Here is a 71,182-nt window from a genome sequence, read left to right as displayed (position 1 = left end):
ACAACAAGGTGGCACGCGGCACACTCCTGTGAGAAAGCCTCGAGGGAAAGCCACAGATCCCTTGATCCACGTAACAGGAAGCGTGACCCTACTGCTGCAGCTCGAGAGGAAAGCGCATGGGCAAGCCCCACACGAGTCGAGGCCTGACACCCCTGCGGAGACTCAGAAGCACCCCAAGATCCATGGCAACACTGGAGAGGAATCCTCAGGTTCCGGCCCCAACTCCACACAAGGTCTTAGGCCCCGGCATCGACGGGAGTGGAATCCTGAGATGGCCCCTAGCAACTCGCATGGGGACTGGCCTTTCCTGAGGCCACCAGAGCGGGTCCCTGAGGACCCCGTCGTAACACGAGAAGACCTGCCACAGCTGGAGAAAATCCAGGGGGTGCTCCCCTCCAGGCGAGATGAGGCCCATTTCCGCTGAGACGTCTCGAGGCTGATCACACCTCACCTCTGGAACTTCGAAAGGGTCCTTCACACCCTTGGTGCAAGTCAAGAAGTTCCCCGACATACCCGTCTCCACTCGAGAGGAAACACGAGGGTCCTGCTCACAGCCAGAGGAGCCCCGTTTCCGCCTCGTAGCTCGAGATGAGGAATCCTTTCCCTGCTTCCTCGGGAAAGAGATAGCGGCGTTCCCGTCGCATCTCAAGAGGAGGCCCTCTCAACAGGAACGGCGAGAGGAACTCCAGGGATGTGCCACCACTCCAAGAGTCCCCCAGATGTCTCAGTCCATTCCAGAGGAAACTCTTTCCCTTCACCGGCTCGTCTTTCACGCCGAGGATCAACTCACACCAAGGTGGCACGTGGCACAGCCCTGTGGGAAAGCCTCGTGGGAAAGCCTCGAGCGAAAGCCTTGAGGGAAACCACAGATCCCTTGATCTACGTGACAGGAAGCGTGACACTACTGCTGCAGCTCGGGAGCAAAGCGCACGTGCATGCCCCCACTCGAGACGAGGCCTGACTGCCCTGGGGAGACTCAGAAGCACCCCAAGATCCATGGCAACACTGGAGAGGAATCCTCAGGTTCCGGCCCCGACTCCACACAAGGTCTTACGCCCCGGCATGGACGGGAGAGGAATCCCGAGATGGCCCCTAGCAACTCGCATGGGGACTGGCCTTTCCTGAGGCCACCATAGCGTGTCCCTGAGGTCCCCGTCGTAACTCGAGAAGACCTGCGGCAACTCGAGAAAATCCAGGAGGTTCTCCCCTCCAGGTGAGATGAGGCCCATTTCCGCTGAGGCGTCTCTAGGCTGATCACACCTCACCTCTGGAACTTCGAAAGGGTCCTTCACACCCTTGGTGCAAATGAAGAAGTTCCCCGACATACCCGTCTCCACTCGAGAGGAAACACGAGGGTCCCGCCCACATCCAGAGGAGCCCCGTTTCCGCCTCGTAGCTCGAGATGAGGAATCCTTTCCCTGCTTCCTCGGGAAAGAGTTAGCGGCGTTCCCGTCGCATCTCAAGAGGAGGCCCTCTCAACAGGAACGGCGAGAGGAACTCCAGGGTCGTGCCACCACTCCAAGAGTCCCCCAGATGTCTCAGTCCATTCCAGAGGAACCTCTTTCCCTTCACCGGCTCGTCTTTCACGCCGAGGATCGACTCACACCAAGGTGGCACGTGGCACAGCCCTGTGGGAAAGCCTCGTGGGAAAGCCTCGAGGGAAACCCTTGAGGCAAAGCCACAGATCCCTTAATCCACGTGCCAGGAAGCGTTACACTACTGCTGTAGCTCGGGAGGAAAGCGCACGTGCATGCCCCCACTCGAGACGTGGCCTGACTCCCCTGGGGAGACTCAGAGAGACCCCAAGATCCATGTCAACACTGGAGAGGAATCCTCAGGTTGCGGCCCCGAGTCCTCACAAGGTCTTAGGCCCCGGCATCGACGGGAGAGGAATCCCGAGATGGCCACTAGCAACTCGCATGGGGACTGGCCTTTCCTGAGGCCACCAGAGCGGGTCCCTGAGGTCCCCGTCGTAACACGAGAAGACCTGCCTCAACCCGAGAAAATCCAGGAGGTTCTCCCCTCCAGGCGAGATGAGGCCCATTTCCGCTGCGTCGTCTCGAGGCTAATCACACCTCACCTCTGGAACTTCCAAAGGGTCCTTCACACCCTTGGTGCAACTCAAGAAGTTACCGAAATACCCGTCTCCACTCGAGAGGAATCACGAGGGTCCCGCGCACATCCAGAGGAGCCCCGTTTCCGCCTCGTAGCTCGAGATGTGGGATCCTTTCCCTGCTTTTTCGGGAAAGAATTTCCGGCGTTCCCATCACATCTCAAGAGGAGGCGCTCTCAACAGGAAAGGCGAGAGGAACTTAGGATCTTGTCACCATTCCAAGAGTCCCCAAGGTGTCTCAGTCCATTCCAGAGAAATCTCTTTTCCCTGCTCTGGCTCATCATTCACACCGAGGATAGACTCACACCATGGTGGCACGTGGCACAGCACTGTGGGAAATCCTCGTGCGAAAGCCTCGAGGAAAAGCCACATTTCCCTTGATCCATGTGACAGGAAGCATGACACTGCTGCTACAGCTCGGGAGAAAAGCACAAATGCATGTGCCCAGTCGAGACGAGGGCTGACTCCCCTGGGGAGACTCCAGAAGTACCCCAAGGTCCATGTCAGCACTGGGAGGTTTTCTCAGGATCCGGTCCCGACTCCACACAAAGTCTTAGGCCCCGGTATCGACGGGAGAGGAATCCCGAGAGGCCCCCTAGCAACTCGCATGGGGACTGGCCTTTCCTGAAGAGCGGGTCCCTGAGGTTGCCGTCGTAACTCGTGAAGACCTACCACAACTCGAGAAAATCCAGGAGGTTCTTCCCTCCAGGCGAGATGAGCCCGATTGCCGCTAAGGCGTCTGGAGGCTGATCACACCTCACCTCTTGAACTTCGAAAGGGTCCTTCACACCCTTGGTGCAAATCACGAAGTTCCCCGACAAACCCGTCTCCATTCGAGAGGAAACACCTGGGTCCCGACCACATCCAGAGGAGAACCGTTTGCGCCTCGTAGCTCGAGGTAAGGGATCCTTTCCATGCTTCGTCGGGCAAGAGTTCCCGGAGTTCTCGTCGCATCTCAAGAGGAGGCCCTCTCAACAGGAACGGCGAGAGGAACTCCAGAGTCGTGCCACAATTCCAAGAGTCCCGCAGATGTCTCAGTCCATTCCAGAGGAAACTCTTTCCCTTCGCCGTCTCGTCTTTCACGCCGAGGATCGACTCACACCAAGGTGGCACGTGGCACAGCCCTGTGGGAAAGCCTCGTGGGAAAGCCTCGAGGGAAAGCCTCGAGGGAAAGCCACAGATCCCTTGATCCACGTGACAGGAAGCGTCACACTACTGCTGCAGCTCGGGAGGAAAGCGCACGTGCATGCCCCCACCCGAGACGAGGCCTGACTCCCCTGGGGAGACTCAGAAGCACCCCAAGATCCATGTCAACACTGGAGAGGAATCCTCAGGTTCCGGCCCCGACTCCACACAAGGACTTACGCTCCGGCATCGACGGGAGAGGAATCTCGAGATGGCCCCTAGCAACTCGCATGGGGACTGGCCTTTCCTGAGGCCACCAGAGCGGGTCCCTGAGGTCCCCGTCGTAACTCGAGAAGACCTGCCGCAACTCGAGAAAATCCTGGAGGTTCTCCCCTCCAGGCGAGATGAGGCCCATTTCTGCTGAGGCGTCTCGAGGCTGATCACACTTCACCTCTGGAACTTCCAAAGGGTCCTTCACACCCTTGGTGCAACTCAAGAAGTTACCGAAATACCCGTCTCCACTCGAGAGGAATCACGAGGGTCCCGCGCACATCCAGAGGAGCCCCGTTTCCGCCTCGTAGCTCGAGATGTGGGATCCTTTCCCTGCTTTTTCGGGAAAGAATTTCCGGCGTTCCCATCACATCTCAAGAGGAGGCGCTCTCAACAGGAAAGGCGAGAGGAACTTAGGATCTTGTCACCATTCCAAGAGTCCCCAAGGTGTCTCAGTCCATTCCAGAGAAATCTCTTTTCCCTGCTCTGGCTCGTCATTCACACCGAGGATAGACTCACACCATGGTGGCACGTGGCACAGCACTGTGGGAAATCCTCGTGCGAAAGCCTCGAGGAAAAGCCACATTTCCCTTGATCCATGTGACGGGAAGCGTGACACTGCTGCTACAGCTCGGGAGAAAAGCACAAATGCATGTGCCCAGTCGAGACGAGGGCTGACTCCCCTGGGGAGACTCCAGAAGTACCCCAAGGTCCATGTCAGCACTGGGAGGTTTTCTCAGGATCCGGTCCCGACTCCACACAAAGTCTTAGGCCCCGGCATCGTCGGGAGAGGAATCCCGAGAGGCCCCCAAGCAACTCGCATGGGGACTGGCCTTTCCTGAAGAGCGGGTCCCTGAGGTTGCCGTCGTAACTCGTGAAGACCTACCACAACTCGAGAAAATCCAGGAGGTTCTTCCCTCCAGGCGAGATGAGCCCGATTGCCGCTAAGGCGTCTGGAGGCTGATCACACCTCACCTCTTGAACTTCGAAAGGGTCCTTCACACCCTTGGTGCAAATCACGAAGTTCCCCGACAAACCCGTCTCCATTCGAGAGGAAACACATGGGTCCCGCCCACAACCAGAGGAGAACCGTTTGCGCCTCGTAGCTCGAGGTAAGGGATCCTTTCCATGCTTCGTCGGGCAAGAGTTCCCGGAGTTCTCGTCGCATCTCAAGAGGAGGCCCTCTCAACAGGAACGGAGAGAGGAACTCCAGAGTCGTGCCACAATTCCAAGAGTCCCGCAGATGTCTCAGTCCATTCCAGAGGAAACTCTTTCCCTTCGCCGTCTCGTCTTTCACGCCGAGGATCGACTCACACCAAGGTGGCACGTGGCACAGCCCTGTGGGAAAGCCTCGTGGGAAAGCCTCGAGGGAAAGCCTCGAGGGAAAGCCACAGATCCCTTGATCCACGTGACAGAAAGCGTGACACTACTGCTGAAGCTCGTGAGGAAAACGCACGTGCATGCCCCCACTGGAGACGAGGCCTGACTCCCCTGGGGAGACTCAGAAGCACCCCACGATCCATGTCAACACTGGAGAGGAATCCTCAGGTTCCGGCCCCGATCCCACACAAGGTCTTAGGCCCTGGCATCAACGGCAGAGGAATCTCGAGATGGCCCCTAGCAACTCGCATGGGGACTGGCCTTTCCTGAGGCCACCAGAGCGGGTCCCTGAGGTCCCCGTCATAGCTCGAGAAGACCTGACGCAACTCGAGAAAATCGAGGAGGTTCTCCCCTCCAGGCGAGATGAGGCCCATTTCTGATGAGGCGTCTCGAGGATGATCACACCTCACCTCTGGAACATCGAAAGGGTCCTTCACACCCTTGGTGCAAATCAAGACGTTCCCCGACATACCCGTCTCCACTCGAGAGGAAACACGAGGGTCCCGCCCTCATCCAGAGGAGCCCCGTTTCCGCCTCGTAGCTCGAGATGAGGGATCCTTTCCCTGCTTCGTCGGGAAAGAGTTCCAGGCGTTCCCGTCGCATCTCAAGAGGAGGCCCTCTCAACAGGAACGGCGAGAGGTACTCCAGGGTCGTATCACCATTCCAAGAGATCCCCAGGTGTCTCAGTCCATTCCAGAGGAACCTCTTTTCCATTCAAGGGCTCGACTTTCACGCCGAGGATCGACTCACACCAAGGTGGCACGTGGCACAGCCCTGTGGGAAAGCCTCCTGGGAAAGCCTCGAGGGAAAGCCTCGAGGGAAAGCCGCAGATCCCTTGATCCACGTGACAGGAAGCGTGACACTACTGCTGCAGCTCTGGAGGAAAGCGCACGTGCAAGCCCCACACGAGACGAGGCCTGACTCCCCTGCGGAGACTCAGAAGCACCCCAAGATCCATGTCAACACTGGAGAGGAATCCTCAGGTTCCGGCCCCAACTCCACACAAGGTCTTAGGCCATGGCATCGACGGGACAGGAATCCAAGGATGGCCCCTAGCAACTCGCATGGGGACTGGCCTTTCCTGAGGCCACAAGAGCGGGTCCCTGAGGTCCCCCTCGAAACTCGAGAAGACCTGCCACAGCTGGAGAAAATCCAGGAGGTACTCCCCTCCAGGCGAGATGAGGCCCATTTCCGCTGAGGCGTCTCGAGCCTGATCACACCTCACCTCTGGAACTTTGAAAGGGTCCTTCACACCCTTGGTGCAAATCAAGAAGTTCCCCAACATACCCGTCTCCACTCGAGAGGAAACACGTGGGTCCCGCCCACATCCAGAGGAGCCCCGTTTCCACCTCGAAGCTCGAGATGAGGGATCCTTTCCCTGCTTCGTCGGGAAAGAGTTCCAAGCGTTCCCGTCGCATCTCAAGAGGAGGCCCTCTCAACAGGAAGGGCGAGAGGAACTCCATGGTCGTGCCATTATTCCAAGAGTCCCCCAGATGTCTCAGTCCATTCCAGAGGAACCTGTTATCCCTTCACCGGCTCGTCTTTCACGCCGAGGATCGACTCACACCAACGTGGCACGTGGCACAGCCCTGTTGGAAAGCTTCGTGGGAAAGCCTCGAGGGAAAGCCGCAAATCCCTTGATCCACGTGACAGGAAGCGTCACACTACTGCTGCAGATCGGGAGGAAAGCGCACGTGCAAGCCCCACACGAGACGAGGCCTAACTCCCCTGCGGAGACTCAGAAGCACCCCAAGATCCATGGCAACACTGAAGAGGAATCCTCTGGTTCCGGCCCCGACTCCAGGCAATGTCTTAGGCCCCGGCATGGACGGGAGAGGAATCCCGAGATGGCCACTAGCAACTCACATGGGGACTGGCCTTTCCTGAGGCCACCAGAGCGGGTCCCTGAGGTCACCGTCGTAACTCGAGAAGACCTGCCGCTACTCGAGAAAATCCAGGAGGCTCTCCACTCCAGGCGAGATGAGGCCCATTTCCGCTGAGACGTCTCGAGGCTGATCACACCTCACCTCTGGAACTTCGAAAGGGTACTTCACACCCTTGGAGCAACTCAAAAGTTCCCCGGCATACCAGTCTCCACTCGAGAGGAAACACGAGGGTCCCGCCCACACCCACAGGAGCCCCGTTTCCGCCTCGTAGCTCGAGATGAGGGATCCTTTCCCTGCTTCGTCGGAAAAGAGTTCCCGGCGTTTCCGTCGCAACTCAAGAGGAGGCTCTCTCAACAGGAACGGCGAGAGGAACTCGAGGGTCGTGCCACAATTCCAGGAGTCCCCCAGATATCTGGGTCCATTCCAGAGGAACCACTTTCCCTTCACTGGCTCTTCTTTCATGCCGAGGATCGACTCACACCAATGTGGCACGTGTCACGGCCCTTTGGGTAAGCCTCGTGGGAAAGCCTCGAGGGAAAACGTCGAGGGAAAGCCACGGATCCCTTGATCCTCATGACCGGAACCGTGGCACTACTCCTGCAGCTCGGGAGGATAGTGCACGAGCATGCCCCCACTCGAGACGAGTCCTGACTCCCATGGGGAGACTCAGAAGGACTCCAAGATCCATGTCAACACTGGAGAGGAATCCTCAGGTTCCGGCCCCGACTCCACTCAAGGTCTTAGGCCCCGGAATGGACGGGAGAGGAATCCCGAGTTGGCCCCTAGCAACTCGCATGGGGACTGGCCTTTCCTGAGGCCACCAGAGCGGGTCCCTGAGGTCCCCGTCGTAACTCGAGAAGACCTGCCGCAACTCGAGAAAATCCAGGAGGTTCTCTCCTCCAGGCGAGATGAGGCCCATTACCGCTGAGGCATCTCGAGGCTGATCACACCTCACGTCTGGAACTTCGAAAGGGTCCTTCACACCCTTGGTGCAAATTAAGAAGTTCCCCGACATACCCGTCTCCACTCGAGAGGAAACACGAGGGTCCCGCCCACATCCAGAGGAGGCCCGTTACCGCCTCATAGCTCGAGATGAGGGATGCTTTCCTTGCCTCTTCGGGAAAGAGTTCCCAGCGTTCCTGTCGCATCGCAAGAGGAGGCCCTCTCAACAGGAACGGCGAGAGGAACTCCAGGGTCGTGCCACCATTCCAAGAGTCCCCCAGATGTCTCAGTCCATTCCAGAGGAACCTCTTTTCCCTTCATCGACTAGTCTTTCAGGCCGAGGATCGACTCACACCAAGGTGGCACGTGGCACAGGCCTGTGGGAAAGCCTCGTGGGAAAGCCTCGAGGGAAAGCCACAGATCCCTGGATCCACGTGACAGGAAGCGTGACACTACTGCTGCAGCTCGGGAGGAAAGCGCACATGCATGCCCCTACTCGAGACGACGCCTGACTCCCCTGGGGAGACTCAGAAGCACCCCAAGATCCATGGCAACACTGGAGAGGAACACTCAGATTCCGGCCCTGTTTCCACATAAGGTCTTAGGCCCCGGCATGGACGGGAGCGGAATTCCGCGAGGGCTCCTGGCAACTCACATGGGGACTGGCCTTTCCTGAAGACAACAGAGCGGGTCCCGGAGGTCCCCGTCGTAACTCAAGAACTCCTGCCCCAACTCGAGAAAATGTAGGAGGTTCTCCCCTCCAGGCGAGATGAGGCCCATTTCCGCTGAGGCATCTCGAGGCTAATCACACCTATCCTCTGGAACTTCGAAAGGGTCCTTCACACCCTTACTGCAACTCAAGAAGTTCCCCGACATACCCGTCTCCACTCAAGAGGAAGCACAATGGTCCCGCCCACATCCAGAGGAGCCCCATTTCCACCCCGTACCTCGAGATGAGGGATCCTTTCCCTGATTGTCGGGAATGAATTTCTGGCGATCTGGTCGCATGTCAAGAAGACGCGCTCTCAGCAGGAAAGGCGAGAGGAACTCCAGGGTCGTGCCACCATTGCAAGAGTCCCCCAGATGTCTCAGTCCATTCCAGAGGAACCTCTTTTCCCTTCGCGGGCGAATCTTTCACGCCGAGGATCGACTCACACCAAGGTGGCACGTGGCACAGCCCTGTGGGAAAGCCTCGTGGGAAAGCCTCGAGGAAAAGCCTCGAGGGAAAGCCACAGATCCCTTGATCCACGTGACAGTAAGCGTGACACTAATGCTGCAGCTCGAGAGGAAAGCGCATGGGCAAGCCCCACACGAGTCGAGGCCTGACACCCCTGCGGAGACTCAGAAGCACCCCAAGATCCATGGCAACACTGGAGAGGAATCCTCAGGTTCCGGCCCCAACTCCACACAAGGTCTTAGGCCCCGGCATCGACGGGAGTGGAATCCTGAGATGGCCCCTAGCAACTCGCATGGGGACTGGCCTTTCCTGAGGCCACCAGAGCGGGTCCCTGAGGACCCCGTCGTAACACGAGAAGACCTGCCACAGCTGGAGAAAATCCAGGGGGTGCTCCCCTCCAGGCGAGATGAGGCCCATTTCCGCTGAGACGTCTCGAGGCTGATCACACCTCACCTCTGGAACTTCGAAAGGGTCCTTCACACCCTTGGTGCAAGTCAAGAAGTTCCCCGACATACCCGTCTCCACTCGAGAGGAAACACGAGGGTCCTGCTCACAGCCAGAGGAGCCCCGTTTCCGCCTCGTAGCTCGAGATGAGGAATCCTTTCCCTGCTTCCTCGGGAAAGAGATAGCGGCGTTCCCGTCGCATCTCAAGAGGAGGCCCTCTCAACAGGAGCGGCCAAGGAACTCCAGGGTCGTGCCACCATTCCAAGAGTCCCCCAGATGTCTCAGTCCATTCCAGAGGAACCTCTTTTCCCTTCACCGGCTCGTCTTTCACGCTGAGGAACGACTCACAACAAGGTGGCACGCGGCACACTCCTGTGAGAAAGCCTCGAGGGAAAGCCACAGATCCCTTGATCCACGTAACAGGAAGCGTGACCCTACTGCTGCAGCTCGAGAGGAAAGCGCATGGGCAAGCCCCACACGAGTCGAGGCCTGACACCCCTGCGGAGACTCAGAAGCACCCCAAGATCCATGGCAACACTGGAGAGGAATCCTCAGGTTCCGGCCCCAACTCCACACAAGGTCTTAGGCCCCGGCATCGACGGGAGTGGAATCCTGAGATGGCCCCTAGCAACTCGCATGGGGACTGGCCTTTCCTGAGGCCACCAGAGCGGGTCCCTGAGGACCCCGTCGTAACACGAGAAGACCTGCCACAGCTGGAGAAAATCCAGGGGGTGCTCCCCTCCAGGCGAGATGAGGCCCATTTCCGCTGAGACGTCTCGAGGCTGATCACACCTCACCTCTGGAACTTCGAAAGGGTCCTTCACACCCTTGGTGCAAGTCAAGAAGTTCCCCGACATACCCGTCTCCACTCGAGAGGAAACACGAGGGTCCTGCTCACAGCCAGAGGAGCCCCGTTTCCGCCTCGTAGCTCGAGATGAGGAATCCTTTCCCTGCTTCCTCGGGAAAGAGATAGCGGCGTTCCCGTCGCATCTCAAGAGGAGGCCCTCTCAACAGGAACGGCGAGAGGAACTCCAGGGATGTGCCACCACTCCAAGAGTCCCCCAGATGTCTCAGTCCATTCCAGAGGAAACTCTTTCCCTTCACCGGCTCGTCTTTCACGCCGAGGATCAACTCACACCAAGGTGGCACGTGGCACAGCCCTGTGGGAAAGCCTCGTGGGAAAGCCTCGAGCGAAAGCCTTGAGGGAAACCACAGATCCCTTGATCTACGTGACAGGAAGCGTGACACTACTGCTGCAGCTCGGGAGCAAAGCGCACGTGCATGCCCCCACTCGAGACGAGGCCTGACTGCCCTGGGGAGACTCAGAAGCACCCCAAGATCCATGGCAACACTGGAGAGGAATCCTCAGGTTCCAGCCCCGACTCCACACAAGGTCTTACGCCCCGGCATGGACGGGAGAGGAATCCCGAGATGGCCCCTAGCAACTCGCATGGGGACTGGCCTTTCCTGAGGCCACCATAGCGTGTCCCTGAGGTCCCCGTCGTAACTCGAGAAGACCTGCGGCAACTCGAGAAAATCCAGGAGGTTCTCCCCTCCAGGTGAGATGAGGCCCATTTCCGCTGAGGCGTCTCTAGGCTGATCACACCTCACCTCTGGAACTTCGAAAGGGTCCTTCACACCCTTGGTGCAAATGAAGAAGTTCCCCGACATACCCGTCTCCACTCGAGAGGAAACACGAGGGTCCCGCCCACATCCAGAGAAGCCCCGTTTCCGCCTCGTAGCTCGAGATGAGGAATCCTTTCCCTGCTTCCTCGGGAAAGAGTTAGCGGCGTTCCCGTCGCATCTCAAGAGGAGGCCCTCTCAACAGAAACGGCGAGAGGAACTCCAGGGTCGTGCCACCACTCCAAGAGTCCCCCAGATGTCTCAGTCCATTCCAGAGGAACCTCTTTCCCTTCACCGGCTCGTCTTTCACGCCGAGGATCGACTCACACCAAGGTGGCACGTGGCACAGCCCTGTGGGAAAGCCTCGTGGGAAAGCCTCGAGGGAAACCCTCGAGGCAAAGCCACAGATCCCTTAATCCACGTGCCAGGAAGCGTTACACTACTGCTGTAGCTCGGGAGGAAAGCGCACGTGCATGCCCCCACTCGAGACGTGGCCTGACTCCCCTGGGGAGACTCAGAGAGACCCCAAGATCCATGTCAACACTGGAGAGGAATCCTCAGGTTGCGGCCCCGAGTCCTCAGAAGGTCTTAGGCCCCGGCATCGACGGGAGAGGAATCCCGAGATGGCCACTAGCAACTCGCATGGGGACTGGCCTTTCCTGAGGCCACCAGAGCGGGTCCCTGAGGTCCCCGTCGTAACACGAGAAGACCTGCCTCAACCCGAGAAAATCCAGGAGGTTCTCCCCTCCAGGCGAGATGAGGCCCATTTCCGCTGCGTCGTCTCGAGGCTAATCACACCTCACCTCTGGAACTTCCAAAGGGTCCTTCACACCCTTGGTGCAACTCAAGAAGTTACCGAAATACCCGTCTCCACTCGAGAGGAATCACGAGGGTCCCGCGCACATCCAGAGGAGCCCCGTTTCCGCCTCGTAGCTCGAGATGTGGGATCCTTTCCCTGCTTTTTCGGGAAAGAATTTCCGGCGTTCCCATCACATCTCAAGAGGAGGCGCTCTCAACAGGAAAGGCGAGAGGAACTTAGGATCTTGTCACCATTCCAAGAGTCCCCAAGGTGTCTCAGTCCATTCCAGAGAAATCTCTTTTCCCTGCTCTGGCTCATCATTCACACCGAGGATAGACTCACACCATGGTGGCACGTGGCACAGCACTGTGGGAAATCCTCGTGCGAAAGCCTCGAGGAAAAGCCACATTTCCCTTGATCCATGTGACAGGAAGCATGACACTGCTGCTACAGCTCAGGAGAAAAGCACAAATGCATGTGCCCAGTCGAGACGAGGGCTGACTCCCCTGGGGAGACTCCAGAAGTACCCCAAGGTCCATGTCAGCACTGGGATGTTTTCTCAGGATCCGGTCCCGACTCCACACAAAGTCTTAGGCCCCGGCATCAACGGGAGAGGAATCCCGAGAGGCCCCCTAGCAACTCGCATGGGGACTGGCCTTTCCTGAAGAGCGGGTCCCTGAGGTTGCCGTCGTAACTCGTGAAGACCTACCACAACTCGAGAAAATCCAGGAGGTTCTTCCCTCCAGGCGAGATGAGCCCGATTGCCGCTAAGGCGTCTGGAGGATGATCACACCTCACCTCTTGAACTTCGAAAGGGTCCTTCACACCCTTGGTGCAAATCACGAAGTTCCCCGACAAACCCGTCTCCATTCGAGAGGAAACAACTGGGTCCCGCTCACATCCAGAGGAGAACCGTTTGCGCCTCGTAGCTCGAGGTAAGGGATCCTTTCCATGCTTCGTCGGGCAAGAGTTCCCGGAGTTCTCGTCGCATCTCAAGAGGAGGCCCTCTCAACAGGAACGGCGAGAGGAACTCCAGAGTCGTGCCACAATTCCAAGAGTCCCGCAGATGTCTCAGTCCATTCCAGAGGAAACTCTTTCCCTTCGCCGTCTCGTCTTTCACGCCGAGGATCGACTCACACCAAGGTGGCACGTGGCACAGCCCTGTGGGAAAGCCTCGTGGGAAAGCCTCGAGGGAAAGCCTCGAGGGAAAGCCACAGATCCCTTGATCCACGTGACAGGAAGCGTCACACTACTGCTGCAGCTCGGGAGGAAAGCGCACGTGCATGCCCCCACCCGAGACGAGGCCGGACTCCACTGGGGAGACTCAGAAGCACCCCAAGATCCATGTCAACACTGGAGAGGAATCCTCAGGTTCCGGCCCCGACTCCACACAAGGACTTACGCTCCGGCATCGACGGGAGAGGAATCTCGAAATGGCCCCTAGCAACTCGCATGGGGACTGGCCTTTCCTGAGGCCACCAGAGCGCGTCCCTGAGGTCCCCGTCGTAACTCGAGAAGACCTGCCGCAACTCGAGAAAATCCTGGAGGTTCTCCCCTCCAGGCGAGATGAGGCCCATTACCGCTGAGGCATCTCGAGGCTGATCACACCTCACGTCTGGAACTTCGAAAGGGTCCTTCACACCCTTGGTGCAAATTAAGAAGTTCCCCGACATACCCGTCTCCACTCGAGAGGAAACACGAGGGTCCCGCCCACATCCAGAGGAGGCCCGTTACCGCCTCATAGCTCGAGATGAGGGATGCTTTCCTTGCCTCTTCGGGAAAGAGTTCCCAGCGTTCCTGTCGCATCGCAGGAGGAGGCCCTCTCAACAGGAACGGCGAGAGGAACTCCAGGGTCGTGCCACCATTCCAAGAGTCCCCCAGATGTCTCAGTCCATTCCAGAGGAACCTCTTTTCCCTTCATCGACTAGTCTTTCAGGCCGAGGATCGACTCACACCAAGGTGGCACGTGGCACAGGCCTGTGGGAAAGCCTCGTGGGAAAGCCTCGAGGGAAAGCCACAGATCCCTGGATCCACGTGACAGGAAGCGTGACACTACTGCTGCAGCTCGGGAGGAAAGCGCACGTGCATGCCCCTACTCGAGACGACGCCTGACTCCCCTGGGGAGACTCAGAAGCACCCCAAGATCCATGGCAACACTGGAGAGGAACACTCAGATTCCGGCCCTGTTTCCACATAAGGTCTTAGGCCCCGGCATGGACGGGAGCGGAATTCCGCGAGGGCTCCTGGCAACTCACATGGGGACTGGCCTTTCCTGAAGACAACAGAGCGGGTCCCGGAGGTCCCCGTCGTAACTCAAGAACTCCTGCCCCAACTCGAGAAAATGTAGGAGGTTCTCCCCTCCAGGCGAGATGAGGCCCATTTCCGCTGAGGCATCTCGAGGCTAATCACACCTATCCTCTGGAACTTCGAAAGGGTCCTTCACACCCTTACTGCAACTCAAGAAGTTCCCCGACATACCCGTCTCCACTCAAGAGGAAGCACAATGGTCCCGCCCACATCCAGAGGAGCCCCATTTCCACCCCGTACCTCGAGATGAGGGATCCTTTCCCTGATTGTCGGGAATGAATTTCTGGCGATCTGGTCGCATGTCAAGAAGACGCGCTCTCAGCAGGAAAGGCGAGAGGAACTCCAGGGTCGTGCCACCATTGCAAGAGTCCCCCAGATGTCTCAGTCCATTCCAGAGGAACCTCTTTTCCCTTCGCGGGCGCATCTTTCACGCCGAGGATCGACTCACACCAAGGTGGCACGTGGCACAGCCCTGTGGGAAAGCCTCGTGGGAAAGCCTCGAGGAAAAGCCTCGAGGGAAAGCCACAGATCCCTTGATCCACGTGACAGGAAGCGTGACACTAATGCTGCAGCTCGGGAGGAAAGCGCACGTGCATGCCCCCACTCGAGACGAGGCCTGACTCCCCTAGGGAAACTCAGAATCACCAGAAGATCCATGTCAACACTTTAGAGGAATCCTCAGATTCCGGCCCCGACTCCACACAAGGTCTCAGACCCCGGCATCGACGGGAGAGGAACCCCGAGCTGGCCCCTAGCAACTCGCAAAGGGACTGGCCTTTCCTGAGGCCACCAGAGCGGGTCTTGAGGTCCCCGTCAATACTGGAGAAGACCTGCCGCCATCCGAGACAATGCAGGAGGTTCTCCCCTCCAGGCAAGGTGAGCCCATTTCCCCCGAGGCATCTCGAGGCTGATCACACCTCACCTCTGGAACTTCGAAAGGGTCTTTCACACCCTTGGTGCAAATCAAGAAGTTCCCCGACATGCCCGTCTCCACTCGAGAGGAAACACAAGGGTCCTGCCCAAAGAGAGAGGGGCCCCGTTTCCGCCTCATAGCTCGAGATGAGGGATCCTTTCCCTGCTTCATCGGGAAAGAGTTCCCGGATTTCCCGTCGCATCTCAAGAGGAAGCCCTCTCAACAGGAACGGCGTGAGGAACTCCAGGGTGTTGCCACCATTCCAAGAATCGCCCAGATGTCTCAGTCCTTTCCAGAGGAACCTCTTTTCCCTTCACTGGCTCGTCTTTCACGCCGAGGATCGACTCACACCAAGGTGGCACGTGGCACAGCCCTGTGGGTAAGCCTCGAGGGAAAGCCTCGAGGGAAAGCCACAGATCCCTTGATCCACGTGACAGGAAGCGTCACACTACGGCTGCAGCTCGGGAGGAAAGCGCACGTGCAAGCCCCCAGTCGAGACGAGGCCTGAATCCCCTGGGGAGACTCAGAAGCACCCCAAGAGCCATGGCAACACTGGAGAGGAATCCTCAGGTTCCGGCCCCGACTCCACTCAAGGTCTTAGGCCCCGGCATGGACGGGAGAGGAATCCCGAGATGGCCCCTAGCAACTCGCATGGGGACTGGCCTTTCCTGAGGCCACCAGAGCGGGTCCCTGAGGTGCCCGTCGTACCTCGAGAAGACCTGTCGGAACTCGAGAAAATCCAGGAGGTTCTCCCCTCCAGGCGAGATGAGGCCCATTTCCGCTGAGGTGTCTCGAGGCTCATCACACCTCACCTCTGGAAGTTCGAAAGGGTCCTTCACACCCTTGGTGCAAATCAAGAAGTTGCCCGAAATACCCGTCTCCATGCGAGAGGAAACACGAGGGTCCCGCCCACATCCAGAGGAGCCCCGTTTCCGCCTTGTAGCTCGAGATGAGGGATCCTTTCCCTGCTTCGTCGCGCAGGATTTCCCGGCATTCCCGTCGCATCTCAAGAGGAGGCCCTCTCAACAGGAACGGCGAGAGGAACTCCACGGTCGTGCCACCATTCCATGAGTCCCCCAGATGTCTCAGTCCATTCCAGAGGAACCTCTTTTCCCTTCGCCGGCTCGTCTTTCACGCCTAGGATCGACTCACACCAATGTGGCACGTGGCACAGCCCTGTGGGTAAGCATCGTGGGAAAGCCTCGAGGGAAAACGTCGAGGGAAAGCCACGGATCCCTTGATCCTCATGACCGGAACCGTGGCACTACTCCTGCAGCTCGGGAGGATAGCGCACGAGCATGCCCCCACTCGAGACGAGGCCTGACTCCGATGGGGAGACTCAGAAGGACTCCAAGATCCATGTCAACACTGGAGAGGAATCCTCAGGTTCCGGCCCCGACTCCACTCAAGGTCTTAGGCCGCGGAATGGACGGGAGAGGAATCCCGAGTTGGCCCCTAGCAACTCGCATGGGGACTGGCCTTTCCTGAGGTCACCAGAGCGGGTCCCTGAGGTCCCCGTCGTAACTCGAGAAGACCTGCCGCAACTCGAGAAAATCCAGTAGGTTCTCCCCTCCAGGCGTGATGAGGTCCATTTCCACTGAGGCGTCTCGAGGCTGATCACACCTCACCTCTGGAACTTCGAAAGGGTCCTTCACACCCTTGGTGCAAATCAGAAAGTTCCCCGACATACCCGTCTCCACTCAAGAGGAAACACGAGGCTCCCGCCCACATCCTGAGGAGCCCCGTTTCCGCCTCATAGCTCGAATTGAGGAATCCTTTCCCTGCTTCTTCAGGAAAGTGTTCCCGGCGTTCCAGGCGCTTCTCAAGAGGAGGCCATCTCAACAGGAACGGCGAGAGGAACTCCAGGGTCAGGCCACCATTCCAAGAGTCCCCCAGATGTCTCAGTCAATTCCAGAGGAACCTCTTTTCCTTTCACCGGGTCGTCCTTCACACCGAGGACCGACTCACACCAAGGTGGCACGTGGCACAGCACTGTGGGAAAGGCTCGTGGGAAAGCCACAGATCCCTTGATCCACGTGACAGGAAGCGGACACTACTGCTGCAGCTAGGGAGGAAAGCGCACGTGCATGCCTCCACTCGCTACGATCCCTGACTCCCCTGGGGAGACTCGGAAGCACCCCAAGATCCATGTCAACACTGGAGAGGAATCCTCAGGTTCCGGCCCCGACTCCACACAAGGTCTTAGGCCCCGGCATGGGCGGGAGACGAATCCCGAGATGGCCCCTAGCAACTCGCATGGAGAATGGGCTTTCCTGAGGCCACCAGAGTGGGTCCCTGAGGTCCCCGTCGTAACTCGAGAAGACCTGCTGCAACTCGAGAAAATTCAGCAGGTTCTCCCCTCCAGGCGAGCAGAGGGCCATTTCCGCTGAGGCGTCTCGAGGCTGATCACACCTCACCTCTGGAACTTCGAAAGGGTCCTTCACACCCTTGGTGCAAATCAAGAAGTTCCCCGACATACCCGGCTCCACTCGAGAGGAAACACGACGGTCCCGCCCACATCCAGAGGAGCCCCGTTTCCGCCTCGGAACTCAAATGAGGGATTCTTTCCCCGCTTCATCGGGAAAGATTCCCGGCGTTCCCGTCGCATCTCAAGAGGAGGTCCTCTCAACAGGAACGGCGAGAGGAACTCCAGGGTAGTGCCACCATTTCAAGAGTCCCCCAGATATCTCTGTCCATTCCAGAGGAACCTCTTTTTCCTTCAACGGCTCCTCTTCCACGCCGAGGATCGACTCACACCAAGGTGGCACGTGGCACAGCCCTGTGGGAAACCTCGTGGGAAAGCCTGGAGGGAAAGCCTCGAGGGAAAGCCAAAGATCCCTTGATCCACGTGACAGGAAGCGTGACACTACTGCTGCAGCTCGGGAGGAAAGTGCACGTGGAGTCCCGAGTCGAGACGAGGGCTGACTCCCCTGGGGAGACGCAGAAGCAGCCCAAGATCCTTGTCAACACAGGAGAGGAATACTCAGGTTCCGGCCCCAACTCCACACAAGGTCTTAGGCCACGGCATTGACGGGCAGGAATCCCGAGATGGCCCCTAGCAACTCGCATGGGGACTGGACTTTCCTGAGGCCACCAGAGCGCGTCCCTGAGGTCCCCGTCGTAACTCGAGAAGACCTGCCGCAACTCGAGAAATTCCAGGAGGTTCTCCCCTCCAGGCGAGATGAGGCCCATTTCCGCTGAGGCGTCTCGAGGCTGATCACAACTCACCTCTGGAACTTTGAATGGATCCTACACACCCTTGGTGCAAATCAAGAAGTTCCCCGACATGCCAGTCTCCACTCGAGAGGAAACACGACGTTCCCGCCCACATCCAGAGGAGACCCGTTTCCGCCTCGTAGCTCGACATGAGGGATCCTTTCCCTGCTTCTTCGGGAATGAGTTCCCGGCGTTCCAGGCGCATCTCAAGAGGAGGTCCTCTCAACAGGAACGGCGAGAGGAACTCCAGGGTCGTGCCACCATTCCAAGAGTCCCCCAAATATCTCAGTCCATTACAGAGGAACCTCTTTTCCCTTCACCGGCTCGTCTTCCACGCCGAGGATCGACTCACACCAAGGTGGCACGTCGCACAGACCTGTGGGAAAATCTCGTGGGAAGGCCTCGAGGGACAGCATCGAGGGAAAGCCACAGATGCCTTGATCCACGTGACAGGAAGCGTGACACTACTGCTGCAGCTCGGGAGGAAAGCGCACGTGCCTGCCCCCACTCGAGACGAGGCCTGACTTCCCTGGGGAGACTCAGAAGCACCCCAAGTTCCATGGCAACCCTGGAGATGAATCCTCAGGTTCCGGCCCCGACTCCACACAAGGTCTTAGGCCCCGGCATGGACGGGAGAGGAATCCCGAGATGGCCCCTAGCAACTCGCATGGGGACTGGCCTTTCCTGAGGCCACAAGAGCGGGTCCCTGAGGTCCCCGTCGTAACACGAGAAGACCTGCCACAACTCGAGAAAATCCAGGAGGTTCTCCCCTCCAGGCGAGATGAGGCCCATTTCCGCTGATGCGTCTCGAGGCTGATCACACCTCACCTCTGGAACTTCGAAAGGGTCCTTCACACCCTTGGTGCAAATCAAGAAGTTCCCGGACAAACCCGTCTCCACTCGAGAGGAAACACGAGGGTCCCGCCCACATCCAGAGGAGCCCCGTTTCCGCCTCGTAGCTCGAGATGAGGGATCCTTTCCCTGCTTCGACGGGAAAGAATTCCCGGTGTTCCCGTCGTATCTCAAGAGGAGGCCATCTGAACAGGAACGGTGAGAGGAACTCCAGAGTCGTGCCACCATTCCAAGAGTCCCACAGATGCCTCAGTCCATTCCAGAGGAACCTCTTTTCCCTTCACCAGCTCGTCTTTCACGCCGAGGATCGACTCACACCAAGGTGGCACGTGGCACTGCCCTGTGGGAATGCCTCGTGGGAAAGCCTCGAGGGAAAGCCACAGATCCCTTGATCCACGTGCCAGGAAGCGTGACACTACTGCTGCAGCTCAGGAGGTAAGCGAACGTGCAGCCCCCAGTCGAGACGAGGCCTGACTCCGCTGGGGAGACGCAGAAGCACCCCAAGATCCTTGTCAACAGAGGAGAGGAATCCTCAGGTTCCGGCCCCGACTCCACACAAGGTTTTAGGCCCCGGCATGGACGGGAGAGGAATCCCGAGGTGGCGCCTAGCAACTCGCTAGGGGACTGGCCTTTCCTGAGGCCACCAGAGCGGGTCCCTGAGGTCCCCGTCATACCTCGAGAAGACCTGTCGCAACTCGAGAAAATCCAGGAGGTTCTCTCCACCAGGCGAGATGAGACCCATTACCGCTGAGGCATCTCGAGGCTGATCACACCTCACGTCTGGAACTTCGAAAGGGTCCTTCACACCCTTGGTGCAAATTAAGAAGTTCCCCGACATACCCGTCTCCACTCGAGAGGAAACACGAGGGTCCCGCCCACATCCAGAGGAGGCCCGTTACCGCCTCATAGCTCGAGATGATGGATGCTTTCCTTGCCTCTTCGGGAAAGAGTTCCCAGCGTTCCTGTTGCATCTCAAGAGGAGGCCCTCTCAGCAGGAACGGCGAGAGGAACTCCAGGGTCGTGCCACCATTCCAAGAGTCCCCCAGATGTCTCAGTCCATTCCAGAGGAACCTCTTTTCCCTTCATCGACTAGTCTTTCAGGCCGAGGATCGACTCACACCAAGGTGGCACGTGGCACAGCCCTGTGGGAAAGCCTCGTGGGAAAGCCTCGAGGGAAAGCCACAGATCCCTGGATCCACGTGACAGGAAGCGTGACACTACTGCTGCAGCTCGGGAGGAAAGCGCACGTGCATGCCCCTACTCGAGACGACGCCTGACTCCCCTGGGGAGACTCAGAAGCACCCCAAGATCCATGGCAACACTGGAGAGGAACACTCAGGTTCCGGCCCTGTCTCCACATAAGGTCTTAGGACCCGTCATGGACGGGAGCGGAATTCCGCGAGGGCTCCTCGCAACTCGCATGGGGACTGGCCTTTCCTGAAGACACCAGAGCGGGTCCCGGAGGTCCCCGTCGTAACTCAAGAACTCCTGCCCCAACTCGAGAAAATGTAGGAGGTTCTCCCCTCCAGGCGAGATGAGGCCCATTTCCCCTGAGGCATCTCGAGGCTAATCACACCTATCCTCTGGAACTTCGAAAGGGTCCTTCACACCCTTGCTGCAACTCAAGAAGTTCCCCGACATACCCGTCTCCACTCAAGAGGAAGCACAATGGTCCCGCCCACATCCAGAGGAGCCCCATTTCCACCTCGTAACTCGAGATGAGGGATCCTTTCCCTGATTGTCGGGAATGAATTTCTGGCGATCTGGTCGCATGTCAAGAAGACACGCTCTCGGCAGGAAAGGCGAGAGGAAATCCAGGGTCGTGCCACCATTCCAAGAGTCCCCCAGATGTCTCAGTCCATTCCAGAGGAACCTCTTATCCCTTCGCGGGCTCATCTTTCACGCCGAGGATCGACTCACACCAAGGTGGCACCTGGCACAGCCCTGTGGGAAAGCCTCGTGGGAAAGCCTCGAGGAAAAGCCTCGAGGGAAAGCCACAGATCCCTTGATCCACGTGACAGGAAGCGTGACACTAATGCTGCAGCTCGGGAGGAAAGCGCACGTGCATGCCCCCACTCGAGACGAGGCCTGACTCCCCTAGGGAAACTCAGAATCACCCGAAGATCCATGTCAACACTTTAGAGGAATCCTCAGGTTCCGGCCCCGACTCCACACAAGGTCTCAGACCCCGGCATCGACGGGAGAGGAATCCCGAGCTGGCCCCTAGCAACTCGCAAAGGGACTGGCCTTTCCTGAGGCCACCAGAGCGGGTCCCTGAGGTCGCAGTCGTAACGCGAGAAGACCTGCCGCAACTCGAGAAAATCCAGGAGGTTCTCCCCTCCAGGCGAGATGAGGCCCATTTCCGCTGAGGCGTCTCGAGGCTGATCACACCTCACCTCTGGTACTTTGAAAGAGTCCTTCACACCCTTGGTGCAAATCAAGAAGTTCCCTGACATACCCGTCTCCACTCGAGAGGAAATACGAGGGTCCCGCCCACATCCAGAGGATCCCCGTTTCCACCTCGTAGCTCGAGATGAGAGATCCTTGCCCTGCTTCGTCGGGAAAGAGTTCCCGGCGTTCCCGTCGCATCTCAAGACGAGGCCCTCTCAACAGGAACGGCGAGAGGAACTCCAGGGTCGTGCCACCATTCCAAGAGTCCCCCAGATGTCTCAGTCCATTCCAGAGGAACCTCTTATCCCTTCATCGGCAAGTCTTTCACGCCGAGGATCGACTCACACCAAGGTGGCACGTGGCACAGCCCTGTGGGAAAGCCTCGTGGGAAAGCCTCGAGGGAAAGCCTCAAGGGAAAGCCACAGAACCCTTGATCCACGTGAAAGGAAGTGTGACACTACTGCTGCAGCTCGGGAGGAAATCGCACGTGCATGCCCCCAATCTAGACGACGCCTGACTCCCCTGGGGAGACTCAGAAGCACCCCAAGATCCATGGCAACACTGGAGAGGGATCCTCAGGTTCCAGCCCCGACTCCACACAAGGACTTAGGCCCCGGCATGGACGGGAGAGGAATCCCGAGATGGCCCCTAGCAACTCGCATGGGGACTGGCCTTTCCTGAGGCCACCAGAGCGGGTCCCTGGGGTACCCGTGGTAAATCGAGAAGACGTGCCGCAACTCGAGAAAATCCAGGAGGTTCTCCCCTCCAGGCGAGATGAGGCCCATTTCCGCCGCGGCGTCTCGAGGCTGATCACACCTCACCTCTGGAACTTCAAAAGGGTCCTTCACACCCTTGGTGCAAATCAAGAAGTTCCCCGACATACCCGGCTCGACTCGAGAGGAAACACGAGGGTCCCGCCCACATCCAGAGGAGACCCGTTTCCGCCACGTAACTCGAGATGAGGGATCCTTTCCCTGCTTCTTCGGAAAAGAGTTCCCGGCCTTCCCGTCGCATCTCAAGAGGAGGCCCTCTCAACAGGAACGGCGAGAGGAACTCCAGGGTCGTGCCACCATTCCAAGAGTCCCCCAGATGTCTCAGTCCATTCCAGAGGAACCTCTTTTCCCTTCACCGGCTCGTCTTTCTCGCCGAGGATCGACTCACACCAAGGTGGCATGTGGCACAACCCTGTGGGAAAGTTTCGTGGAAAAGCCTCGAGGGAAAGCCTCGAGGGAAAGCCACAGATCCCTTGATCTACGTGACAGGAAGCGTGACACTACTGCTGCAGCTTGGTAGGAAAGCGCCCGTGCATGCCCCACTCGAGACGAGGCCTGACTCCCCTGGGGAGGCTCAGAAGCACTCCAAGATCCATGGCAACACTGGAGAGGAATCCTCAGGTTCCGGCCCCGACTCCACACAAGGTCTTAGGCCCCGGCATCGACGGGAGAGGAATACCTAGATGGCCACTAGCAACTCGCATGAGGACTGGCCTTTCCTGAGGCCACCAGAGCGGGTCTTGAGGTCCCCGTCAATACTGGAGAAGACCTGCCGCAATCCGAGACAATGCAGGAGGTTCTCCCCTCCAGGCAAGGTGAGCCCATTTCCCCCGAGGCATCTCGAGGCTGATCACACCTCACGTCTGGAACTTCGAAAGGGTCCTTCACACCCTTGGTGCAAATTAAGAAGTTCCCCGACATACCCGTCTCCACTCGAGAGGAAACACGAGGGTCCCGCCCACATCCAGAGGAGGCCCGTTACCGCCTCATAGCTCGAGATGAGGGATGCTTTCCTTGCCTCTTCGGGAAAGAGTTCCCAGCGTTCCTGTCGCATCTCAAGAGGAGGCCCTCTCAGCAGGAACGGCGAGAGGAACTCCAGGGTCGTGCCACCATTCCAAGAGTCCCCCAGATGTCTCAGTCCATTCCAGAGGAACCTCTTTTCCCTTCATCGACTAGTCTTTCAGGCCGAGGATCGACTCACACCAAGGTGGCACGTGGCACAGCCCTGTGGGAAAGCCTCGTGGGAAAGCCTCGAGGGAAAGCCACAGATCCCTGGATCCACGTGACAGGAAGCGTGACACTACTGCTTCAGCTCGGGAGGAAAGCGCACGTGCATGCCCCTACTCGAGACGACGCCTGACTCCCCTGGGAAGACTCAGAAGCACTCCAAGATCCATGGCAACACTGGAGAGGAATCCTCAGGTTCCGGCCCCGACTCCACACAAGGTCTTAGGCCCCGGCATCGACGGGAGAGGAATACCTAGAGGGCCACTAGCAACTCGCATGAGGACTGGCCTTTCCTGAGGCCACCAGAGCGGGTCTTGAGGTCCCCGTCAATACTGGAGAAGACCTGCCGCAATCCGAGACAATGCAGGAGGTTCTCCCCTCCAGGCAAGGTGAGCCCATTTCCCCCGAGGCATCTCGAGGCTGATCACACCTCACCTCTGGAACTTCGAAAGGGTCTTTCACACCCTTGGTGCAAATCAAGAAGTTCCCCGACATGCCCGTCTCAACTCGAGAGGAAACACGAGGGTCCCGCCCAAAGAGAGAGGGGACCCGTTTCCGCCTCATAGCTCGAGATGAGGGATCCTTTCCCTGCTTCATCGGGAAAGAGTTCCCGGATTTCCCGTCGCATCTCAAGAGGAAGCCCTCTCAACAGGAACGGCGTGAGGAACTCCAGGGTGTTGCCACCATTCCAAGAATCGCCCAGATATCTCAGTCCTTTCCAGAGGAACCTCTTTTCCCTTCACCGGCTCGTCTTTCACGCCGAGGATCGACTCACACCAAGGTGGCACGTGGCACAGCCCTGTGGGTAAGCCTCGAGGGAAAGCCTCGAGGGAAAGCCACAGATCCCTTGATCCACGTGACAGGAAGCGTCACACTACTGCTGCAGCTCGGGAGGAAAGCGCACGTGCATGCCCACACTCGAGACGACGCCTGACTCCCCTGGGGAGACTCAGAAGCACCCCAAGATCCATGGCAACACTGGAGAGGAACACTCAGGTTCCGGCCCCGTCTCCACACAAGGTCTTAGGCCCCGGCATGGACGGGAGAGGAATCCTGTGAGGTCCCCTAGCAACTCGCATGGGGATTGGCCTTTCCTGAGGCCACAAGAGCGGGTCCCTGAGGTCCCCGTCGTAACTCGAGAAGACCTGCCGCAACTCGAGAAAATCCAGGAGGTTCTCCCCTCCAGGCGAGATGAGGCCCATTTCCGCTGAGGCGTCTCGAGGCTGATCACACCTCACCTCTGGAACTTCGAAAGGGTCCTTCACACCCTTGGTGCAAATAAAGAAGTTCCCCGACATACCCGTCTCCACTCAATAGGAACACGTCGGTCCCACTCACATAAAGAGGAGCCCCGTTTCAGCCTCGTACTCGAGATGAGGGATCCTTTCCCTGCTTCGTCGGGAAAGAGTTCCCGGCGTTCCCGTCGCATCTCAAGAGGAGGCCCTCTCAGCAGGAACGGCGAGAGGAACTCCAGGGTCGTGCCACCATTCCAAGAGTCCCCCAGATGTCTCAGTCCATTCCAGAGGAACCTCTTTTCCCTTCATCGACTAGTCTTTCAGGCCGAGGATCGACTCACACCAAGGTGGCACGTGGCACAGCCCTGTGGGAAAGCCTCGTGGGAAAGCCTCGAGGGAAAGCCACAGATCCCTGGATCCACGTGACAGGAAGAGTGACACTACTGCTGCAGCTCGGGAGGAAAGCGCACGTGCATGCCCCTACTCGAGACGACGCCTGACTCCCCTGGGGAGACTCAGAAGCACCCCAAGATCCATGGCAACACTGGAGAGGAACACTCAGGTTCCGGCCCTGTCTCCACATAAGGTCTTAGGCCCCGGCATGGACGGGAGCGGAATTCCGCGAGGGCTCCTGGCAACTCGCATGGGGACTGGCCTTTCCTGAAGACACCAGAGCGGGTCCCGGAGGTCCCCGTCGTAACTCAAGAACTCCTGCCCCAACTCGAGAAAATGTAGGAGGTTCTCCCCTCCAGGCGAGATGAGGCCCATTTCCGCTGAGGCATCTCGAGGCTAATCACACCTATCCTCTGGAACTTCGAAAGGGTCCTTCACACCCTTACTGCAACTCAAGAAGTTCCCCGACATACCCGTCTCCACTCAAGAGGAAGCACAATGGTCCCGCCCACATCCAGAGGAGCCCCATTTCCACCTCGTAACTCGAGATGAGGGATCCTTTCCCTGATTGTCGGGAATGAATTTCTGGCGATCTGGTCGCATGTCAAGAAGACGCGCTCTCGGCAGGAAAGGCGAGAGGAAATCCAGGGTCGTGCCACCATTCCAAGAGTCCCCCAGATGTCTCAGTCCATTCCAGAGGAACCTCTTTTCCCTTCGCGGGCTCATCTTTCACGCCGAGGATCGACTCACACCAAGGTGGCACGTGGCACAGCCCTGTGGGAAAGCCTCGTGGGAAAGCCTCGAGGAAAAGCCTCGAGGGAAAGCCACAGATCCCTTGATCCACGTGACAGGAAGCGTGACACTAATGCTGCAGCTCGGGAGGAAAGCGCACGTGCATGCCCCCACTCGAGACGAGGCCTGACTCCCCTAGGGAAACTCAGAATCACCCGAAGATCCATGTCAACACTTTAGAGGAATCCTCAGGTTCCGGCCCCGACTCCACACAAGGTCTCAGACCCCGGCATCGACGGGAGAGGAATCCCGAGATGGCCCCTAGCAACTCGCAAAGGGACTGGCCTTTCCTGAGGCCACCAGAGCGGGTCCCTGAGGTCGCAGTCGTAACGCGAGAAGACCTGCCGCAACTCGAGAAAATCCAGGAGGTTCTCCCCTCCAGGCGAGATGAGGCCCATTTCCGCTGAGGCATCTCGAGGCTGATCACACCTCACCTCTGGAACTTTGAAAGGGTCCTTCACACCCTTGGTGCAAATCAAGAAGTTCCCTGACATACCCGTCTCCACTCGAGAGGAAATACGAGGGTCCCGCCCACATCCAGAGGATCCCCGTTTACACCTCGTAGCTCGAGATGAGAGATCCTTGCCCTGCTTCGTCGGGAAAGAGTTCCCGGCGTTCCCGTCGCATCTCAAGACGAGGCCCTCTCAACAGGAACGGCGAGAGGAACTCCAGGGTCGTGCCACCATTCCAAGAGTCCCCCAGATGTCTCAGTCCATTCCAGAGGAAACTCTTATCCCTTCATCGGCAAGTCTTTCACGCCGAGGATCGACTCACACCAAGGTGGCACGTGGCACAGCCCTGTGGGAAAGCCTCGTGGGAAAGCCTCGAGGGAAAGCCTCAAGGGAAAGCCACAGAACCCTTGATCCACGTGAAAGGAAGTGTGACACTACTGCTGCAGCTCGGGAGGAAATCGCACGTGCATGCCCCCAATCTAGACGACGCCTGACTCCCCTGGGGAGACTCAGAAGCACCCCAAGATCCATGGCAACACTGGAGAGGGATCCTCAGGTTCCAGCCCCGACTCCACACAAGGACTTAGGCCCCGGCATGGACGGGAGAGGAATCCCGAGATGGCCCCTAGCAACTCGCATGGGGACTGGCCTTTCCTGAGGCCACCAGAGCGGGTCCCTGGGGTACCCGTGGTAAATCGAGAAGACGTGCCGCAACTCGAGAAAATCCAGGAGGTTCTCCCCTCCAGGCGAGATGAGGCCCATTTCCGCCGCGGCGTCTCGAGGCTGATCACACCTCACCTCTGGAACTTCAAAAGGGTCCTTCACACCCTTGGTGCAAATCAAGAAGTTCCCCGACATACCCGGCTCGACTCGAGAGGAAACACGAGGGTCCCGCCCACATCCAGAGGAGACCCGTTTCCGCCACGTAACTCGAGATGAGGGATCCTTTCCCTGCTTCTTCGGAAAAGAGTTCCCGGCCTTCCCGTCGCATCTCAAGAGGAGGCCCTCTCAACAGGAACGGCGAGAGGAACTCCAGGGTCGTGCCACCATTCCAAGAGTCCCCCAGATGTCTCAGTCCATTCCAGAGGAACCTCTTTTCCCTTCACCGGCTCGTCTTTCTCGCCGAGGATCGACTCACACCAAGGTGGCATGTGGCACAACCCTGTGGGAAAGTTTCGTGGAAAAGCCTCGAGGGAAAGCCTCGAGGGAAAGCCACAGATCCGTTGATCTACGTGACAGGAAGCGTGACACTACTGCTGCAGCTTGGTAGGAAAGCGCCCGTGCATGCCCCACTCGAGACGAGGCCTGACTCCCCTGGGGAGGCTCAGAAGCACTCCAAGATCCATGGCAACACTGGAGAGGAATCCTCAGGTTCCGGCCCCGACTCCACACAAGGTCTTAGGCCCCGGCATCGACGGGAGAGGAATACCTAGATGGCCACTAGCAACTCGCATGAGGACTGGCCTTTCCTGAGGCCACCAGAGCGGGTCTTGAGGTCCCCGTCAATACTGGAGAAGACCTGCCGCAATCCGAGACAATGCAGGAGGTTCTCCCCTCCAGGCAAGGTGAGCCCATTTCCCCCGAGGCATCTCGAGGCTGATCACACCTCACCTCTGGAACTTCGAAAGGGTCTTTCACACCCTTGGTGCAAATCAAGAAGTTCCCCGACATGCCCGTCTCAACTCGAGAGGAAACACGAGGGTCCCGCCCAAAGAGAGAGGGGACCCGTTTCCGCCTCATAGCTCGAGATGAGGGATCCTTTCCCTGCTTCATCGGGAAAGAGTTCCCGGATTTCCCGTCGCATCTCAAGAGGAAGCCCTCTCAACAGGAACGGCGTGAGGAACTCCAGGGTGTTGCCACCATTCCAAGAATCGCCCAGATATCTCAGTCCTTTCCAGAGGAACCTCTTTTCCCTTCACCGGCTCGTCTTTCACGCCGAGGATCGACTCACACCAAGGTGGCACGTGGCACAGCCCTGTGGGTAAGCCTCGAGGGAAAGCCTCGAGGGAAAGCCACAGATCCCTTGATCCACGTGACAGGAAGCGTCACACTACTGCTGCAGCTCGGGAGGAAAGCGCACGTGCATGCCCACACTCGAGACGACGCCTGACTCCCCTGGGGAGACTCAGAAGCACCCCAAGATCCATGGCAACACTGGAGAGGAACACTCAGGTTCCGGCCCCGTCTCCACACAAGGTCTTAGGCCCCGGCATGGACGGGAGAGGAATCCTGTGAGGTCCCCTAGCAACTCGCATGGGGATTGGCCTTTCCTGAGGCCACAAGAGCGGGTCCCTGAGGTCCCCGTCGTAACTCGAGAAGACCTGCCGCAACTCGAGAAAATCCAGGAGGTTCTCCCCTCCAGGCGAGATGAGGCCCATTTCCGCTGAGGCGTCTCGAGGCTGATCACACCTCACCTCTGGAACTTCGAAAGGGTCCTTCACACCCTTGGTGCAAATAAAGAAGTTCCCCGACATACCCGTCTCCACTCGATAGGAACACGTCGGTCCCACTCACATAAAGAGGAGCCCCGTTTCAGCCTCGTACTCGAGATGAGGGATCCTTTCCCTGCTTCGTCGGGAAAGAGTTCCCGGCGTTCCCGTCGCATCTCAAGAGGAGGCCCTCTCAGCAGGAACGGCGAGAGGAACTCCAGGGTCGTGCCACCATTCCAAGAGTCCCCCAGATGTCTCAGTCCATTCCAGAGGAACCTCTTTTCCCTTCATCGACTAGTCTTTCAGGCCGAGGATCGACTCACACCAAGGTGGCACGTGGCACAGCCCTGTGGGAAAGCCTCGTGGGAAAGCCTCGAGGGAAACCCACAGATCCCTGGATCCACGTGACAGGAAGCGTGACACTACTGCTGCAGCTCGGGAGGAAAGCGCACGTGCATGCCCCTACTCGAGACGACGCCTGACTCCCCTGGGGAGACTCAGAAGCACCCCAAGATCCATGGCAACACTGGAGAGGAACACTCAGGTTCCGGCCCTGTCTCCACATAAGGTCTTAGGCCCCGGCATGGACGGGAGCGGAATTCCGCGAGGGCTCCTGGCAACTCGCATGGGGACTGGCCTTTCCTGAAGACACCAGAGCGGGTCCCGGAGGTCCCCGTCGTAACTCAAGAACTCCTGCCCCAACTCGAGAAAATGTAGGAGGTTCTCCCCTCCAGGCGAGATGAGGCCCATTTCCGCTGAGGCATCTCGAGGCTAATCACACCTATCCTCTGGAACTTCGAAAGGGTCCTTCACACCCTTGCTGCAACTCAAGAAGTTCCCCGACATACCCGTCTCCACTCAAGAGGAAGCACAATGGTCCCGCCCACATCCAGAGGAGCCCCATTTCCACCTCGTAACTCGAGATGAGGGATCCTTTCCCTGAATGTCGGGAATGAATTTCTGGCGATCTGGTCGCATGTCAAGAAGACGCGCTCTCGGCAGGAAAGGCGAGAGGAAATCCAGGGTCGTGCCACCATTCCAAGAGTCCCCCAGATGTCTCAGTCCATTCCAGAGGAACCTCTTTTCCCTTCGCGGGCTCATCTTTCACGCCGAGGATCGACTCACACCAAGGTGGCACGTGGCACAGCCCTGTGGGAAAGCCTCGTGGGAAAGCCTCGAGGAAAAGCCTCGAGGGAAAGCCACAGATCCCTTGATCCACGTGACAGGAAGCGTGACACTAATGCTGCAGCTCGGGAGGAAAGCGCACGTGCATGCCCCCACTCGAGACGAGGCCTGACTCCCCTAGGGAAACTCAGAATCACCCGAAGATCCATGTCAACACTTTAGAGGAATCCTCAGGTTCCGGCCCCGACTCCACACAAGGTCTCAGACCCCGGCATCGACGGGAGAGGAATCCCGAGATGGCCCCTAGCAACTCGCAAAGGGACTGGCCTTTCCTGAGGCCACCAGAGCGGGTCCCTGAGGTCGCAGTCGTAATGCGAGAAGACCTGCCGCAACTCGAGAAAATCCAGGAGGTTCTCCCCTCCAGGCGAGATGAGGCCCATTTCCGCTGAGGCATCTCGAGGCTGATCACACCTCACCTCTGGAACTTTGAAAGGGTCCTTCACACCCTTGGTGCAAATCAAGAAGTTCCCTGACATACCCGTCTCCACTCGAGAGGAAATACGAGGGTCCCGTCCACATCCAGAGGATCCCCGTTTCCACCTCGTAGCTCGAGATGAGAGATCCTTGCCCTGCTTCGTCGGGAAAGAGTTCCCGGTGTTCCCGTCGCATCTCAAGACGAGGCCCTCTCAACAGGAACGGCGAGAGGAACTCCAGGGTCGTGCCACCATTCCAAGAGTCCCCCAGATGTCTCAGTCCATTCCAGAGGAAACTCTTATCCCTTCATCGGCAAGTCTTTCACGCCGAGGATCGACTCACACCAAGGTGGCACGTGGCACAGCCCTGTGGGAAAGCCTCGTGGGAAAGCCTCGAGGGAAAGCCTCAAGGGAAAGCCACAGAACCCTTGATCCACGTGAAAGGAAGTGTGACACTACTGCTGCAGCTCGGGAGGAAAGCGCACGTGCATGCCCCCAATCTAGACGACGCCTGACTCCCCTGGGGAGACTCAGAAGCACCCCAAGATCCATGGCAACACTGGAGAGGGATCCTCAGTTTCCAGCCCCGACTCCACACAAGGACTTAGGCCCCGGCATGGACGGGAGAGGAATTCCAAGATTGCCGCTAGCAACTCGCATGGGGACTGGCATTTCCTGAGGCCACCAGAGCGGGTCCCTGAGGTCCCCGTCGTAACTCGAGAAGACCTGCCGCAACTCGAGAAAATCCAGGAGGTTCTCCCCTCCAGGAGAGATGAGGCCCATTTCCGCTGAGGCGTCTCGAGGCTGATCACAGCTCACCTCTGGAACTTCGAAAGGGTCCTTCACACACTTGGTGCAAATCAAGAAGTTCCGTGACATACCCGTCTCCACTCGAGAGGAAACACGAGCGTCCTGCCTCATCCAGAGGAGCCCCGTTTCCGCCTCGTAGCTCGAGATGAGGGATCCTTTCCTTGCTTCGTCGGGAAAGATTTCCCGGCTTTTCCCCGTCGCATCTCAAGAGGAGGCCCTGTCAAGAGGAATGGAAAGAGGAACTCCAGAGTCGTGCCACCATTCCAAGAGTCCCCCACATGTCTCAGTCCATTCTAGAGGAACCTCTTTTCCCTTCGCCGGCTCGCCTTTCACGCCGAGGAACGACTCACACAAAGGTGGCACGCGGCACAGCCCTGTGGGAAAGCCTCGTGGGAAAGCCTCGAGGGAAAGCCAAAGATCCCTTGATCCACGTGACAGGAAGCCTGACACTACTTCTGCAGCTCGGGAGGAAAGCGCACGTGCATGCCCCCACTCGAGATGAGGCCTGACTCCCCTGGGGAGACTCAGAAGCACCCCAAGATCCATGGCAACACTGGAGAGGAATCCTCAGGTTCCGGCCCCGACTCCACACAAGGTCTTAGGCCCCAGCATGGACGGGAGAGGAATCCCGAGAGGGCCCCTAGCAACTCGCATGGGACTGGCCTTTCCTGAGGCCACCAGAACGAGTCCCTGTGGTCCCCGTCGTAACTATAGAAGACCTGCCGCAACTCGAGAAAATCCAGGAGGTTCTCCCCTCCTGGTGAGATGAGGCCCATTTCCACTGAGGCGTCTCGAGGCTGATCACACCTCACCTCTGGAACTTCGAAAGGGCCCTTCTCACCCTTGATGCAAATCAAAAGTTCCCCGACATACCCGTCTCCCCTCGAGAGGAAACACGAGGGTCCCGGCCACATCCAGAGGAGCCCCGTTTCCACTCGTAGCTCGAGATGAGTTATCCTTTCCCTGCTTCGTCGGGAAAGAGTTCCCTGCCTTCCCGTCGCATCTCAAGAGGAGGCCCTCTCAACAGGAACGGCGAGAGGAACTCCAGGGTCGTGCCACCATTCCAAGAGTCCTCCAGGTGTCTCAGTCCATTCAAGAGGAACCTCTTTTCGTTTCACCGGCTCGTCTTTCACGCCGAGGATCGACTCACACCAAGGTGGCAAGAGGCACAGCCCTGTGGGAAAGCCTCGTGGGAAAGCCACAGATCCCTTGATCCACGTGACAGGAAGCGTGACAATACTGCTGCAGCTCGGGAGGAAAGCGCACATGCAAGCCCCCACTCGAGACGAGGCCTGACTCCCCTGGGGATACTCAGAAGCACCCCAAGATACATGGCAACACTGGAGAGGACTCCTGAGGTTCCGGCCCCGACTCCACACAAGGTCTTAGGCCCCGGCATGGACGGGAGAGAAATCCCGAGATGGCCCCTAGCAACTCGCACGGGGACTGGCCTTTCCTGAGGCCACCAGAGCGGGTCCCTGAGGTCCCCGTCGTAACTCGAGAAGACCTGCCGCAACTCAAGAAAATCCAGGAGGTTCTCCCCTCCAGGCGAGATGAGGCCCATTTCCGCTGCAGCGTCTCGAGGCTGATCACACCTCACCTCTGGATCTTCGAAAGGGTCCTTCACACCCTTGGTGCAAATCAAGTAGTTCCCCGACATACCCGTCTCCACTCGAGAGGAAACACGAGGGTCCCGCCCTCATCCAGAGGAGCCCTGTTTCCGCCTCGAAGCTCGAGATGAGGGATCCTTTCCCTGCTTCGTCGGGAAAGAGTTCCCGGCGTTCCCGTCGCATCTCAAGAGGAGGCCCGTCAAGAGGAACGGCGAGAGGAACTCCAGGGTCGTGCCACCATTCCGAGAGTCCCCCAGATGTCTCAGGCCATTCCAGAGGAACCTCTTTTCCCTTCACCGGAAGTCGGTCAAGGCGAGGATCGACTCACAACAAGGTGGCACGCGGCACAGCCCTGTGTGAAAGCCTCGTGGGAAAGCCTCGAGGGAAAGCCTCTAGGGAACGCCACAGATCCCTTGATCCACGTGACAGGAAGCGTGACACTACTGCTGCAGCTCGGGAGGAAAGCGCACGTGCATGCCCCCAATCTAGACGAGGCCTGACTCCCCTGGGGAGACTCAGAAGCACCCCAAGATCCATGGCCACACTGGAGAGGGAACCTCAGGTTCCAGCCCCGACTCCACACAAGGACTTAGGCCCCGGCATGGACGGGAGAGGAATCCCGAGATGACCCCTAGCAACTCGCATGGGGACTGGCCTTTCCTGAGGCCACTAGAGCGGGTCCCTCAGGTACCCATCGTAAATCGAGAAGACGTGCCGCAACTAGAGAAAATCCACGAGGTACTCCCCTCCAGGCGAGATGAGGCCCATTTCCGCCGAGGCGTCTCGAGGCTGATCACACCTCACCTCTGGAACTTCAAAAGGGTCCTTCACACCCTTGGTGCAAATCAAGAAGTTCCCCGACATACCCGTCTCGACTCGAGAGGAAACACGAGGGTCCCGCCCACATCCAGAGGAGACCCGTTTCCGCCACGTAACTCGAGATGTGGGATCCTTTCCCTGCTTCTTCGGAAAAGAGTTCCCGGCCTTCCCGTCGCATTTCAAGAGGAGGCCCCCTCAACAGGAAGGGCGAGAGGAACTCCAGGGTCGTGCCACCATTCCGAGAGTCCCCCAGATGTCTCAGGCCATTCCAGAGGAACCTCTTTTCCCTTCGCCGGCTCGCCTTTCACGCCGAGGATCGACTCACACCAAGGTGGCACGTGGCACAGCCTTGTGGGAAAGTATCGTGGGAAAGCCTCGAGGGAAAGCCTCGAGGGAGAGCCACAGATCCCTTGATCTACGTGACAGGAAGCGTGACACTACTGCTGCAGCTTGGTAGGAAAGCGCCCGTGCATGCCCCACTCGAGACGACGCCTGACTCCCCTGGGGAGACTCAGAAGCACCCCAAGATCCCTGGCAACACTGGAGAGGAATCCTCAGGTTCCCGCCCCGACTCCACACAAGGTCTTAGGCCCCAGCATGGACGGGAGAGGAATCCCGAGAGGGTCTCTAGCAACTCGCATGGGACTGGCCTTTCCTGAGGCCACCAGAACGAGTCCCTGTGGTCCCCGTCGTAACTACAGAAGACCTGCCGCAACTCGAGAAAATCCAGGAGGTTCTCCCCTCCTGGTGAGATGAGGCCCATTTCCACTGAGGGGTCTCGAGGCTGATCACACCTCACCTCTGGAACTTTGAAAGGGCCCTTCTCACCCTTGATGCAAATCAAAAGTTCCCCGACATACCCGTCTCCCCTCGAGAGGAAACACGAGGGTCCCGGCCACATCCAGAGGAGCCCCGTTTCCACTCGTAGCTCGAGTTGAGTTATCCTTTCCCTGCTTCGTCGGAAAAGAGTTCCCTGTCTTCCCGTCGCATCTCAAGAGGAGGCCCTCTCAACAGGAATGGCGAGAGGAACTCCAGGGTCGTGGCACCATTCCAAGAGTCCTCCAGATGTCTCAGTCCATTCCAGAGGAACCTCTTTTCCCTTCGCCGGCTCGTCTTTCACGCCGAGGATCGACTCACACCAAGGTGGCAAGTGGCACAGCCCTGTGGGAAAGCCTCGTGGGAAAGCCACAGATCCCTTGATCTACGTGACAGGAAGCGTGACAATACTGCTGCCGCTCGGGAGGAAAGCGCACGTGCAAGCCCCCAGTCGAGACGAGGCCTGACTCCCCTGGGGAGACTCAGAAGCACCCCAAGGTCCATGGCAACACTGGAGAGGAATCCTCAGGTTCCGGCCCCGACTCCACTCAAGATCTTAGGCTCCGGCATGGACGGGAGAGGAATCCCGAGATGGCCCCTAGCAACTCGCATGGGGACTGGCCTTTCCTGAGGCCACCAGAGCGGGTCCCTGAGGTCCCGGTCGTAACTCGAGAAGACCTGCCGCAATTAGAGAAAATCCAGGAGGTTCTCCCCTCCAGGCGAGATGAGTCCCATTTCCGCTGAGGCGTCTCGAGGCTGATCACACCGCACCTCTGGAACTTCGAAAGGGTCCTTCACACCCTTGGTGCAAATCAAGAAGTTCCGTGACATACCCGTCTCCACTCGAGAGGAAACACGAGGGTCCCGCCCTCATCCAGAGGAGCCCCGTTTCCGCCTCGTAGCTCGAGATGAGGGATCCTTTACCTGCTTCGTCGGGAAAGAGTTCCCTGCCTTCCCGTCGCATCTCAAGAGGAGGCCCCTCAAGAGGAACGGCGAGAGGAACTCCAGGGTGGTGCCACCATTCCAAGAGTCCCCCAGATGTCTCAGTCCATTCCAGCGGAACCTCTTATCCCTTCGCCGGCTCGTCTTTCACGCCCAGGATCGACTCACACCAAGGTGGCAAGTGGCACAGCCCTGTGGGAAAGCCTCGTGGGAAAGCCACAGATCCCTTGATCTACGTGACAAGAGGCGTGACAATACTGCTGCAGCTCGGGAGGAAAGCGCACGTGCAAGCCCCCAGTCGAGACGAGGCCTGACTCCCCTGGGGAGACTCAGAAGCACCCCAAGGTCCATGGCAACACTGGAGAGGAAACCTCAGGTTCCGGCCCCGACTCCACTCAAGATCTTAGGCTCCGGCATGGACGGGAGAGGAATCCCGAGATGGCCCCTAGCAACTCGCATGGGGACTGGCCTTTCCTGAGGCCACCAGAGCGGGTCCCTGAGGTCCCGGTCGTAACTCGAGAAGACCTGCCGCAATTCGAGAAAATCCAGGAGGTTCTCCCCTCCAGGCGAGATGAGGCCCATTTCCGCTGCGGCGTCTCGAGGCTGATCACACCGCACCTCTGGAACTTCGAAAGTGTCCTTCACACCCTTGGTGCAAATCAAGAAGTTCCGTGACATACCCGTCTCCACTCGAGAGGAAACACGAGGGTCCCGCCCTCATCCAGAGGAGCCCCGTTTCCACCTCGTAGCTCGAGATGAGGGATCCTTTACCTGCTTCGTCGGGAAAGAGTTCTCGGTGTTCCCGTCGCATCTCAAGAGGAGGCCCCTCAAGAGGAACGGCGAGAGGAACTCCAGGGTGGTGCCACCATTCCAAGAGTCCACCAGATGTCTCAGTCCATTCCAGCGGAACCTCTTATCCCTTCACCGGCTCGTCCGTCACGGCGAGGATCGACTCACATCAAGGTGGCACGCGGCACAGCCCTGTGGGAAAGCCTCGTGGGAAAGCCTCGAGGGAAAGCCTCGAGGGAAAGCCACAGATCCCTTGATCCACGTGACAGGAAGCATGACACTAGTGCTGCAGCTCGGGAGGAAAGCGCACGTGCATGCCCCCAATCTAGACGAGGCCTGACTCCCCTGGGGAGATTCAGAAGCACCCCAAGATCCATGGCAACACTCGAGAGGGATCCTCAGGTTCCAGGCCCGACTCCACACAAGGACTTAGGCCCCGGCATGGACGGGAGAGGAATCCCGAGATGGCCCCTAGCAACTTGCATGGGGACTGGCCTTTCCTGACGCCACAAGAGCCGGTCCCTGAGGTCCCCGTCGTAACTCGAGAAGACCTGCCGCAACTCGAGAAAATCCAGGAGGTTCTCCCCTCCAGGCGAGATGAGGCCCATTTCCGCTGAGGCATCTCGAGGCTGAGCACACCACACCTCTGTAACTTCCACAGGGTCCTTCACACCCTTGGTGCAAATCAAGAAGTTCCCCGACATACCCGTCTCCACTCGAAGGGAGAAACGAGGGTCCCGCCCACAACCAGAGGAGCCCCGTTTCCGCCTCGTAGCTCGAGATGAGGGATCCTTTCCCTGCTTCGTCGGGAAAGAGTTCCCGGCCTTCCCGTCGCATCTCAAGAGGAGGCCCTCTCAACAGGAACGGCGAGAAGAACTCCAGCGTCGTGCCACCATTCCAAGAGTCCCCCAAGTGTCTCAGTCCATTCCAGAGGAAACTCTTTTCCCTTCACCGGCTCGACTTTCACGCTGAGGATCGAGTCACACCAACGTGGCACGTAGCACTGCCCTGTGGGAAAGCCTCGTGGGAAAGCCTCGAGGGAAAGCCTCGAGGGAAAGCCACAAATCCCTTAATCCACGTGAAAGGAAGCGAGACACGACTGCTGCAGCTCGGGAGGAAAGCGCACGGTCATGTCCCCAATCGAGACGAGGCCTGACTCCCCTGAGGAGACTCAGAAACACCCCAAGATCCATGGCAACACTGGAGAGGGATCCACAGGTTATGGCCAAGACTCCACACAAGGACTTAGGCCCCGGCATGGACGGGAGAAGAATCCCGAGATGGCCCCTAGCAACTCGCATGGGGACTGGCCTTTCCTGAGGCCAACAGAGCGGGTCCCTGAGGTCCCCGTCGTAACTCGAGAAGACCTGCCGCAACTCGAGAAAATCCAGGAGGTTCTCCCCTCCAGGCTTGATGAGGCCCATTTCCGCTGAGGCGTCTCGAGGCTGATCACACCTCACCTCTGGAACTTCGAAAGGGTCCTTCACACCCTTGGTGCAACTCAAGAAGTTCCCCGACATACCCGTCTCCACTCGAGAGGAAACACGAGCGTCCCGCCTCATCCAGAGGAGCCCCGTTTCTGCCTCGTAGCTCGAGATGAGGGATCCTTTCCCTGCTTCGTCGGGAAAGAATTCCCGGCGTTCCCGTCGCATCTCAAGAGGAGGCCCTGTCAACAGGAATGGAGAGAGGAACTCCAGATTCGTGCCACCATTCCAAGAGTCCCCCACATGTCTCAGTCCATTCTAGAGGAACCTCTTTTCCCTTCGCCGGCTCGCCTTTCACGCCGAGCAACGACTCACACAAAGGTGGCACGCGGCACAGCCCTGTGGGAAACCCTCGATGGAAAGCCTCGAGGGAAAGCCACAGATCCCTTGATCCACGTGACAGGAAGCGTAACACTACTTCTGCAGCTCGGGAGGAAAGCGCACGTGCATGCCCCCACTCGAGATGAGGCCTGACTCCCCTGGGGAGACTCAGAAGCACCCCAAGATCCATGTCAACACTGGAGAGGAATCCTCAGGTTCCCGCCCCGACTCCACACAAGGTCTTAGGCCCCAGCATGGACGGGAGAGGAATCCCGAGAGGGTCCCTAGCAACTCGCATTGGACTGGCCTTTCCTGAGGCCACCAGAACGAGTCCCTGTGGTCCCCGTCGTAACTACAGAAGACCTGCCGCAACTCGAGAAAATCCAGGAGGTTCTCCCCTCCTGGTGAGATGAGGCCCATTTCCACTGAGGGGTCTCGAGGCTGATCACACCTCACCTCTGGAACTTCGAAAGGGCCCTTCTCACCCTTGATGCAAATCAAAAGTTCCCCGACATACCCGTCTCCCCTCGAGAGGAAACACGAGGGTCCCGGCCACATCCAGAGGAACCCCGTTTCCACTCGTAGCTCGAGATGAGTTATCCTTTCCCTGCTTCGTCGGAAAAGAGTTCCCTGTCTTCCCGTCGCATCTCAAGAGGAGGCCCTCTCAACAGGAACAGCGAGAGGAACTCCAGGGTCGTGCTACCATACCAAGAGTGCCACAGATGTCTCCGTCCATTCCAGAGGAACCTCTTATCCCTCAACGGCTCGTCTTTCACGCCGAGGATCAACTCACACCAACGTGGCACGCGGCACAGCCCTGTTGGAAAGCCTCGAGGGAAAGCTTCGAGGGAAAGCCACAGATCCCTTGATCCACGTGACAGGAAGCGTCACACTACTGCTGCAGCTCGGGAGGAAAGCACACGTGCAAGCCCCCAGTCGAGACGAGGCCTGACTCCCCTGGGGAGACTCAGAAGCACCCCAAGGTCCTTGGCAACACTGGAGAGGAATCCTCAGGTTCCGGCCCCGACTCCACACAAGGTCTTAGGCCCCGGCATCGACGGGAGAGGAATACCTAGATGGCCACTAGCAACTCGCATGGGGACTGGCCTTTCCTGAGGCCACCAGAGCGGGTCTTGAGGTCCCCATCGTTACTGGAGAAGACCTGCCGCAATCCGAGACAATGCAGGAGGTTCTCCCCTCCAGGCAAGGTGAGCCCATTTCCCCCGAGGCATCTCGAGGCTGATCACACCTCACCTCTGGAACTTCGAAAGGGTCCTTCACAGCCTTGGTGCAAATCAAGAAGTTCCCCGACATACCCGTCTCCACTCGAGAGGAAACACGAGGGTCCCGCCCACAGAGAGAGGGGCCCCGTTTCCGCCTCATAGCTCGAGATGAGGGATCCTTTCCGTGCTTCATCGGGAAAGAGTTCCCGGATTTCCCATCGCATCTCAAGGGGAAGCCCTCTCAACAGGAACGGGGAGAGGAACTCCAGGGTCGTGCCACCATTCCAAGAGTCCTCAAGATGTCTCAGTCCATTCCAGAGGAACCTTTTTTCCCTTCACCGGCTCGTCTTCACGCCGAGGATCGACTCACACCAAGGTGGCAAGTGGCACAGCCCTGTGGGAAAGCCTCGTGGGAAAGCCACAGATCCCTTGATCCACGTGACAGGAAGCGTGACACTACTGCTGCAGCTCGGGAGGAAAGCGCACGTGCAAGCCCCCACTCGAGACGAGGCCTGACTCCCTTGGGGAGACTCAGAAGCACCCCAAGATCCATGGCAACACTGGAGAGGATTCCTGAGGTTCCGGCCCCAACTCCACACAAGGTCTTAGGCCCCGGCATGGACGGGAGAGAAATTCCGAGATTGCCCCTAGCAACTCGCATGGGGACTGGCATTTCCTGAGGCCACCAGAGCGGGTCCCTGAGGTCCCCGTCGTAACTCGAGAAGACCTGCCGCAACTCGAGAAAATCCAGGAGGTTCTCCCCTCCAGGCGAGATGAGGCCCATTTCCGCTGAGGCGTCTCGAGGCTGATCACACCTCACCTCTGGAACTTCGAAAGGGTCCTTCACACCCTTGGTGCATTTCAAGAAGTTCCCCGACATACCCGTCTCCACTCGAGAGGAAACACGAGCGTCCCGCCTCATCCAGAGGAGCCCCGTTTCTGCCTCGTAGCTCGAGATGAGGGATCCTTTCCCTGCTTCGTCGGGAAAGAATTCCCGGCGTTCCCGTCGCATCTCAAGAGGAGGCCCTGTCAACAGGAATGGAGAGAGGAACTCCAGATTCGTGCCACCATTCCAAGAGTCCCCCACATGTCTCAGTCCATTCTAGAGGAACCTCTTTTCCCTTCGCCGGCTCGCCTTTCACGCCGAGGAACGACTCACACAAAGGTGGCACGCGGCACAGCCCTGTGGGAAAGCCTCGATGGAAAGCCTCGAGGGAAAGCCACAGATCCCTTGATCCACGTGACAGGAAGCGTAACACTACTTCTGCAGCTCGGGAGGAAAGCGCACGTGCATGCCCCCACTCGAGATGAGGCCTGACTCCCCTGGGGAGACTCAGAAGCACCCCAAGATCCGTGTCAACACTGGAGAGGAATCCTCAGGTTCCCGCCCCGACTCCACACAAGGTCTTAGGCCCCAGCATGGACGGGAGAGGAATCCCGAGAGGGTCCCTAGCAACTCGCATTGGACTGGCCTTTCCTGAGGCCACCAGAACGAGTCCCTGTGGTCCCCGTCGTAACTACAGAAGACCTGCCGCAACTCGAGAAAATCCAGGAGGTTCTCCCCTCCTGGTGAGATGAGGCCCATTTCCACTGAGGGGTCTCGAGGCTGATCACACCTCACCTCTGGAACTTCGAAAGGGCCCTTCTCACCCTTGATGCAAATCAAAAGTTCCCCGACATACCCGTCTCCCCTCGAGAGGAAACACGAGGGTCCCGGCCACATCCAGAGGAGCCCCGTTTCCACTCGTAGCTCGAGATGAGTTATCCTTTCCCTGCTTCGTCGGAAAAGAGTTCCCTGTCTTCCCGTCGCATCTCAAGAGGAGGCCCTCTCAACAGGAATGGCGAGAGGAACTCCAGGGTCGTGCCACCATTCCAAGAGTCCTCCAGATGTCTCAGTCCATTCCAGAGGAACCTCTTTTCCCTTCGCCGGCTCGTCTTTCACGCCCAGGATCGACTCACACCAAGGTGGCAAGTGGCACAGCCCTGTGGGAAAGCCTCGTGGGAAAGCCACAGATCCCTTGATCTACGTGACAAGAGGCGTGACAATACTGCTGCAGCTCGGGAGGAAAGCGCACGTGCAAGCCCCCAGTCGAGACGAGGCCTGACTCCCCTGGGGAGACTCAGAAGCACCCCAAGGTCCATGGCAACACTGGAGAGGAAACCTCAGGTTCCGGCCCCGACTCCACTCAAGATCTTAGGCTCCGGCATGGACGGGAGAGGAATCCCGAGATGGCCCCTAGCAACTCGCATGGGGACTGGCCTTTCCTGAGGCCACCAGAGCGGGTCCCTGAGGTCCCGGTCGTAACTCGAGAAGACCTGCCGCAATTCGAGAAAATCCAGGAGGTTCTCCCCTCCAGGCGAGATGAGGCCCATTTCCGCTGCGGCGTCTCGAGGCTGATCACACCGCACCTCTGGAACTTCGAAAGGGTCCTTCACACCCTTGGTGCAAATCAAGAAGTTCCGTGACATACCCGTCTCCACTCGAGAGGAAACACGAGGGTCCCGCCCTCATCCAGAGGAGCCCCGTTTCCACCTCGTAGCTCGAGATGAGGGATCCTTTACCTGCTTCGTCGGGAAAGAGTTCTCGGTGTTCCCGTCGCATCTCAAGAGGAGGCCCCTCAAGAGGAACGGCGAGAGGAACTCCAGGGTGGTGCCACCATTCCAAGAGTCCACCAGATGTCTCAGTCCATTCCAGCGGAACCTCTTATCCCTTCACCGGCTCGTCCGTCACGGCGAGGATCGACTCACATCAAGGTGGCACGCGGCACAGCCCTGTGGGAAAGCCTCGTGGGAAAGCCTCGAGGGAAAGCCTCGAGGGAAAGCCACAGATCCCTTGATCCACGTGACAGGAAGCATGACACTAGTGCTGCAGCTCGGGAGGAAAGCGCACGTGCATGCCCCCAATCTAGACGAGGCCTGACTCCCCTGGGGAGATTCAGAAGCACCCCAAGATCCATGGCAACACTCGAGAGGGATCCTCAGGTTCCAGGCCCGACTCCACACAAGGACTTAGGCCCCGGCATGGACGGGAGAGGAATCCCGAGATGGCCCCTAGCAACTTGCATGGGGACTGGCCTTTCCTGAGGCCACAAGAGCCGGTCCCTGAGGTCCCCGTCGTAACTCGAGAAGACCTGCCGCAACTCGAGAAAATCCAGGAGGTTCTCCCCTCCAGGCGAGATGAGGCCCATTTCCGCTGAGGCATCTCGAGGCTGAGCACACCACACCTCTGTAACTTCCACAGGGTCCTTCACACCCTTGGTGCAAATCAAGAAGTTCCCCGACATACCCGTCTCCACTCGAAGGGAGAAACGAGGGTCCCGCCCACAACCAGAGGAGCCCCGTTTCCGCCTCGTAGCTCGAGATGAGGGATCCTTTCCCTGCTTCGTCGGGAAAGAGTTCCCGGCCTTCCCGTCGCATCTCAAGAGGAGGCCCTCTCAACAGGAACGGCGAGAAGAACTCCAGCGTCGTGCCACCATTCCAAGAGTCCCCCAAGTGTCTCAGTCCATTCCAGAGGAAACTCTTTTCCCTTCACCGGCTCGACTTTCACGCTGAGGATCGAGTCACACCAACGTGGCACGTAGCACTGCCCTGTGGGAAAGCCTCGTGGGAAAGCCTCGAGGGAAAGCCTCGAGGGAAAGCCACAAATCCCTTAATCCACGTGAAAGGAAGCGAGACACGACTGCTGCAGCTCGGGAGGAAAGCGCACGGTCATGTCCCCAATCGAGACGAGGCCTGACTCCCCTGAGGAGACTCAGAAACACCCCAAGATCCATGGCAACACTGGAGAGGGATCCACAGGTTATGGCCAAGACTCCACACAAGGACTTAGGCCCCGGCATGGACGGGAGAAGAATCCCGAGATGGCCCCTAGCAACTCGCATGGGGACTGGCCTTTCCTGAGGCCAACAGAGCGGGTCCCTGAGGTCCCCGTCGTAACTCGAGAAGACCTGCCGCAACTCGAGAAAATCCAGGAGGTTCTCCCCTCCAGGCTTGATGAGGCCCATTTCCGCTGAGGCGTCTCGAGGCTGATCACACCTCACCTCTGGAACTTCGAAAGGGTCCTTCACACCCTTGGTGCAACTCAAGAAGTTCCCCGACATACCCGTCTCCACTCGAGAGGAAACACGAGCGTCCCGCCTCATCCAGAGGAGCCCCGTTTCTGCCTCGTAGCTCGAGATGAGGGATCCTTTCCCTGCTTCGTCGGGAAAGAATTCCCGGCGTTCCCGTCGCATCTCAAGAGGAGGCCCTGTCAACAGGAATGGAGAGAGGAACTCCAGATTCGTGCCACCATTCCAAGAGTCCCCCACATGTCTCAGTCCATTCTAGAGGAACCTCTTTTCCCTTCGCTGGCTCGCCTTTCACGCCGAGGAACGACTCACACAAAGGTGGCACGCGGCACAGCCCTGTGGGAAACCCTCGATGGAAAGCCTCGAGGGAAAGCCACAGATCCCTTGATCCACGTGACAGGAAGCGTAACACTACTTCTGCAGCTCGGGAGGAAAGCGCACGTGCATGCCCCCACTCGAGATGAGGCCTGACTCCCCTGGGGAGACTCAGAAGCACCCCAAGATCCATGTCAACACTGGAGAGGAATCCTCAGGTTCCCGCCCCGACTCCACACAAGGTCTTAGGCCCCAGCATGGACGGGAGAGGAATCCCGAGAGGGTCCCTAGCAACTCGCATTGGACTGGCCTTTCCTGAGGCCACCAGAACGAGTCCCTGTGGTCCCCGTCGTAACTACAGAAGACCTGCCGCAACTCGAGAAAATCCAGGAGGTTCTCCCCTCCTGGTGAGATGAGGCCCATTTCCACTGAGGGGTCTCGAGGCTGATCACACCTCACCTCTGGAACTTCGAAAGGGCCCTTCTCACCCTTGATGCAAATCAAAAGTTCCCCGACATACCCGTCTCCCCTCGAGAGGAAACACGAGGGTCCCGGCCACATCCAGAGGAACCCCGTTTCCACTCGTAGCTCGAGATGAGTTATCCTTTCCCTGCTTCGTCGGAAAAGAGTTCCCTGTCTTCCCGTCGCATCTCAAGAGGAGGCCCTCTCAACAGGAACAGCGAGAGGAACTCCAGGGTCGTGCTACCATACCAAGAGTGCCACAGATGTCTCCGTCCATTCCAGAGGAACCTCTTATCCCTCAACGGCTCGTCTTTCACGCCGAGGATCAACTCACACCAACGTGGCACGCGGCACAGCCCTGTTGGAAAGCCTCGAGGGAAAGCTTCGAGGGAAAGCCACAGATCCCTTGATCCACGTGACAGGAAGCGTCACACTACTGCTGCAGCTCGGGAGGAAAGCACACGTGCAAGCCCCCAGTCGAGACGAGGCCTGACTCCCCTGGGGAGACTCAGAAGCACCCCAAGGTCCTTGGCAACACTGGAGAGGAATCCTCAGGTTCCGGCCCCGACTCCACACAAGGTCTTAGGCCCCGGCATCGACGGGAGAGGAATACCTAGATGGCCACTAGCAACTCGCATGGGGACTGGCCTTTCCTGAGGCCACCAGAGCGGGTCTTGAGGTCCCTATCGTTACTGGAGAAGACCTGCCGCAATCCGAGACAATGCAGGAGGTTCTCCCCTCCAGGCAAGGTGAGCCCATTTCCCCCGAGGCATCTCGAGGCTGATCACACCTCACCTCTGGAACTTCGAAAGGGTCCTTCACACCCTTGGTGCAAATCAAGAAGTTCCCCGACATACCCGTCTCCACTCGAGAGGAAACACGAGGGTCCCGCCCACAGAGAGAGGGGCCCCGTTTCCGCCTCATAGCTCGAGATGAGGGATCCTTTACCTGCTTCATCGGGAAAGAGTTCCCGGATTTCCCGTCACATCTCAAGGGGAAGCCGTCTCAACAGGAACGGCGTGAGGAACTCCAGGGTGTTGCCACCATTCCAAGAGTCGCCCAGATGTCTCACTGCACTCCAGAGGAACCTCTTTTCCCTTCACCGGCTCCTCTTTCACGCCCAGGATCGACTCACACCAAGGTGGCACGAGCACAGCCCTGTGGGAAAGCCTCGTGGGAAAGCCTCGAGGGACAGCCTCGAGGGAAAGCCACAGATCCCTTGATCCACGTGACAGGAAGCGTGACACTACTGCTGCAGCTCGGGAGGAAAGCGCACGTGCAAGCCCCCAGTCGAGACGAGGCCTGACTCCCCTGGGGAGACTCAGAAGCACCCCAAGTTCCATGGCAACACTGGAGAGGAATCCTCAGGTTCCGGCCCCGACTCCACTCAAGATCTTAGGCTCCGGCATGGACCGGAGAGGAATCCCGAGATGGCCCCTAGCAACTCGCATGGGGACTGGCCTTTCCTGAGGCCACCAGAGCGGGTCCCTGAGGTCCCGGTCGTAACTCGAGAAGACCTGCCGCAACTCGAGAAAATCCAGGAGGTTCTCCCCTCCAGGCGAGATGAGGCCCATTTCCGCTGCGGCGTCTCGAGGCTGATCACACCGCACCTCTGGAACTTCGAAAGGGTCCTTCACACCCTTGGTGCAAATCAAGAAGTTCCGTGACATACCCGTCTCCACTCGAGAGGAAACACGAGGGTCCCGCCCTCATCCAGAGGAGCCCCGTTTCCGCCTCGTAGCTCGAGATGAGGGATCCTTTACCTGCTTCGTCGGGAAAGAGTTCCCGGTGTTCCCGTCGCATCTCAAGAGGAGGCCCCTCAAGAGGAACGGCGAGAGGAACTCCAGGGTGGTGCCACCATTCCAAGAGTCCCCCAGAAGTCTCAGTCCATTCCAGCGGAACCTCTTATCCCTTCACCGGCTCGTCCGTCACGGCGAGGATCGACTCACACCAAGGTGGCACGCGGCACAGCCCTGTGGGAAAGCCTCGTGGGAAAGCCTCGAGGGAAAGCCTCGAGGGAAAGCCACAGATCCCTTGATCCACGTGACAGGAAGCATGACACTAGTGCTGCAGCTCGGGAGGAAAGCGCACGTGCAAGACCCCACTCGAGATGAGGCCTGACTCCCCTGGGGAGACTCAGAAGCACCCCAAGATCCATGGCAAGACTGGAGAGGATTCCTGAGGTTCCGGCCCCGACTCCACACAAGGTTTTAGGCCCCGGCATGGACGGGAGAGGAATCCCGAGATTTCCTCTAGCAACTCGCATGGGGACTGGCCTTTCCTGAGGCCACCAGAGCGGGTCCATGAAGTCCCCGTCGTAACTACAGAAGACCTGCCGCAACTCGAGAAAATCCAGGAGGTTCTCCCCTCCTGGTGAGATGAGGCCCATTTCCACTGAGGCGTCTCGAGGCTGATCACACCTCACCTCTGGAACTTCGAAAGGGCCCTTCTCACCCTTGATGCAAATCAAGAAGTTCCCCGACATACCCGTCTCCCCTCGAGAGGAAACACGAGGGTCCCGGCCACATCCAGAGGAGCCCCGTTTCCACCTCGTAGCTCGAGATGAGTTATCCTTTCCCTGCTTCGTCGGGAAAGAGTTCCCTGCCTTCCCGTCGCATCTCAAGAGGAGGCCCTTTCAACATGAACGGCGAGAGGAACTCCAGGGTCGTGCCACCATTCCAAGAGTCCTCCAGATGTCTCAGTCCATTCCAGAGGAACCTCTTTTCGTTTCACCGGCTCGTCTTTCACGCCGAGGATCGACTCACACCAAGGTGGCAAGTGGCACAGCCCTGTGGGAAAGCCTCGTGGGAAAGCCACAGATCCCTTGATCCACGTGACAGGAAGCGTGACAATACTGCTGCAGCTCGGGAGGAAAGCGCACGTGCAAGCCCCCACTCGAGACGAGGCCTGACTCCCCTGGGGAGACTCAGAAGCACCCCAAGATCCATGGCAACACTGGAGAGGATTCCTGAGTTTCCGGCCCCGACTCCACACACGGTCTTAGGCCCGGCTTGGACGGGAGAGGAATCCCAATATGGCCCCTAGCAAATCGCACGGGGACTGGCCTTTCCTGAGGCCACCAGAGCGGGTCCCTCAGGTCCCGGTCGTAACTCGAGAAGACCTGCCACAACTCAAGAAAATCCAGGAGGTTCTCCCCTCCAGGCGAGATGAGTCCCATTTCCACTGAGGCGTCTCGAGGCTGATCACACCTCACCTCTGGAACTTCGAAAGGGTCCTTCACACCCTTGGTGCAAATCAAGTAGTACCCCGACATACCCGTCTCCACTCGAGAGGAAACACGAGGGTCCCGCCCTCATCCAGAGGAGCCCCGTTTCCGCCTCGAAGCTCGAGATGAGGGATCCTTTCCCTGCTTCGTCGGGAAAGAGTTCCCGGCGTTCCCGTCGCATCTCAAGAGGAGGCCCCTCAAGAGGAACGGCGAGAGGAACTCCAGGGTCGTGCCACCATTCCAAGAGTTCCCCAGATGTCTCAGTCCATTCCAGAGGAACCTCTTTTCCCTTCACCGGTTCGTCGGTCAAGGCGAGGATCGAGTCACACCAAGGTGGTACACGGCACAGCCATGTGGGAAAGCCTCGTGGGAAAGCCTCGAGGGAAAGCCTCTAGGGAAAGCCACAGATCCCTTGATCCACGTGACAGGAAGTGTGACACTACTGCTGCAGCTCGGGAGGAAAGAGCACGTGCATGCCCCCAATCTAGATGAGGCCTGACTCCCCTGGGGAGACTCAGAAGCACCCCAAGATCCATGGCAACACTGGAGAGGGAACCTCAGGTTCCAGCCCCGACTCCAAACAAGGACTTAGGCCCCGGCATTGACGGGAGAGGAATCCCGAGATGGCCCCTAGCATCTCGCATGGGGACTGGCCTTTCCTGAGGCCACCAGAGCGGGTCCCTGGGGTACCCGTCGTAAATCGAGAAGACGTGCCGCAACTCGAGAAAATCCATGAGGTACTCCCCTCCAGGCGACCTGAGGCCCATTTCCGCTGAGGCGTCTCGAGGCTGATCACACCTCACCTCTGGAACTTCGAAAGCGTCCTTCACACCCTTGGTGCATTTAAAGAAGTTCCCTGACATACCCGTCTCCACACGAGAGGAAACACGAGGGTCCCGCCTCATCCAGAGGAGCCCCATTTCCGCCTCGTAGCTCGAGATGAGGGATCCTTTCCCTGCTTCGTCGGGAAAGAGTTCCCGGCGTTCCCGTCGCATCTCAAGAGGAGGCCCTCTCAACAGGAAAGGAGAGAGGAACTCCAGAGTCGTGCCACCATTCCAAGAGTCCCCCACATGTCTCAGTCCATTCCAGAGGAACCTCTTTTCCCTTCGCCGGCTCGCCTTTCACGCCGAGGATCGACTCACACAAAGGTGGCACGCGGCACAGCCCTGTGTGAAAGCCTCGATGGAAGGCCTCGAGGGAAAGCCACAGATCCCTTGATCCACGTGACAGAAAGCGTGACACTACTGCTGCAGATCGGGAGGAAAGCGCACGTGCAAGCCCCCACTCGAGACGAGGCCTGACTCCCCTAGAGAGTTTCAGAAGCACCCCAAGATCCATGGCAACACTGGAGAGGATTCCTGAGGTTCCGGCCCCGACTCCCCACAAGGTGTTAGGCCCCGGCATGGACGGGAGAGGAATCCCGAGATGGCCCCTAGCAACTCGCACGGGGACTGGCGTTTCCTGAGGCCACCAGAGCGGGTCCCTGAGGTCCCCGTCGTAACTCGAGAAGACCTGCCGCAACTCAAGAAAATCCAGGAGGTTCTCCCCTCCAGGCGAGATGAGGCCCATTTCCGCTGAGGCGTCTCGAGGCTGATCACACCTCACCTCTGGAACTTCGAAAGGGTCCTTCATACCGTTGGTACAAATCAAGTAGTTCCCCGACTTACCCGTCTCCACTCGAGAGGAAACACGAGGGTCCCGCCCTCATCCAGAGGAGCCGCGTTTCTGCCTCGAAGCTCGAGATGAGGGATCCTTTCCCTGTTTCGTCGGGAAAGAGTTCCCGGCGTTCCCGTCGCATCTCAAGAGGAGGCCCCTCAAGAGGAACGGCGAGAGGAACTCCAGGGTCGTGCCACCATACCAAGAGTCCCCCAGATGTCTCAGTCCATACCAGAGGAACCTCTTTTCCCTTCACCAGCTCGTCGGTCAAGGCGAAGATCGACTCACACCAAGGTGGCACGTGGCACAGCCCTGTGGGAAAGTATCATGGGAAAGCCTCGAGGGAAATCCTCGAGGGAAAGCCACGTGACAGGAAGCGCGACACTACTGCTGCAGCTTCGGAGGAAAGCGCACGTTCATGCCCCAACTCGAGACGAGGCCTGACTCCCCTGCGGAGACTCAGAAGCACCCCAAGATCCATGGCAACACTGGAGAGGAAAACTCAGGTTCCGCGCCGAATCTACACAAGGACTGAGGCCCCGGGATGGACGGGACAGGAATCCCGAGTTGGCCCATAGCAACTTGCATGGGGACTGGCCTTTCCTGAGGCCACCAGAGCGGGACCCTGATGTCCCCGTCGTAACTCGAGAAGCCCTGCCGCAACTCGGGAAAATCCAGGAGCTTCTCTCCTCCAGGCGAGATGAGGCCCATTTCCGCTGAGGCGTCTCGAGGCTGATCACACATCACCACTGGAACTTCGAAAGGGTCCTTCACACCCTTGGAGCAACTCAAAAGTTCCCCGACATACCCGTCTCCACTCGAGAAGAAACACGAGGGTCCCACCCACATCCAGAGGAGACCCGTTTCCGCCACGTAATTCGAGATGAGGGATCCTTTCCCTGCTTCTTCGGAAAAGAATTCCCGGCCTTCCCGTCGCATCTCAAGAGAAGGCCCTCTAAACAGGAACGGCGAGAGGAACTCCAGGGTCGTGCCACCATTCCAAGAGTCCCCCAGATGTCTCAGTCCATTCCAGAGGAACCTCTTTTCCTTTCACCGGCTCGTCTTTCACGCCGAGGATCGACTCACACCAAGGTGGCACGTGGCACAGCCCTGTGGTAAAGCCTCGTGGGAAAGCCTCGAGGGAAAGCCTCGAGGGAAAGCCACAGATCCCTTGATCCACGGGACAGGAAGCGTGACACTACTGCTGCAGCTCGGGAGGAAAGCGCACGTGCATGCCCCCACTCGAGACGAGGCCTGACTCCCCTGGGGAGATTCAGAGGCACCCCAAGATCCATGTCAACACTGGAGACGGATCCTCAGGTTCCGGCCCCGACTGCACACAAGGTCTTAGGCCCCGGCATCGACGGGAGAGGAATCCCGAGAGGGCCCCTAGCAACTCGCATGGGTTCTGGCCTTTCATGAGGCCACCAGAGCGGGTCCCTGTGGTCCCCGTCGTAACTCGAGAAGACCTGCCGAAACTCGATAAAATCCAGGATGTTCTCCCCTCCAGGTGAGATGAGGCACATTTCGGCTGAGGCGTCTCGAGGCTGATCACACCTCACCTCTGGACCTTCGAAAGGTCCTTCACACCCTTGGTGCAAATCAAGAAGTTCCCCGACATACCCGTCTCCACTCGAGAGGAAACACGATGGTCCCGCCCTCATACAGAGGAGCCCCGTTTCGGCCTCGTAGCTCGAGATGAAGGATCCTTTCCCTGCTTCGTCGGGAAAGAGTTCCCGGCGTTCCCGTCGCATCTCAAGAGGAGGCCCTCTCAGCAGGAACGGCGAGAGGTACTCCAGGGTCGTACCACCATTCCAAGAGTTCCCCAGGTGTCTCAGTCCATTCCAGAGGAACATCTTTTTCCTTCACGGGCTCGTCTTTCAAGCCGAGGATCGACTCACACCAAGGTGGCAAGTGGCACAGCCCTGTGGGAAAGCCTCGTGGGAAAGCCTCGAGGGAAAACCTAGAGGGAAAGCCACGAGGGCAAGCCACAGATCCCTTGATCCAAGTGTAAGGATGCATGACACTACTGCTGCAGCTAGGGAGGAAAGCGCACGTGTAAGCACCCACCACAGACGAGGCCTGACTCCCCTGGCGAGACTCAGAGGCCCCCCAAGATCCATGATAACACTGGAGAGGAATCCTCAGGTTCAGGCCCCGAGTACACACAAGGTCTTAGGCCCCGGCATGGACGGGAGAGGAATCCCGAGATGGTCCCTAGCAATTCGCATGGGGACTGGCCTTTCCTGAAGCCACCAGAGCGGGTACCTTAGGTCGCCTTCGTAACTTGAGAAGACCTGCCGCAACTCGAGAAAATCCAGGAAGTTCTCCCCTCCAGGCGAGATGAGGCCCATTTCCGCTTAGGCGTCTCGAGGCTGATCACACCTCACCTCTGGAACTTCGAAAGGGTCCTTCACACCCTTGGTGCAAATCAAGAATTTCCCCGAAATACCCGTCTCCACTCGAGAGGAAACACGAGGGTCCCGCCCACATGCAGAGGAGCACCGTTTCCGCCTCGTAGCTCGAGATGAGGAATCCTTTCCCTGCTTCGTCGGGAAAGAATTCCCGGCGTTCCCGTCGCAACTCAAGAAGAGGCCCCCTCATCAGGAACGGCGAGAGGAACTCCAGGGTCGTGCCACCATTCCAAGAGTCCCCCAGATGTCTCAGTCCATTCCAGAGGAACCTCTTTTCCCTTCACCGGCTCGTCTTTCACGCCGAGGATCGACTCACACCAAGGTGGCACGTGGCACAGCCCTGTGGTAAAGCCTCGTGGGAAAGCCTCGAGGTAAAGCCTCGAGGGAAAGCCACAGATCCCTTGATCCACGTGACAGGAAGCGTGACACTACTGCTGCAGCTCGGGAGGAAAGGGCACGTGCATGCCCCCACTCGAGACGAGGCCTGACTCCCATGGGGAGACTCAGAAGCACCCCAAGATCCATGTCAACACTGGAGAGGAATCCTCAGGTTCCGGCCCCGACTCCACACAAGGTCTTAGGCCCCGGCATGTATGGGAGAGGAATCTCGAGATGGCCCCTAGCAACTCGCATGGGGACTGGCCTTTCCTGAGGCCACCAGAGCGGGTCCCTGAGGTCCCCGTCGTAACTCGAGAAGTCCTGCCGCAACTCGAGAAAATCCAGGAGGTTCTCCCCTCCTGGCGAGATGAGGCCCATTTCCGTTGAGGCGTTTCGAGGCTGATCACACCTCAACTCGGGAGCTTCGAAGGGGTCCTTCACACCCTTGGTGCAAATCAAGAAGTTCCACGACATACCCGTCTCCACTCGAGAGGATACACGAGAGTCCCGCCCACATCCAGAGGAGCCCCGTTTGCGCCTCGTAGCTCAAGATGAGGGATCCTTTCCCTGCTTCGTCGGGAAAGAATTCCCGGCGTTCCCGTCGCATCTCAAGAGGAGGCCCTCTCAACAGGAACGGCGAGAGGAACTCCAGGGTCGTGCCACCATTCCAAGAGTCCCCCAGATGTCTCAGTCCATTCCAGAGGAACCTCTTTTCCCTTCACCGGCTCGCCTTTCTCGCCGAGGATCGACTCACACCAAGGTGGCACATGCCACAGCCCTGTGGGAAAGAATCGTGGGAAAGCCTCGAGGGAAAGCCTCGAGGGAAAGCCATAGATCCCTGATCCACGTGCCAGGAAGCGTGACACTACTGCTGCAGCTCGGGAGGAAAGCGCACGAGCATGCCCCCACTCGAGACAAGGCCTGACTCCCCTGGGGAGACTCACAGGCACCCCAAGATCCATGGCAACAATAGTCAGGAATTCTCAGTTTCCGGCCCCGACTCCACACAAGGACTTAGGCCCCGGCATGGACGGGAGAGGAATCCCGAGCTGGCCCCTTGCAACTCGCCTGGGGACTGGGCTTTCCTGAGGCCACCAGAGCGGGTCCCTGAGGTCCCCTTGGTAAATCGAGAAGACCTGCCGCACCTCGAGAAAATCCAGGAGGTTCTTCCCTCCAGGCGAGATGAGGCCCATTTCCGCTGCGGCGTCTCGAGGCTGATCACACCTCACCTCTGGAACTTCGAGAGGGTCTTTCACAGCCTTGGTGCCTCTCAAGAAGTTCCCCGACATACCTGTCTCCACTCGAGAGCAAAGATGAGGTTCCCGCTCACATCCAGAAGAGACCCGCTTCCGCCTCATAGCTCGAGATGAGGAATTCTTTCCCTGCTTCGTCCGGAAAGATTTCCGGCGTTCCCGTCGCATCTCAAGAGGAGGCCCTCTCAACAGGAACGGCGAGAGGAACTCCAGGGTCGTGCCACCATTCCAAGAGTCCCCTAGATGTCTCAGTCTATTCCAGAGGAACCTCTTTTCCCTTCACCGGCTCGACTTTCACGCTGAGGATCGACTCACACCAAGGTGGCACGTGGCACAACCCTGTGGGAAAGACTCGTGAGAAAGCCTCGAGGGAAAGCCTCGAGGGAAAGCCACAGATCCCTTGATCCACGTGACAGGAAGCGTGACACAACTTCTGCAGCTCGGGAGGAAAGCGCACGTGCATGCCCCCACTCGAGACGAGGCCTGACTCCCCTGGGGAGACTCAGAAGCACCCCAAGATCCATGTCAACACTGGAGAGGAATCCTCAGGTTCTGGCACTGACTCCACACAAGGTCTTAGGCCCCGGCATGGACGGGAGAGGAATCCCGAGAGGGCCCCTAGCAACTCGCATGTGGTCTGGCCTTTCATGAGGCCACCAGAGCGGGTTCCTCTGGTCCCCGTCGTAACACGAGAAGACCTGCCGCAACTCGAGAAAATCCAGGGGGTTCTCCCGTCCAGGTGAGATGAGGCCCATTTCCACTGAGGCGTCTCGAGGCTGATCACACCTCACCTCTGAAACTTCGAAAGGGTCCTTCACACCCTTGGTGCAAATCAAGAAGTTTCCCAACATAGCAGTCTGCACTCGAGAGGAAACACGAGGGTCCCGTCCACATCCAGTGGAGCCCCGTTTCCACCTCGTAGCTCGAGATGAGGGATCCTTTCCCTGCTTCGTCGGGAAAGAGTTCCCTGCCTTCCCGTCGCAACTCAAGAGGAGGCCCTCTCAACAGGAACGGCGATAGTAACTCCAGGGTCGTGCCACCTTTCCAAGAGTCCGCCAGATGTCTCAGTCCATTCCAGAGGAACCTCTTTCCCTTCACCAGCTCGTCTTTCACGCCGAGGATCGACTCACACCAAGATGGCAAGTGGCACAGCCCTGTGGGAAAGCCTCGTGGGAAAGCCTCGAGGGAAAGCCTTGAGGGAAAGCCTCGAGGGAAAGCCTCAGATCCCTTGATCCACGTGACAGGAAGCGTGACACTAGTGCTGCAGCTCGGGAGGAAAGCGCACGTGCATGCCCCCACTCGAGACGAGGCCTGACTCCCCTGGGAAGACTCAGAAGCACCCCAAGATCCATGTAAACACTGGAGAGGAATCCGCAGGTTCCGGCCCCGACTCCACACAAGGTCTTAGGCCCCGGCATGTATGGGAGAGGAATCTCGAGATGGGCCATAGCAACTCGCATGGGGACTGGCCTTTCCTGAGGCCACCAGAGCGGGTCCCTGAGGTCCCCGTTGTACCTTGAGCAGACCTGCTGCAACTCGAGAAAATCCAGGAGGTTCTCCCCTCCAGGCAAGATGAGGCCCATTACCCCTAGGCGTCTCGAGGCTAATCACACCCCACCTCTGGAACTTCGAAAGGGTCCTTCACACCCTTGGTGCAACTCAAGAAGTTCCCCGACTTTGCCGTCTCCACACGAGAGGAAACACGAGGGTCCCGCCCACATCCAGAGGAGCCCCGTTTGCGCCTCGTAGCTCGAGGTCAGGGATCCTTTCCTGCTTTGTCGGGAAAGAATTCCCGGCGTTCCCATCGCATCTCAAGAGGAGGCCCTCTCAACAGGAATGGCGAGAGGAACTCCAGGGTCGTGCCACCATTCCAAGAGTCCCCCAGATGTCTCAGTCCATTCCAGAGGAACCTCTTTTCCCTTCACCGGCTTGTCTTTCACGCGGAGGATCGACAGACACCAAGGTGGCACGTGGCACAACCCTGTGCTAAAGCCTCGTGGGAAAGCCTCGAGGGAAAGCCTCAAGGGAAAGCCACAGATCCCTTGATCCACGTGCCAGGAAACGTGACGCTACTGCTGCAGCACGGGAGGAAAGCACACGTGCATGCCCCCACTCGAGACATGGCCTGACTCCCCTGGGGAGACTCAGAGTCACCCCAAGATCCATGTCAACAATGGAGAGGAATCCTCAGGTTTCAGCCCCGACTCCACACAAGGTCTTAGGCTCCGGCATCGACGGGAGAGGAATCCCAAGTTGGCCCCTTGCAACTCGCATGGGGACTGGGCTTTCCTGAGGCCACCAGAGCGGGTCCCTGACGTCCCCTTGGTAACTCGAGAAAACCTGCCGCAACTCGAGGAAATCCAGGAGGTTCTCCCCTCCAGGCGAGATGAGGCCCATTTCCGCTGTGGCGTCTCGAGGCTGATCACACCTCACCTCTGGAACTTCGAAAGGTTCCTTCACAGCCTTGGTGCAACTCAAGAATTTCCCCGACATACCCGTCTCCACTCGAGAGCAAAAATGAGGGTCCCGCCCACATCCAGAGGAAACCCGTTTCCGCCTCATAGCTCGAGATGAGGGATCCTTTCCCTGCTACGTCGGGAAAGAGTTCCCGGCATTCCCGTCGCATCTCAAGAGGAGGCCCTCTCAACAGGAACGGCGAGAGGAACTCCAGGGTCGTGCCACCATTCCAAGAGTCCCCCAGATGTCTCAGTCCATTCCAGAGGAACCTCTTTTCCCTTCACCGTCTCGTCTTACACGCCGAGGATCGGCTCACACCAAGGTGGCACATAGCACAGCCCTGTGGAAAACCTCGAGGGTAACCCACAGATCCCTTGATCCACGGGACAGGAAGCGTGACACTACTGCTGCAGCTCGGGAGGAAAGCGCACGTGCATGCCCCCACTCGAGACGAGGCCTGACTCCCCTGGGAAGACTCAGAAGCACCCCAAGATCCATGTCAACACTGGAGAGGAATCCTCAGGTTCCGGCCCCGACTCCACACAAGGTCTTAGGCCCCGGCATGTATGGGAGAGGAATCTCGAGATGGCCCCTAGCAACTCGCATGGGGACTGGCCTTTCCTGAGGCCACCAGAGCGGGTCCCTGAGGTCCCCGTCGTAACTCGAGAAGTCCTGCTGCAACTCGAGAAAATCCAGGAGGTTCTCCCCTCCTGGCGAGATGAGGCCAATTTCCGCTGAGGCGTCTCGAGGCTGATCACACCTCAACTCGGGAGCTTCGAAGGGGTCCTTCACACCCTTGGTGCAAATCAAGAAGTTCCACGACATACCCGTCTCCACTCGAGAGGATACACGAGAGTCCCGCCCACATCCAGAGGAGCCCCGTTTGCGCATCGTAGCTCAAGATGAGGGATCCTTTCCCTGCTTCGTCGGGAAAGAATTCCCGGCGTTCCCGTCGCATCTCAAGAGGAGGCCCTCTCAACAGGAACGGCGAGAGGAACTCCAGGGTCGTGCCACCATTCCAAGAGTCCCCCAGATGTCTCAGTCCATTCCAATGGAACCTCTTTTCCCTTCACCGGCTCGCCTTTCTCGCGGAGGATCGACTCACACCCAGGTGGCACATGCCACAGCCCTGTGGGAAAGAATCGTGGGAAAGCCTCGAGGGAAAGCCTCGAGGGAAAGCCATAGATCCCTGATCCACGTGCCAGGAAGCGTGACACTACTGCTGCAGCTCGGGAGGAAAGCGCACGAGCATGCCCCCACTCGAGACGAGGCCTGACTCCCCTGGGGAGACTCACAGGCACCCCAAGATCCATGGCAACAATAGAGAGGAATTCTCAGTTTCCGGCCCCGACTCCAAACAAGGACTTAGGCCCCGGCATGGACGGGAGAGGAATCCCGAGCTGGCCCCTTGCAACTCGCCTGGGGACTGGGCTTTCCTGAGGCCACCAGAGCGGGTCCCTGAGGTCCCCTTGGTAAATCGAGAAGACCTGCCGCACCTCGAGAAAATCCAGGAGGTTCTTCCCTCCAGGCGAGATGAGGCCCATTTCCGCTGCGGCGTCTCGAGGCTGCTCACACCTCATCTCTGGAACTTCGATAGGGTCTTTCACAGCCTTGGTGCCTCTCAAGAAGTTCCCCGACATACCCGTCTCCACTCGAGAGGAAACACGAGGGTCCCGCCCACATCCAGAGGAGCCCCGTTTCCACCTCGTAGCTCGAGATGAGTTATCCTTTCCCTGCGTCGTCGGGAAAGTGTTCCCTGCCTTCCCGTCGCATCTCAAGAGGAGGCCCTCTCAACAGGAACGGCGAGAGGAACTCCAGTGTCGTGCCACCTTTCCAAGAGTCCCCCAGATGTCTCAGTCCCTTCCAGAGGAACCTCTTTTCCCTTCACCGGCTCGTTTTTCACGCCGAGGATCGACTCACACCAAGGTGGCAAGTGGCACAGCCCTGTGGGAAAGCCTCGAGGGAAAGCCTCAGATCCCTTGATCCACGTGACAGGAAGCGTGACACTATTGCTGCAGCTCGGGAGGAAAGCGCACGTGCATGCCCCCACTCGAGACGAGGCCTGACTCCCCTGGGGAGACTCAGAAGCACCCCAAGATCCATGTCAACACAGGAAAGGAATCCTCAGGTTCCGGCCCCAACTCCACACAAGGTCTTAGGCCCCGGCATGGACGGGAGAGGAATTCCGAGAGGGCCCCTAGCAACTCGCATGGGGTCTGGCCTTTCCTGAGGCCACCAGAGCGGGTCCCTGTGGTCCCCGTCGTAACTCGAGAAGACCTGCCGCAACTCGAGAAAATCCAGGAGGTTCTCCCCTCCAGGTGAGATGAGGCCCATTTCCACTGAGGCTTCTCCAGGCTGATCACACCTCACATTTGGTACTTCGAAAGGTCCTTCACACCCTTGGTGCAACTCAAGAAGTTCCCCGACATACCCGTCTCCACTCGAGAGGAAACACGTGGGTCCCGCCCTCATACAGAGGAGCCCCGTTTCGGCCTGGTAGCTCGAGATGAGGGATCCTTTCCCTGCTTCGTCGGGAAAGAATTCCCGGCGTTCCCGTCGCATCTCAAGAGGAGGCCCTCTCAACAGGAACGGCGAGAGGAACTCCAGGGTCATGCCACCATTCCAAGAGTCCCCCAGATTTCTCAGTCCATTCCAGAGGAACCTCTTTTCCCTTCACCGGCTCGCCTTTCTCGCCGAGGATCGACTCACACCAAGGTGGCACATGCCACAGCCCTGTGGGAAAGAATCGTGGGAAAGCCTCGAGAAAAGCCATAGATCCCTGATCCACGTGCCAGGAAGCGTGACACTACTGCTGCAGCTCGGGAGGAAAGCGCACGAGCATGCCCCCACTCGAGACGAGGCCTGACTCCCCTGGGGAGACTCACAGGCACCCCAAGATCCATGGCAACAATAGAGAGGAATTCTCAGTTTCCGGCCCCGACTCCACACAAGGACTTAGGCCCCGGCATGGACGGGAGAGGAATCCCGAGCTGGCCCCTTGCAACTCGCCTGGGGACTGGGCTTTCCTGAGGCCACCAGAGCGGGTCCCTGAGGTCCCCTTGGTAAATCGAGAAGACCTGCTGCACCTCAAGAAAATCCAGGAGGTTCTTCCCTCCAGGCGAGATGAGGCCCATTTCCGCTGCGGCGTCTCGAGGCTGATCACACCTCACCTCTGGAACTTCGAGAGGGTCCTTCACAGCCTTGGTGCCTCTCAAGAAGTTCCCCGACATACCCGTCTCCACTCGAGAGCAAAGATGAGGTTCCCGCTCACATCCAGAAGAGACCCGCTTCCGCCTCATAGCTCGAGATGAGGAATTCTTTCCCTGCTTCGTCCGGAAAGATTTCCGGCGTTCCCGGCGCATCTCAAGAGGAGGCCCTCTCAACAGGAACGGCGAGAGGAACTCCAGGGTCGTGCCACCATTCCAAGAGTCCCCCAGATGTCTCAGTCCATTCCAGAGGAACCTCTTTTCCCTTCACCGGCTCGACTTTCACGCTGAGTATGACTCACACCAAGGTGGCACGTGGCACAACCCTGTGGGAAAGACTCGTGAGAAAGCCTCGAGGGAAAGCCTCGAGGGAAAGCCACAAATCCCTTGATCCACGTGACAGGAAGCGTGACACAACTTCTGCAGCTCGGGAGGAAAGCGCACGTACATGCCCCCACTCGAGACGAGGCCTGACTCCCCTGGGGAGACTCAGAAGCACCCCAAGATCCATGTCAACACTGGAGAGGAATCCTCAGGTTCTGGTACTGACTCCACACAAGGTCTTAGGCCCCGGCATGGACGGGAGAGGAATCCCGAGAGGGCCCCTAGCAACTCGCATGTGGTCTGGCCTTTCATGAGGCCACCAGAGCGGGTTCCTCTGGTCCCCGTCGTAACTCGAGAAGACCTGCCGCAACTCGAGAAAATCCAGGAGGTTCTCCCGTCCAGGTGAGATGAGGCCCATTTCCACTGAGGCGTCTCGAGGCTGATCACACCTCACCTCTGAAACTTCGAAAGGGTCCTTCACACCCTTGGTGCAAATCAAGAAGTTTCCCAACATAGCCGTCTCCACTCGAGAGGAAACACGAGGGTCCCGCCCACATCCAGTGGAGCCCCGTTTCCACCTCGTAGCTCGAGATGAGGGATCCTTTCCCTGCTTCGTCGGGAAAGAGTTCCCGCCTTCCGGTCGCATCTCAAGAGGAGGCCCTCTCAACAGGAACGGCGATAGTAACTCCAGGGTCGTGCCACCTTTCCAAGAGTCCGCCAGATGTCTCAGTCCATTCCAGAGGAACCTCTTTCCCTTCACCGGCTCGTCTTTCACGCCGAGGATCGACTCACACCAAGGTGGCAAGTGGCACAGCCCTGTGGGAAAGCCTCGTGGGAAAGCCTCGAGGGAAAGCCTTGAGGGAAAGCCTCGAGGGAAAGCCTCAGATCCCTTGATCCACGTGACAGGAAGCGTGACACTAGTGCTGCAGCTCGGGAGGAAAGCGCACGTGCATGCCCCCACTCGAGACGAGGCCTGACTCCCCTGGGAAGACTCAGAAGCACCCCAAGATCCATGTCAACACTGGAGAGGAATCCGCAGGTTCCGGCCCCGACACCACACAAGGTCTTAGGCCCCGGCATGTATGGGAGAGGAATCTCGAGATGGGCCCTAGCAACTCGCATGGGGACTGGCCTTTCCTGAGGCCACCAGAGCAGGTCCCTGAGGTCCCCGTTGTACCTTGAGCAGACCTGCTGCAACTCGAGAAAATCCAGGAGGTTCTCCCCTCCAGGCAAGATGAGGCCCATTACCCCTAGGCGTCTCGAGGCTAATCACACCTCACCTTTGGAACTTCGAAAGGTCCTTCACACCCTTGGTGCAACTCAAGAAGTTCCCCGACATACCCGTCTCCACTCGAGAGGAAACACGTGGGTCCCGCCCTCATACAGAGGAGCCCCGTTTCGGCCTCGTAGCTCGAGATGAGGGATCCTTTCCCTACTTCGTCGGGAAAGAGTTCCCGGCGTTCCCGTCGCATCTCAAGAGGAGGCCCTCTCAACAGGAACGGCGAGAGGTACTACAGGGTCGTACCACCATTCCAAGAGTTCCCCAGGTGTCTCAGTCCATTCCAGAGGAACCTCTTTTCCCTTCACGGGCTCGTCTTTCAAGCCGAGGATCGACACACACCAAGGTGGCACGTGGCACATCCCTGTGGGAAAGCCACGTGGGAAAGCCTCGAGGGAAAACCTAGAGGGAAAGCCTCGAGGGCAAGCCTCAGATCCCTTGATCCAAGTTTCAGGATGCGTGACACTACTGCTGCAGCTCGGGAGGAAAGCGCACGTGCAAGCCTCCACCACAGATGAGGCCTGACTCCCCTGGCGAGACTCAGAGGCCCAACAAGATCCATGGTAACACTGGAGAGGAATCCTCAGGTTCTGGCCCCGACTCCACACAAGGTCTTAGGCCCCGGCATGGACGGGAGAGGTATCCCGAGATGGCCCGTAGCAATTCGCATGGGGACTGGCCTTTCCTGAGGCCACCAGAGCGGGTCTCTGAGGTCCCCGTCTACCTCGAGAAAACCTGCCGCAACTCGAGAAAATCCAGGAGGTTCTCCCCTCCAGGTGAGATGAGGCCCATTACCCCTAGGCGTCTCGAGGCTAATCACACCTCACCTCTGGAACTTCGAAAGGGTCCTTCACACCCTTGGTGCAACTCAAGAAGTTCCCTGACTTTCCCGTCTCCACTCGAGAGGAAACACGAGGATCCCGCCCACATCCAGAGGAGCCCCGTTTGCGCCTCGTAGCTCGAGATGAGGGATCCTTTCCCTGCTTTGTCGGGATAGAATTCCCGGCGTTCCCATCGCATCTCAAGAGGAGGCCCTCTCAACAGGAATGGCGAGAGGAACTCCAGGGTCGTGCCACCATTCCAAGAGTCCCCCAGATGTCTCAGTCCATTCCAGAGGAACCTCTTTTCCCTTCACCGGCTCGTCTTTCACGCCGAGGATCGACAGACACCAAGGTGGCACGTGGCACAGCCCTGTGCTAAAGCCTCGTGGGAAAGCCTCGAGGGAAAGCCTCTAGGGAAAGCCACAGATCCCTTGATCCACGTGACAGGAAACGTGACGCTACTGCTGCAGCACGGGAGGAAAGCACACGTGCATGCCCCCACTCGAGATGTGGCCTGACTCCCCTGGGGAGACTCAGAGACACCCCAAGATCCATGTCAACACTGGAGAGGAATCCTCAGGTTCCGGCCCCGACTCCACACAAGGACTTAGGCCCCGGCATCGACGGGAGAGGAATCCCGAGATGGGCCCTAGCAACTCGCATGGGGACTGGCCTTTCCTGAGGCCACCAGAGCGGGTCCCTGAGGTCCCCGTCGTAACTCGAGAAGACCTGCCGCAACACGAGAAAATACAGGAGGTTCTCCCCTCCAGGCGAGATGAGGCCCATTTCCGCTGTGGCGTCTCGAGGCTGATCACACCTCACCTCTGGAACTTCGAAAGGGTCGTTCACACCCTTGGTGAAACTCAAGAAGTTTCCCGACATACCCGTCTCCACTCGAGAGCAAAGATGAGGTTCCCGCCCACATCCAGAAGAGCCCCGTTTCCGCCTCATAGCTCGAGATGAGGGATCCTTTCCCTGCTTCATCAGGAAAGAGTTCCCGGCGTTCCCGTCGCATCTCAAGAGGAGGCCCTCTCAACAGGAACGGCGAGAGGAACTCCAGGGTCGTGCCACCATTCCAAGAGTCCCCCAGAAGTCTCAGTCCATTCCAGAGGAACCTCTTTTCCCTTCACAGGCTCGTCTTTCACGCCGAGGATCGACTCACACCAAGGTGGCATGTGGCACAACCCTGTGGGAAAGACTCGTGGGACAGCCTCGAGGGAAAGCCTCGAGGGAAAGCCACAGATCCCTTGATCCACGTGACAGGAAGCGTGACACTACTTCTGCAGCTCGGGAGGAAAGCGCACGTGCATGCCCCCACTCGAGACGAGGCCTGACTCCCCTGGGGAGACTCAGAAGCACCCCAAGATCCATGTCAACACAGGAAAGGAATCCTCAGGTTCCGGCCCCAACTCCACACAAGGTCTTAGGCCCCGGCATGGACGGGAGAGGAATCCCGAGAGGGCCCCTAGCAACTCGCATGGGGTCTGGCCTTTCCTGAGGCCACCAGAGCGGGTCCCTGTGGTCCCCGTCGTAACTCGAGAAGACCTGCCGCAACTCGAGAAAATCCAGGAGGTTCTCCCCTCCAGGTGAGATGAGGCCCATTTCCACTGAGGCTTCTCCAGGCTGATCACACCTCACCTTTGGAACTTCGAAAGGTCCTTCACACCCTTGGTGCAACTCAAGAAGTTCCCCGACATACCCGTCTCCACTCGAGAGGAAACACGTGGGTCCCGCCCTCATACAGAGGAGCCCCGTTTCGGCCTCGTAGCTCGAGATGAGGGATCCTTTCCCTACTTCGTCGGGAAAGAGTTCCCGGCGTTCCCGTCGCATCTCAAGAGGAGGCCCTCTCAACAGGAACGGCGAGAGGTACTCCAGGGTCGTACCACCATTCCAAGAGTTCCCCAGGTGTCTCAGTCCATTCCAGAGGAACCTCTTTTCCCTTCACGGGCTCGTCTTTCAAGCCGAGGATCGACACACACCAAGGTGGCACGTGGCACATCCCTGTGGGAAAGCCACGTGGGAAAGCCTCGAGGGAAAACCTAGAGGGAAAGCCTCGAGGGCAAGCCTCAGATCCCTTGATCCAAGTTTCAGGATGCGTGACACTACTGCTGCAGCTCGGAAGGAAAGCGCACGTGCAAGCCTCCACCACAGATGAGGCCTGACTCCCCTGGCGAGACTCAGAGGCCCAACAAGATCCATGGTAACACTGGAGAGGAATCCTCAGGTTCCGGCCCCGACTCCACACAAGGTCTTAGGCCCCGGCATGGACGGGAGAGGTATCCCGAGATGGCCCGTAGCAATTCGCATGGGGACTGGCCTTTCCTGAGGCCACCAGAGCGGGTCTCTGAGGTCCCCGTCTACCTCGAGAAAACCTGCCGCAACTCGAGAAAATCCAGGAGGTTCTCCCCTCCAGGTGAGATGAGGCCCATTACCCCTAGGCGTCTCGAGGCTAATCACACCTCACCTCTGGAACTTCGAAAGGGTCCTTCACACCCTTGGTGCAACTCAAGAAGTTCCCCGACATTCACGTCTCCACTCGAGAGGAAACACGAGGATCCCGCCCACATCCAGAGGAGCCCCGTTTGCGCCTCGTACCTCGAGATGAGGGATCCTTTCCCTGCTTTGTCGGGATAGAATTCCCGGCGTTCCCATCGCATCTCAAGAGGAGGCCCTCTCAACAGGAATGGCGAGAGGAACTCCAGGGTCGTGCCACCATTCCAAGAGTCCCCCAGATGTCTCAGTCCATTCCAGAGGAACCTCTTTTCCCTTCACCGGCTCGTCTTTCACGCGGAGGATCGACAGACACCAAGGTGGCACGTGGCACAGCCCTGTGCTAAAGCCTCGTGGGAAAGCCTCGAGGGAAAGCCTCTAGGGAAAGCCACAGATCCCTTGATCCACGTGACAGGAAACGTGACGCTACTGCTGCAGCACGGGAGGAAAGCACACGTGCATGCCCCCACTCGAGATGTGGCCTGACTCCCCTGGGGAGACTCAGAGACACCCCAAGATCCATGTCAACACTGGAGAGGAATCCTCAGGTTCCGGCCCCGACTCCACACAAGGACTTAGGCCCCGGCATCGACGGGAGAGGAATCCCGAGATGGGCCCTAGCAACTCGCATGGGGACTGGCCTTTCCTGAGGCCACCAGAGCGGGTCCCTGAGGTCCCCGTCGTAACTCGAGAAGACCTGCCGCAACTCGAGAAAATCCAGGAGGTTCTCCCCTCCAGGCGAGATGAGGCCCATTTCCGCTGTGGCGTCTCGAGGCTGATCACACCTCACCTCTGGAACTTCGAAAGGGTCGTTCACACCCTTGGTGAAACTCAAGAAGTTTCCCGACATACCCGTCTCCACTCGAGAGCAAAGATGAGGTTCCCGCCCACATCCAGAAGAGCCCCGTTTCCGCCTCATAGCTCGAGATGAGGGATCCTTTCCCTGCTTCGTCAGGAAAGAGTTCCCGGCGTTCCCGTCGCATCTCAAGAGGAGGCCCTCTCAACAGGAACGGCGAGAGGAACTCCAGGGTCGTGCCACCATTCCAAGAGTCCCCCAGAAGTCTCAGTCCATTCCAGAGGAACCTCTTTTCCCTTCACAGGCTCGTCTTTCACGCCGAGGATCGACTCACACCAAGGTGGCATGTGGCACAACCCTGTGGGAAAGACTCGTGGGACAGCCTCGAGGGAAAGCCTCGAGGGAAAGCCACAGATCCCTTGATCCACGTGACAGGAAGCGTGACACTACTTCTGCAGCTCGGGAGGAAAGCGCACGTGCATGCCCCCACTCGAGACGAGGCCTGACTCCCCTGGGGAGACTCAGAAGCACCCCAAGATCCATGTCAACAGAGGAAAGGAATCCTCAGGTTCCGGCCCCAACTCCACACAAGGTCTTAGGCCCCGGCATGGACGGGAGAGGAATCCCGAGATGGCCCCTAGCAACTCGCATGGGGACTGGCCTTTCCTGAGGCCACCAGAGCGGGTCCCTGAGGTCCCCGTCGTAACTCGAGAAGACCTGCTGCAACTCGAGAAAATCCAGGAGGTTCTCCCCTCCAGGTGAGATGAGGCCCATTTCCACTGAGGCGTCTCCAGGCTGATCACACCTCACCTCTGGAACTTCGAAAGGGCCATTCACACCCTTGGTGCAAATCAAGAAGTTCCGTGACATACCCGTCTCCACTCGAGAGGAAACACGAGGGTCCCGCCCACATCCAGAGGAGCCCCGTTTTCACCTCGTAGCTCCAGATGAGTTATCCTTTCCCTGCTTCGTCGGGAAAGTGTTCCCTGCCTTCCCGTCGCATCTCAAGAGGAGGCCCTCTCAACAGGAACGGCGAGAGGAACTCCAGGGTCGTGCCACCTTTCCAAGAGTCCCCCAGATGTCTCAGTCCCTTCCCGAGGAACCTCTTTTCCCTTCACCGGCTCGTCTTTCACGCCGAGGATCGACTCACACCAAGGTGGCAAGTGGCACAGCCCTGTGGGAAAGCCTCGAGGGAAAGCCTCAGATCCCTTGATCCACGTGACAGGAAGCGTGACACTACTGCTGCAGCTCGGGAGGAAAGCGCACGTGCATGCCCCCACTCGAGACGAGGCCTGACTCCACTGGGAAGTGTCAGAAGCACCCGAAGATCCATGTCAACACTGGAGAGGAATCCTCAGGTTCCGGCACCGACTCCACACAAGGTCTTAGGCCCCGGCATGTATGGGAGAGGAATCTCGAGATGGCCCCTAGCAACTCGCATGGGGACTGGCCTTTCCTGAGGCCACCAGAGCTGCTTCCTGAGGTCCCCATCGTAACTCGAGAACACCTGCCGAAACTCGAGAAAATCCAGGAGGTTCTCCCCTCCAGGCGAGATGAGGCCCATTTGTGCTGAGGCGTCTCGAGGCTGATCACACCTCAACTCGGGAACTTCGAAAGGGTCCTTCACACCCTTGGGCCAAATCAAGAAGTTCCCCGACATACCCGTCTCCACTCGAGAGCAAAGATGAGGTTCCCGCCCACATCCAGAAGAGCCCCGTTTTCGCCTCATAGCTCGAGATGAGGGATCCTTTCCCGGCTTCGTCGGGCAAGCGTTCTCGGCGTTCCCGTCGCATCTCAAGAGGAGGCCCTCTCAACAGGAACGGCGAGAGGAACCCCACGGTCGTGCCACCATTCCAAGAGTCCCACAGATGTCTCAGTCCATTCCAGAGGTGCCTCTTTTCCCTTCACCGGCTCGTCTTTCACGCCGAGGATCGACTCACACCAAGGTGGCACGTGGCACAGCCCTGTGGGAAAGACTCGAGGGAAAGCCACAGATCCCTTGATCCACGTGACAGGAAGTGTGACACTACTGCTGCAGCTCGGGAGGAAAGCGCACGTGCTTGCCCCCATTCGAGACGAGGCCTGACTCCCCTGGGGAGACTCAGAATCACCCCAAGATTCATGTGAACACTGGAGAGGAATCCTCAGGTTCCGGCCCCGACTCCACACAAGGTCTTAGGCCCCGGCATGGACGGGAGAGGAATCCCGAGATGGCCCCTCGAAACTCGCATGGGGACTGGCCTCTCCTGAGGCCACCAGGGCAGGTCCCTGAGGTCCCCGTAGTAACTCGAGAAGACCTGCCGCAACTCGAGAAAATGCAGGTGGTACTCCCCTCCAGGCGTGATGAGGCCCATTTCCGCTGAGGCCTCTCGAGGCTAATCACATTCAACCAGTGGAAGTTCGAAGGGGTCCTTCACACCCTTGCTGCAACTCAAGAAATTCTCCGACATACCCGTCTAGACTCGAGAGGAAGCACGAGGGTTCCACCCAGATCCAGAGGAGCCCCGTTCTGCCTGGTAGCTCGAGATGAGGGATCCTGTCCCTGCTTCGTCAAGGTAAGAATTCCGGGCTTTCCCATCGGATCTCAAGGGGAGGCGCTCTCAACAGGAAAGGAGATAAGAACTCCAGGGTCGTTCAACCATTCTAATAGTCCCAGAGATGTCTCAGTCCATTCCAGAGGAACCTCTTTTCCCTGCACTGGCTCGACTTTCACGCCAAGGATCGACTCACACCACGGTGGCACGTGGCACATCCCTGTGGGAAATCCTCGAGGGACAGCCTCGAGGGAAAGCCACAGATCCCTTGATCCACGTGACGGGACGCGTGACACTGCTGCTACCTCTCGGGAGGAAAGCACACGTGCATGCCCCCACTCGAGACGAGGCCTGACTCCCCTGTCGAGACTCCAGAAGTACCCCCAAGATCCATGTCAGCACTGGAGAGGAATCCTCAGGTTCCAGCCCTGTCTCCACACAAGGCATTACGTCCCGGCTTCGAAGGGAGAGGAATCCCGAGAGGCCTAAGGCAACTCGCATGGGGACTGTCCTTTCCTGAGGCCAGCAGAGCGGGTCCCTGAGGTCCCCGTCGTAACTTGAAAACACCTGCCGGAACGCGAGTCAATGCAGGAGGTTCTCTCGTCCAGGCAAGATGAGGCCCATTTCAGCTGAGGCGTGTCGAGTCCAATCACACCTAACCTCTGGAACTTCGAAAGGGTCCTTCACACCCTTGCTGCAAATCAGGAAGTTCCCCGACATACCCGTCTCCACTCGAGAGGAAGCACGAAGGTCCGGACCACATCCAGAGGAGCCCCGTTTCCCCTTCGTAGTTCGAAATGAGGGATCCTTTCCCTGCTTCTTCAGGAAAGAACTCCCAGCCTTCCCGTCGCATCTTAAGAGGAGGCCCTCTCAACAGGAAAGGCCAGAGGAACTCCAGGGTTTTGCCACCATTCCAAGAGTCCCCCAGATTTCTCAGTCCATTCCAGAGGAAACACTTTTCCCTTCACCGGATCGTCGTTCACGCCGAGGATCGACTGAAACCAAGGTGGCACGTGGCACAGCACTGTGGGAAAGCCTCGTGGGAAATCCTCGAGGGAAAGCCTCGATGGAAAGCCACAGATCCCTTGATACACGTGCCAGGAAGCGTTACCCTACTGCTGCAGCTCGGGAGGAAAGCGCACGTGCATGCCCCAACAGGAGACAAGGCCTGACTCCCCTGGGGAGACTCAGAGGCAACCCAAGATCCATGTCAACACTGGAGAGGAATCCTCAGGTTCCGGCCGCGACTCCACACAAGGTCTTAGGCCCCGGCATCGACGGGAGAGGAATCCCGAGATGGCCGCTAGCTCCTCGCATCGGGACTGGCCTTTCCTGAGGCCACCAGAGCGGGTCCCTGAGGTCCCGGTCGAAACTCGAGAAGACCTGCCGCAACTCGAGAAAATCCTGGAGGTTCTCCCCTCCAGGCGAGATGAGGCCCATTTCTGCTGAGGCGTCTCGAGGCTCATCACACCTCACCTCTGGAACTTCGAAAGGGTCCTTCACACCCTTGGTGCAACTCAAGAAGTTCCCCGACATACCCGACTCCACTCGAGAGGAAACACGACGGTCCCGCCCATATCCAGAGGAGCCCCGTTTCCGCCTCGTAGCTCGAGATGAGGGATCCTTTCCCTGCTTCATCGGGCAAGAGTTCGCGGCGTTCCCGTCGCATCTCAAGAGGAGGCTCTCTCAACAGGAACGGCGAGAGGAACTCCAGGGTCGCACAGCCATTCCAAGAGTGCCCCAGATGTCTCAGTCCTTTCCAGAGGAACCTCTTTTCCCTTCACCGGCTCTTCTTTCATGCCGAGGATCAACTCACACCAAGGTGGCACGTGGCACATCCCTGTGGGAAAGCCTCGTGGGAAAGCCTCGAGGGAAAACCACAGATCCCTTGATCCACGTGACAGAAAGCGTGACACTACTGCTGCAACTCGGCAGGAAAGCGCACGTGCATGCCCCCACACGAGACGAGGCCTGACTCCCCTGGGGAGACTCAGAAGCACCCCAAGATCCATGTAAACACTGGAGAGGAATCCTCAGGTTCCGGCCCCGACCCCACACAAGGTCTTAGGCCCTGGCATCGACGGGAGAGGAATCTCGAGATGGCCCCTAGCAACTCGCATGGGGACTGGCCTTTCCTGAGGCCACCAGAGCGGGTCCCTGAGGTCCCCGTCGTAGCTCGAGAAGACCTGCCGCAACTCGAGAAAATCCAGGAGGTTCTCCCCGCCAGGCGAGATGAGGCCCATTTCCGATGAGGCGTCTCGAGGCTGATCACACCTCACCTCTGGAACTTCGAAAGGGTCCTTCACAGCCTTGGTGCAAGTCAAGAAGTTCCCCGACATACCCGTCTCCACTCGAGAGGAAACACGAGGGTCCCGCCCTCATCTAGAGGAGCCCCGTTTCCGCCTCGTAGCTCGAGATGAGGGATCCGTTCCCTGCTTCGTCGGGAAAGAGTTCCAGGCGTTCCCGTCGCATCTCAAGAGGAGGCCATCTCAACAGGAACGGCGAGAGGAACTCCAGGGTCGTACCACCATTCCAAGAGATCCCCAGGTGTCTCAGTACATTCCAGAGGAACCTCTTTACCCTTCACGGGCTCGACTTTCACGCCAAGGATCGACTCACACCAACGGGGCACGTGGCACAGCCCTGTGGGAAAGCCTCGAGGGAAAGCCTGGAGGGAAAGCCTCGAGGGAAAGCCACAGATCCCTTGATCCTCGTGACAGAAAGCGTGACACTACTGCTGCAGCACGGGAGGAAAGCGCACGTGCATGCCCCCACTCGAGACGAGGCCTGACTCCCCTGGGGAGACTCAGAGGCACGCCAAGATACTTGGCAACACTGGAGAGGAATCCTCAGGTTCCTGGCCCTGACTTCACACAAGGGCTTAGGCCCCCGCATCGACGGGAGAGGAATACCGAGATGGCCACTAGCAACTCGCATGGGGACTGGCCTTTCCTGAGGTCACCAGAGCGGGTCTTGAGGTCCCGGTCGTACCTCGAGAAGACATGCCGCAACTCGAGAAAATCCAGGAAGTTCTCCCCTCCATGCGAGATGAGGCCCATTTCCGCTGAGGCGTCTCTACACCTCACCTCTGGAACTTCGAAAGGGTCCTTCACACCCTTGGTGCAAATCAAGAAGTTCCCCGACATACCCGTCTCCACTCGAGAGGAAACACGAGGGTCCCGCCCTCATCCAGAGGAGTCCCGTTTCCGCCTTGTAGCTCGAGATGAGGATCCTTTCCCTGCTTCGTCGGGAAACAGTTCCCGGCGTTCCCGTCGCATCTCAAGAGGAGGCCCTCTCAACAGGAGCGGCCAAGGAACTCCAGGGTCGTGCCACCATTCCAAGAGTCCCCCAGATGTCTCAGTCCATTCCAGAGGAACCTCTTTTCCCTTCACCGGCTCGTCTTTCACGCTGAGGAACGACTCACAACAAGGTGGCACGCGGCACACTCCTGTGAGAAAGCCTCGAGGGAAAGCCACAGATCCCTTGATCCACGTAACAGGAAGCATGACCCTACTGCTGCAGCTCGAGAGGAAAGCGCATGGGCAAGCCCCACACGAGACGAGGCCTGACACCCCTGCGGAGACTCAGAAGCACCCCAAGATCCATGGCAACACTGGAGAGGAATCCTCAGGTTCCGGCCCCAACTCCACACAAGGTCTTAGGCCCCGGCATCGACGGGAGTGGAATCCGGAGATGGCCCCTAGCAACTCGCATGGGGACTGGCCTTTCCTGAGGCCACCAGAGCGGGTCCCTGAGGACCCCGTCGTAACTCGAGAAGACCTGCCACAGCTGGAGAAAGTCCAGGAGGTACTCCCCTCCAGGCGAGATGAGGCCCATTTCCGCTGAGGCGTCTCGAGGCTGATCACACCTCACCTCTGGAACTTCGAAAGGGTCCTTCACACCCTTGGTGTAAGTCAAGAAGTTCCCCGACATACCCGTCTCCACTCGAGAGGAAACACGAGGGTCCCGCTCACATCCAGAGGAGCCCCGTTTCCGCCTCGTAGCTCGAGATGAGGAATCCTTTCCCTGCTTCCTCGGGAAAGAGTTAGCGGCGTTCCCGTCGCATCTCAAGAGGAGGCCCTCTCAACAGGAACGGCGAGAGGACTCCAGGGACGTGCCACCACTCCAAGAGTCCCCCAGATGTCTCAGTCCATTCCAGAGGAACCTCTTTCCCTTCACCGGCTCGTCTTTCACGCCGAGGATCGACTCACACCAAGGTGGCACGTGGCACAGCCCTGTGGGAAAGCCTCGTGGGAAAGCCTCGTGGGAAAGCCTTGAGGGAAACCACAGATCCCTTGATCTACGTGACAGGAAGCGTGACACTACTGCTGCAGCTCGGGAGCAAAGCGAACG

The sequence above is a fragment of the Budorcas taxicolor genome, chromosome 1 (genome assembly GCF_023091745.1).
Source record: "Budorcas taxicolor isolate Tak-1 chromosome 1, Takin1.1, whole genome shotgun sequence".
Classification (NCBI taxonomy): Eukaryota; Metazoa; Chordata; class Mammalia; order Artiodactyla; family Bovidae; genus Budorcas; species Budorcas taxicolor.
The sequence above is the reverse complement of the archived record's forward strand: the minus strand, read 5'-3'. Positions refer to the sequence as shown.